At 34.7% G+C, this 72089-nt stretch overlaps 1 protein-coding gene across 1 annotated transcript; it reads left to right on the top strand.

Moving 5' to 3' along the window:
- The first annotated feature begins 26342 nt into the window (after positions 1-26342).
- Positions 26343-56718, top strand: Cylc2 (cylicin 2). Its single transcript, XM_037202652.1, is given in 8 exon segments — positions 26343-26419; positions 30945-30985; positions 32996-33117; positions 33766-33865; positions 33868-35435; positions 35972-36080; positions 41825-41979; positions 56554-56718. Coding segments are annotated over 5 exon segments (1278 nt in total). The 5' UTR covers positions 26343-26402; the 3' UTR covers positions 34866-35435; positions 35972-36080; positions 41825-41979; positions 56554-56718.
- Positions 56719-72089: the final 15371 nt, after the last annotated feature.

Raw genomic sequence — 72089 nt, 5'->3', positions numbered from 1 at the left:
TAAAAAACAGAAAATGATAAAAAGTTGAACCATTGCAACTTGTGCTGTCTGTATTTCCTTTAAGCATGTGCAATATATTTTAGGTTAGATAAACTATCATTGTCTGAAGCTATCAACTCATAAGAGCTAGACTACTTGGGTTGGAATACATCGACAATCAAGGCATTGGCTTCCTAAGCCTGGATTGTGGGTATTCATTACTTTGAAGTGATGGAGATTCTAAGGCATGTATGATTGAAATGACAGACAACAGTGCCACACCAAATTAAAAGACATGAAAATCCAGAAATTAGATTTAGAAACAAGAGACATAGAATAACTGATCAAGGCAAGCATAAGGGATATTCTACATTTAACATTCTTCTTAAGTGTACAATATGAGATATTTAATGCTATACTTTCCTGCTGTGGATATCATTCTGTATAAATAAAACACTGATTGGCCAGTGGAGAGGCAGGAAGTAGGCGGGACAAGGAGAGAGGAGAATTCTGGGAAGTGAAAGGCTGAGAGAGGAAGACACTGCCAGCCACTGCCAGGACAAGCAGCATGTGAAGATGCCGGTAAGCCACAAGCCACGTGGCAAGGTATAGATTTATTGAAATGGATTAATTTAAGATGTAAGAATTAGATAGCTAGAAGCCTGAGCCATTAGGCCAAACAGTTTAAATAAAATAAGTATCTGTGTGTTTATTTTCTAAGTGGGCTGTCGGATTGCTGGGGCTTGGTGGGACCCGGAGAAAAAACTCCAGCTACACTTTCCTTATTTTCAAACTGGAGTATTATCATTTTGAAATATTGCTAATGGTGTTACATAGAACAATGCACATAAAACAGGACCTGATTCACTGAAGGAATACAATAACTACCAGTAATGATTGTTCAATGAAGAAGTCACTTTCACTACAGCTCTATTAATAACAACTGCACAACTATGAAGTATTCAATGAGTCATCTTCACTGAATATGGATTTAGTGATAAAAAGTGAATATATTTCTTTTTCCCACAATTATAAGCTTCACTTATTGTACAACTCACTTCTGACTGATGGTTTACTGCTAAAGAAGAAGGACTTTAATTTTAAGTCATTTCCTTTATATTTGATTTAGCAGTTATGACAGAAGGGTGTTTTAATATTTCTTTCTGCTCTCTTTTATCCTTAGGCTTTTACAACTTCAGTTAAGCAAATAAATCCATGCACATGATTTTAAATATATATACTTAGTCTTTTCTCTCTCTCTCTCTCTTTCTCTCTCTCTCTCTCTCTCTCTCTCTCTCTCTCTCTCTCTCCTTTATTTATCAGAGTGCAGTAGGTTCCTTTTGTTTGCATGTCCTTCTATAAAAATATATTCAGTGATGAAAGCTAGACTTTCTCAAGAGCTTCAAATTTCCTGGCTAAATCAAAGTTTGGTTTTTCCTTCTATCTAGAACAATCTTCCAATATATACTAAAATGAACTCATGACGTTAGTGTTGTCCAGGAGGAGACTGGGGCTTCTCGTCACTAATGTACACACTAATTTAAGCAGCTCCAGGTCTATAGAGAGCAGCAAGTTTTGCAAATTGGCTACTTGTGATAGAAACTACTTTTACAGATTGGATAAAACTAAAAACTTTCTACATAGTAAAGGAAAGCACCAACAAAACGAAGAGATATCCTGTAGAATGACAAAGTATTTTAAAAATCAAATAAAAAAAAGAGAAATCAAAATATCCAAGGAACTCAATTCAACAGCAAGAAAATATAATTTTAAAACTGTCCAAAGTATATGAAAGGACATTTCTAAACAGAAGACATCATATTGGCTAAATGAAGATTTTTAAAAAGTCCAACATTTACAGATATCAAAACATGCAAATCAAAACCTTAGTGAGGCAAAGCTGCACCTATAATGGTATTATCAGACAACAATTGACAGTATGAGTGAGGACCTGGAGCAAAGGGAGCCTATGCATACACTGGTGAAAACGTGATTATAGCCATTATAGAAAATAAAATGTGCCCTTAATATATAAGTAGCGCTATCATTAAGGGCTAGTAAACTTACTCCTGAGAACATATTTGAGACTTGTATTGATGTTGGCTGCCTCCCTTATTTCTCTTCATTTTATTTATTGAGTATGAGTCTCTCACTAAGCAAAAGCTTGCCAATTCTGGCTAGCCCAGGGATCTTTTGTCTCAGCCTCCAGAGTGCTACAATGACATGTAGTCACTATGCCTTTCTGCTTTTACCGGAGTTCTGGAAATATGAACTCCAGTCTACATGTTTGCATGTCAATCATTTTGTCCATCTTTGCAAACCTTTGATTATCTTTTAAAGATGAGTATGATTCCTCTATGAACCAATTTTTAAAGACTGTGCTGTCCACAATTACCTTAAAATAAGCTGTAAATATGACTAATGTTGAAAATAGTCACTGATATCAAAGTCTCCATATAGACGGTCACCAAATAAATGACTACTGAGTTCAGGTTTTTGTGAGGAATATTAAAAGTCTTTGAATTTATTTTTATTTCTGTTTCTGTGTATAAAATTTGTAAAGCAAAAGGGAAATAAATTTACCTAAACTTAATGAAAATAAATGTCATAATTAGAAAGTCTGATAGGCTCATGTGAACATGTCCATACCTTTTCTTAACATGTAGAGTCATATTGAAAGAATGGCATTTCTAGCTTCTTACTATATGAAGGAAGAGGTGCAGAGAACTGATTACCTCACCCATTGCAGTAGTAACCTAATTTCCTAAAGAGTCAGATGTTGGATTCTCTACAATAACCTTCTGTATTATTGAATGCAGACTGTTCCAGGCCAGCAGCTCTCCACCTGTGCTATTAGGAGCAACAGTATTAACATCCTTAGAAAACTTGTTAAGTAATGATGATTCTTTTGTTTATCCACATTCTCAAGCCTGAGGTGCCAGAAATGTTGGCCTGTCTCTTCATCACTCTTATCACTCCTAGAGGTGGCAGCACAGATGAGCCCTGAAGTTCATACATTCACAAATGTAGGATGCAGGACTATAAAACAAAATTTTCCTCTAATGCACTGTGTGTTATTTTTGTAAATCCCAAATGATACTAATGAGCCTTCATAGTCATGAATCTCAATGTTATTATTATTATGACATATAAATTTTTACATTAAGGTTTATCTTATTGACCATATATTTTGGTTGATTTAAGTATTTTTAACATGTTACTCCTGTTATTAAAATCACACAGGTCTTTAGTGTGAAAGTGTTCATCACCTAGAAAATATTATTTGACAAAAACAAATTCATATTCATAAGCAAATACAAAGAAACATATATGAACAAAGCAAACTACAAAAAGAACAAACACACACTCTATAACAGAGTGTGGTGGCCCATGTGTGTCTCCAACAATTAAAAGTACAGAGATGTAAGAAGATTGCCTTGAGTTCAAGACCATCCTGTTGAATATATTGAATTTTATAAAGAAAGATGATAAATAGATAGAGATATTGGTGGTAGATAGATGACAGATAGATAGATAGGTAGATAGATAGATAGATAGATAGATAGATAGATAGATAGATAGATAGACAATGCTAGTAAAAAAGATTAAATAAAACTGTATCTTTAGCAAGCTTATTTCCTGGACTTAAAATGAACCAAGATATGTTTGTTATACTTCTAGAAATAGATATATATAGCTCCCCTAAAGATATAGAAATGCAACATCATTTCATGATTCTAGAATAATGCTACCAACAAGCAGCTATTAACACTACTTATTGATGAGAGTCAGGATTGAGCATATTTACTCTTGAGAGAATATGCATATCTGAATATTGAAGTTAAAAGAAATACATGCATGTGTGTTTATATATAATTGAATACTTAGAGTTATACACAAACTTTCTAATTCTGAGTGAAAATAAGAGCAACCAAATATAAAGGAATGAAAGTGACAAAATATGAGGAAGGTTGTCTATTTACAGTATAGTCATGGAGAACACTTGGGTACAGTGATTTGAACAGAAAGATCCAATGATGTGAGTGAAATCCTTGCTAGAGCCTGGGGTTAAGTCAGGGTTAGCAGCAAGCAGCCTAGCACAAAGAATGCTATCAACCTATGTTCATATTTTGCTACACTTTTTTTTTTTTTTTTTGGTTTTTCGAGACAGGGTTTCTCTGTGTAGCTTTGCGCCTTTCCTGGAGTTCACTTGGTAGCCCAGGCTGGCCTCGAACTCACAGAGATCCGCCTGGCTCTGCCTCCCGAGTGCTGGGATTAAAGACGTGTGCCACCAACGCCCGGCAACTACCACTTTTTTTTAATAGACCAACATTTGGAACAGTCAGGTATATTATCAAAGTCTTTATTTTTCTAAAACCAAAAGCATTATTCAAGTTTCTATTTTAAAGATTTAGATGTGAACTAAGCCATTCTGCATGATCTCACTCACATATGCAGATTCTTAAAATAACAAAAAGTAGACATGTTAGAACCATAGAGAACTGTAGTTGGCACCAGATGGGAAGTCAGCAGTAAAGGAAGAAGAATCTAAGCACATCATGAGGCAAGCTCAGTGTCTAGATGTGTGGACATTGCAACCAATGAGCTGCACTGAACTTCATTCTAGTCAGAATTTTTTAAACTGGGTTAGATTTTGGTAGCAAAAAACCACACCTATTTTTCTTTATCTTCCACTTACAGGGATTTGTTCAGCATCAATTTTTAATATTCTGTGAGTGGCTGTGACACTTTTACAAACACATACCTTATAGATATTTAGAGCTAAGTCTGAAACTGCCACACTTCCTCTTCAGAACGCCTAATATTGAGACATTTACAGTTCATATTATCAGGAAGGATTTTTATGTCAATTTATAGTCACTGGCATTTTACATAAAATATATTAGTTCTTGATATTTATGCATGGTAGCAATATAACTTCTGTCAGAGGCAAGTACATTAGTGTATGTTTGTGTCCATATATGAAATCTTTCCCTTTATGACCCCCATTTTTTCTTTTGCCTACAAGTATTTATTTGATTAATCTGACACATGACTTGAATTAATATAAATGTAGGTCAGTTATGGTGTGGACTAAATATGGCTCATTTTTTAGTAATATTCTTCAGGTCCCTGGGATGACTGGGATGAGACATTCTTATTCTCTCTCTCTCTCTCTCTCTCTCTCTCTCTCTCTCTCTCTCTCTCTCTCTCTCTCTCTCTCTCTCTCTCTCCTCCCTCTCCTCCCTCTCCTCACTTCTTCCTTCCTTCCAGTCCCTTTCTCCTAATTCTTCCTTTCTCCTCCTCTTACTTCTTCTTCACCTCTGTTTGTATGCCTAATTCATTCATCTGAGCCCTTGTTCCAATCCAGAATATGACAGATCAAAGGGCAGGTAATGCTGTAATATTATGAAAAGGTGATATGGAGCCACTGTATAGAAATAATGGTCTGTAGACTAGCATATGGAGCTTTGCCTGGCTTGGATACCTACCACAGCATAATGACAATACACCAGTAGCTTGTATATTTCTTTTATTTTCCTTATCTTAATAAATTAAACTAAATTTATGAAAAGTATCAGAGTCATGCCTCATATTGACTAGAAAGAAAGGTTAAGTGGCTATATTTTGAATATTTATTTTATATATTTATTGAGTTAATAGATCCTCGTCCAATAGTAAAACCAATCAAAAGTTATTTTACCAACTCTCCAAGCTTCTATAACCAACATACATTATGTGGCAGCATTTGTAATCTCTTAGAACATTCTGGTAATAGAAATGTAAGAAAATCTTCATTACCAGCTCTCATAGAGTTAGTTGTCCCTAAATACACACTAACATGGAAGTATTTAACAAACAGCATATACAGGAGCTTAATGCATGAGCTCAGATAAGAATGAATGTGAGCTTGCAGATCTTTTAAATTAGTGACTACACATAATAGAACCCCATTCTTTTTTGTTTGTTTGTTTGTTTGTTTTTTGTTTGTCTTTTTCTTGAGACACAATGTTACTTGTAGCCTAGATTGGCTTTAACTACCATCTTTCTGTCTCAGTGCTCCTCATCCAAGTGCCTGGCCACCATTCTTTAGATGCATCTGTGGTGTTCTGTTAGTCTGTGCTGAGAGCTGAGAATCCTGGCCTTGTCTACTTGCCCTGAACTCCAAACTATTCTATACTCTGAAATCTCATTGCATATGTAACTTCAAGGAAGGGCTGGATTCCAGTGATGGCCTTCCTTTTCCTTCTGGTGACTTCTTAAAATATTACTGATAAAACTATAAAAAGGAAGGTAAATCTAATATTTGCCAGATAAATGGAAAAGAGTGGGGACCACAGGGAGAAGGGTGACTCTGAGAGTTCCAACTTGTGATGTTTAACATGTATTGTTTAATTGACCAGATTTGGAAGTGCATAAGAAATTGAGGCATGACTCTGTGTATGGAGAGAAGACATTCCTAAAGAGGATTAATGGATGGAAAAATAGCCACACTGAATGTGAGCAACATGATTCTATGGGCTGGGAATTCCAGGAGAATAAAAGTTGGGGGAGAAAAGAAAGGTAGCTGAGCACCAGAAATTATTTTCTGTTTCCTGTCTCACTGTGATGTGAATTGTTCTGCTTTCTAACTCACTCCATCTCTGCTACAATTTACTTAACCATCTGACACTATGAATCAATAAGTTTTCCCCTTTATATTATCTATGTTGAGTAATTTGGTGACAGTGATGGCAAGATAACTAGCCCGAGTCAGTGAAGAAATTATCTATGCTTTAAAATTCATACTCTATTGTTGTCTAAGGTGATCGATATCCAGTGATACTATTACCACACTTTTTACTACAGAATTCCTCACAGATAATAAGAAACTAAGGCTACTGCCCACTTTAGTTCTCCACAGAGACAGTTTATGTAAACATAGTCATAATAAATAAGTTGGTTTCTTTTTGTTGTAAAATGTTTCGAGTCATAGAAGAGTTACAGAATGTTTTTTGCATTTGATTCTGAGTGATGGTTCTTGATCTATCAGCTGATGACTCATGTTGCAAGTCATGGAAGTGAATACCCTTGGAGTTACAAAGGAGGTGCTATCTAAGAGTTGACAGGCACTGAGCAGTAATTCATATTTATCTAGGGTTGCATTATGGATGGCCATACAGAATACTCTCTTTGTAATGTTGCTGTTGATTATTTTTAGTATAAATTGAGGTATTGGGTAGTTGGGTGTTTTTTTTCTCTATGATGACTTCTGGACAGAGATTGGCTTATTGGTCTTTTTTTTTTAAGTTTGTTTTTTTGTTTATTTTTAATTTTATTATTAAGAAATTTTCTATTCATTTTACATAACAACCATAGATCCCCCTCTCCTCCCTCCTTCTGACTCCCAGCCTTCCCCCCCCAACCTACCCCCCCATTCCCACCTCCTCCAAGGCAAGGCCTCCCATGGGTAATCAGCAGAGCCTGGTACATTGTCTTTGTGGTCCCAGAACTAAAAGTAAAAGAAGAGCTGTCACATAAGGAAACAATAAAACATTTAAAATTAAAAACAACTTCTAGGTAGATAGGCATATTGTTCCACATCTGGATTCCAAGGACACAGGAGGTACACGCTGGAGGAACCTAATACTACTTGAGGCCAGCCTAGGCTGCAAGGTGAAATATATATATATATATATATATATATATATATATATATATATATATATATATAGAGAGAGAGAGAGAGAGAGAGAGAGAGAGAGAGAGAAGGAGAGAGAGCATATTTCAATCCTTTGTATAGTTCTTACTTTCCTGTTTAATAATTACCACAGTCTGCCATAATAAAATGTATGGTAAGTATGTGTGCTGCAATTGTAGTAGAATATTATTTTAAGGTGTGTTACTTTTCTTTATATTGCATTTGTTTAACTCTGTGAAGCTGTGTTACTATGCCTGTCTAATAAAGAACTGAACAGCCAATAGTGAGGCAGGAAAAAAGACAGGCCATGCTGGCAGGCATAGAGAATACATAGAGGGAGAAAAGAGATGGAGGAGAGAGAAGAAAGTAGTAGCAAGAGAAGGAACAGGAGGACAGGGGCCAGCCAGTCAGCTACACAGCAAGCCACAGAGTAAGAGCAAGATTTACAGAAGTAAGAGAATGAGAAAAGCCCAGAGGCAAAGTGTAGATGATCTAAGTTAAGGAAGGCTGGCAAGAAATAAGCCAAGCTAAGGCTGGGCATTTATAATTAAGAATAAGCTTCTGTGTATGATTTATTTTGGAGCTGGATGGTGCCCCCCCAGAAGAAAAGAGTAAAAAACAACAACATTAGTGTGTGATAGCTGTATCTCTTAGAAGAAATGAGAAAGACAATCTGATCACGTATCTTTTGTTTATTCTTGTTTTTGATTAGTTCCAGTTAAAACCCAGGGTTTCATACATGGTCAATACACATATTTCCATTGAGCTAAATGGTAACCGTTTCTACGTTTCTAAGGTATGTTTCCTTTAACGTTCACAGTTGCTATCATTGGAAACAATCTTAAAACAATTGCCATTTTCCCTCTCCCCTATCTTTGAGCTCAGACTGCCTGGCCACTTAACCAAATTTGGTTGTCAAAAGAATTATGAATTCTGATTTTTTCCAGAAGTGAAGTTTTTCATATGTTTTATGCAGATCTAGTGGTATATAATTCAAATGGCATGATGCTAAATTTGGTCAATTAAACATGAAAAGAGCCAAGGATTTGTTTATTTGTAAAACATGAAGAAAAAATAAACAAGACTGATATTTGAAGTCAGTGATATATGTTAAAACATATTGAACTTCAAAATATTCGATACAATTTAGTGGTTCTTCATTCATGGAGCTTTGTAGAATAATAACTACATTTTTAAAATGATGATCTAGAACACATTATCAAGCAGCAGGTGCCCCGGTCCTCTGACTTCAGGGATGTGCCTTCTGATAGGCTATCTAATCCCAGTTGGACAACCCTAAACATACATACGTATGAACAGTAAAGGAACTCATCAGGTTGTGTGTTTGTGTAACAATAAAGAACAAGAAGTAAGAAATTTGAGAGGGAGTGGGGGAACATGGGAGTACATAGATGATGGAAGAGCAGGGAAATGATGCAAATTCAGTATTCATGTATGGAGTTATCAAAAAATGAGTCCTAATCTTAAAAAGAAATCCCCATGTCTATTGTTACTTATCCTTTTACCCACTTTTCTCCAAATTTCTAAATGCTATCACTGCTATTTTGTCTATTCTGCACATTCCCTGTGGTTAGAGTCATATGCTTTTGTGAAAATTTTTTTTTTCATTTAGTATGATGTTTTCAAGACTCATTACATGTTCAACTTGTCAATGTGCTATGAACTGAAGTTGAATAATTGCATAAAATATCATCCCTGATACCTTTTACCTATTTATAGTCTGGGACTGAGAAAAGAAAGAACAAGTAGAGAAAGAGAATGGATTGTCTATTACAGAAGCAAGATTTTGGACAAAAGGAATGACCTGATCCAAAACAGCATGATGTAGGATATTGCATAAATATTTTAGCAGACAGTTATATGGTGTGCTGAATGATGAAAATATCTTAAATTCAGGAAGGTGGATTTTTTTTCTGTGTATTTTTTCCACATACTTTCCCAACTTTCTATTACCCGAAGAGTATCATGAGTAACAAAATTAAATAAACATTACATATGAGAAGATTATAACTTTCTCTAAGCAAGTAATAGAGATCTGGAACACAGAATAAAAAAAAATCTTGAATACAAAATTAGAAAGGCCAGTGAGACATCTCTAGTGGTGAAAATAACATACAAGCCTGTCCACCTGAGTTCAGTGCTCTGAGCCCAAACAGAAAGAGAGAATCTACTCTACAACGTTGTCCTCTCATTTAAACAGGAACTTGGCAATGCTCTCCCCATACCCCACCTACACACACTGGATACATATGAACACATTGATAATAACAGAATTTTAAAAAACAGAATAAATTCAATGAATAGTTACCCAGGATAAATAAGCCATAAATATTTACTTAAAAGCCACAACTGAATAAATGACATAGACACAAAATTTTCTTCCTTAAATTTAACATGAGGGTTTTGTGAGATCTGAAAACATCTGGAAAAATAATTAAAATGCTGTGTAGCTGGAGTTTTCTCCAGTCGTGCCTGGGCCTGGAGCCACTCAGACCCAAATCAACATGTAGATGCATATATTAATTAAAACTGTTTGGCCTAATGGCTCAGGCTTCTTGCTAGCTTAAATTAACCCATAATTCTTATTTATGTTTAGCCACATGGCTTGGTAACTTTTTCCAGTTCTGCCTTCACATCTTGCTTCCTCTGTGTCTGGCTGGAGACTCCTGACACAGCCTTCCTGTTCCCAGAATTCTCCTTTCTTTGTCCCGCCTATATTTTCTGCCTAGCTACTGGCCAATCAGCACTTTATTTATTAACCAATCAGAGCAATACATTCATAGCATACAGAGCAATATCCACAGCAATGCTGCCTTAAACTGTTAATGGTTAATACCTGTTAAAAGTTTTGGAATAATTTAATTACTGTGCTTGATATTCTCCAAGATTTTAACATTAAATATTTCCAGGTACACCCTGAATTAAATTACTGATCAGTAAGTAAGGTACTTATAAAGAATACATGACTATTCCATACAATATGAAGCTCTCATCACACATAACCAAGTAACTCTGGGCAACTCACTAAAGGTAACCCTATGATTACTATATTCAGGATATACTTTGACACAAAACATATTTATTAAATGACCACATGTAGACTGTATATGTGAAAGTACAGTGGATAAAATTTGAATGATTGGTGGTTCAGCACATCTGTATGCAGAGAATCCAAACACAACTTTGAAATGCTCAGCAGTACAGAATGACTGTAACAAAATGAGGTGCTTTTTTTTTTTACTCAACTTATATATTTTTCATGCTGGTTCCTGAAGTGAATGATGACATGGTATCTTATGAACTGAAACATTTTCTGAGGTTCTAACACTAATATTCTAAAAACAAATCAGTCTTTTAAAATGTATTTGAACTCTAGTATCCTGTAGATATTTTGACTTATTATACTTTTAAAAGGATCATTAGATATGTACAATGATGGAAATATGGTAATAATGATTAAACTAATGGGAGCACATATTTCTAACAGACTATTTAAAATAGTGCCCATTTGGAAAATGTTTTATATATTTATTTGTATTTAGAGAGCCAGCCATGTGGAAGGCAGAGGAAAACCCCTTACCCTCATCATATGATATTGTTTCATTCAACATAAAATGGATATTTGGCAAAATATCCATGCAATATTTTATGTCATATTGTTAGAAGGAATTTTATTCCTTTTGTTTCAATATTTCCTCCTAATGTTTACCCAATCTACAAATAGATGGACTCATAACAATTATTTTCACAAAGCTTATTGATATCAGGTCTGTATTTTATATATTTATTTAACTGTAGTTTGTAGTACAGTTCAGATTACCAACTTAGTAGATATTTGTTGAATTCAGTTTTTATTCTTTACTTGGGATTAAGTGTTGTGGTGTGAATTAAGATAAATTTATTATAGGTGGAAATCTCATAACAGGTAAATCACTAGAAAAAAATGTATTTTGGTTTATTCCTACAAAATTCACATATTAGTTTGAAGCAGAGCAGAGGTATGAGTAAACACCATGAACAGTCCATATTAGAGGATATTTTTCCACCTCTTTCAATACCACCCAGCATACTTTGAATATTCGGACTAATCTGTCTTGCCATGACTTGGCCCTGAGACATGAAACTGCTTAGTTAGTACTAGTGAAAGAACAGAAATTGGCTATTTTTAATGGGAAGAAATGTAAGTTTGGACTACTGAATAGTTAGATTTTTTTTTTTGGTTTTTCGAGACAGGGTTTCTCTGCGTAGCTTTGCGCCTTTCCTGGAGCTCACTTGGTAGCCCAGGCTGGCCTTGAACTCACAGAGATCCGCCTGGCTCTGCCTCCCGAGTGCTGGGATTAAAGGCGTGTGCCACCACCGCCCTGCAAATAGTTAGATTTTTAAATGAAGAAAGTGTTTCTAGAATCATGCTGTTTTGATAACTGTAGCTTGTAATCAGGACAAGGGACACCTCCAACAGTGTCATCTTTCTCAGAACTTCTGGACATTTAGTTCTTTGATGTTCCATATGCATTTGAGGACAAGTACACAGTTTAATTTATTAAATTTAAATGTACATTAGAGTTGTTAGTGCAGTATGACACTACTATCTTATCATAATGCTGTGGTTGCTAAACATCATAATGAAGTCAAAACTGCTTCAAAACTACAATACAGGGATTAGGGGTGGAATTCCATTGGTAGAGTGCTTGTTTGGTATGTGCTACATCAGTCTCTTCTGTACAGAAAGTTTATATGCAGCCTAGCCTAGAAATTCCATTTTAATCAAAACCCCAAACCAAAGAACAAAATGGCAAGGCTACTGACCTGTGGTCAGTTTCACACATAATTCTAGCTACAGTTTTGTTTATTAATTTTGTTTGTTTATTTCATAGAAATTGACATGTGAATGACAAAATTTAGCACTCACAATTCTGGCTACTGCCTGCAATTTTTAAAAAGCATCCTTAACTCTCTTAAATATACAGTTGCAATAGTAAAAATGTAGACTGTGTTGGCTCCTTTTATTTAATGCTATTAAAACGAAACTGTGTGCCTCCTAGCTTTGATCTCCTCTAGATATAAATCAATTACATCTCTAAGAAAATATGGAAAACTTTGCCTATTTTGTGATTGTTTGTTATTGTTGTTTGGTTTGGTATTTTTTGGGGGGATATGGATACACTTATTCTTAAAATATTACAAGCATATGAAAAGAAACATAAATAAATACAACATATGTTTTATACTTAGACCTAACCAATATGTCTTTGTAGTACATTTTTACTTAAGATTCAGTTTGCTAAATAAAATAAAATGTACACAAAAATTCTCCCTGAAAAACATACTTTTATTGTCTTCCACAGATGTCACTATCATCCTGGAAAAAAAATATGTACTTTAATACATTTATTTCAGATGTATATAACAATTCATGCATGCAATAATCACTGGCACTTAAGATTGGGCATTATGAAAAATGCTTTTAATGCACAATTTCATGTAAATGCTATATTTATTCCATGAAAGAGTTACATGGTCCTTAGTCCTAAAAATAAGGAAATTTATATTGTCATGTCTCTTCAGTGTTGAAATCACCAATTGTGCATGTTCTTTTTCAACATTATTTTTTTTATTAAAGCTATGTATTTTATATCTGACCACATGAGAAAACGCAGATCACACATTATTTTCAAAGATTAATCTTATATTTCTTCACAGTGATGAATAAAACAAATTAAAAACTCTGGTATTAAAAAGAATTGTTTGTCCATCTCTATGTTGTATTGCTAAAAGTTAAATCAGTATACAAAGTAGAAATTATTGGCATTAATATTTAGCAGAGCAACCTTTACAAATGGTTGATAAATGGCAACAGAATATTTTAAAACGTACAATGGATAAACAGGTTAGTACCTGTTCTGCATTGGAAGTAACACTTTGGTCGTCTTTTTTTTTTTTTTAATTAAAGAGAAGTCAAGATAAGTGTGAGCATTTGTCTCTTCCTTGTTGCTGTAAAACATTTATGATTAGGAAGATTTGTATATCTCACCAGTATGAGCCAATACTGCAAGCTGTTGTGTCAATGAAATCTACACTAATTTACCTTGTGGTGTTGTTTGTTTTTTGCTCTTTTGGGAGAGGACTGCCACCCAGCTGCTGGATAAATCACACAAAGGCTTATTCTTACTTATGAATGCCTGGTCTTAGTTTGACTTGTTTCTTGCCAGCTTTTCTTTTTCTTTTGTCTTTTTTTAAATTTTATTTTATAATTAATTTATTTTTACATATCAGCCACAGATTCTCCTGTCCTCCCTCCCCTCAACTCCCCAGGCTTGCCCCCCAGTCAACCCCCAATTCCCACCTCCTCCAAGGCAAGTCTTCCCTTGGGAGTCAGCCCAGCCTGGTAGATTCAGTTGAGGCGGTCCAGTCCCCTCCTCCCTGCACCAAGGCTAAGCAAAGTGTCTCAGCATAGGACCTAGGTTCCAATGCACCAAGGACAGGTCCAGGTTCCACTGCCTGGAGGCCTCCTAAACAGTTCAAGATCATCAACTGTCTCACTTATCCAGAGTGCCTGGTTCAGTTCCATGGGGGCTTCTCAGCTATTGGTTCACAGTTCATGTGTTACTGTTAGTTTGGCTATTGGTCTCTGTGCTTTTTCCAAGGGGTTTTGATATCCCTTGCTCATATAATCCCTCCTCTCTCTCAACAGTTGGACTTCTGAAGCTCTACCCGAGACCAGTACTTGGATATCTACATATAATTCTACCAGTCACTGCATGAGAGTTCTATCATGACAGTTAGGGTGTTTGGCTATCTGATCACCAGAGCAGGTCAGTTCAGGCACTCTCTCGACCATTGTCAGTAGTCTATAGTGGAAGTATCTTTGTGGGTTTTTGGGGACCTCTCTAGCACTTTGATTCTTCATATTCCCATGGGGATCTTTATTTGTCATGGTGTCTCTTTTCTTGTTCTCCCACTTTGTTCTTGATCTAGCTGCAATCTTCCACCCCCTAAGTTCTCTTTTGCCCAGCCCTTGCCCTCCATTACCCGCCACTCACTCCCAGGTTGCTCATGTAGATCTCATCCATTTCTCTATCATTGGGTGATCTCTGTGTCTTTCTTAGGGTCCTATTTACTAGGTAGCCTCCCTGGCGTTGTGAGTTGCAGTCTGGTTATCCTTTGCTTTACATCTAGTATCCACTTATGAGTGAGTATATACCATGTTTGTCTTTTTGAGTCTGGGTTACTGAACTCAGGATGATATTTTCTAGTTCCATCCATTTGCCTGCAAACCTTATGATGTCATTGCTTTTCTCTGTTAAGTAGTACTCCATTGTGTATATGGACTTCATTTTATTTATCCATTTTTCAGTTGAAGGGCATCTAGGTTGAAAATGGCATTCTCACCAAAAGCAATCTACAGATTCAATGCAATCCACATCAAAATCCCAACACAATTCTTCACAAAACTGGAAAGAACAATACTCAACTTTATATGGAAAAATAAAAAACCTAGGGTAGCCAAAAGAATCATATAAATAAAACAACCTCTGGAGAAATCACAATCCCTGACTTCAAGCTCTACTATAGAGCTACAGTAATAAAAGCAGCTTGGTACTAGAATAAAAAACGACATGTGGACGGAAGACCCAGACATTAATCTGCACACCTATGAACATATGATTTTTGATGAAGAAGCCAAAACCATACAATGGAAAAAAAGAAATCATGTTCAACAAATGGTGCTGGCATAACTGGATGTCAACATGTAGAAGACTTCAAATAGATCCATATCTGTCACCGTGCACAAAACTTAAGTCCAAGTGGATCAAAGACCTCAACCTAAATCCAGTTACTCTGAACTGATAGAAGAGAAAGTAGGAAGTAGTCTTGAAACCATTGGCACCAGAGATCACTTCCTAAATATAACACAGCACAGACACTGAGAGATACAATTAATAAATAGGACCTCTTGAAACTGAGACGCTTTTGTAGGACAAAGGACACGGTCAATAAGACAAAATGACAGCCTATAGAATGGGAAAAGTATCTTCACCAACCCCACATCTGACAGAGGGCTGATATCCAGAATATATAAATAACTCAAGAAATCAGACATCAAAATACAAACAGTCTGATTAAAAAATGGGCTATAGAGCTAAACATAAATTCTCAACAGAAGAAGCTCAAATGGCTGAAAGACATTTAAGGAATTGCACAACATCCTTAATCATCAGGTAAATTCAAATCAAAATGTCTCTGAGATACCATCTTACACCCATCAGAATGGCTAAAACCAAAAACACCATAGACAGCTTGTGTTGGAGAGGATGTGGAGCAAGGGGAACTCTCCTCCACTGTTGGTGGGAATGCAAACTTGTATAGCCACTTTGGAAATCAATATGGTGCTTTTTTTGAAAATTGGGAATCAACCTCCCTCAAGACCCAGCTATACCACTCTTGGGCATATACTCAAGGAATGCTCAATCATACCACAAGGACATATGTTCAACTATGTTCATAGCAGCATTATCTGTAATAGGCAGAATCTTGCCTGCTTTTCTTAACTTAAATTATCCCATCTACCTTTTGCCTCTGGGCTTTTCCTGTACCCTTACCTTGGTAATCTTACTCTTACTCCATAGCTTGCTGTGTACCTGGATGGCTGACTCCTGGTGTCCTCCTCCTTTTCTGGCTACTACTTCTTCCTTTCTCCCAGACTTCTGTTAATTCTTTCTGCCTGCAGCCCCATCTATCCTTTCTACTGCCATACTATTGGCCGTTCAGCTCTTTATTACATCACCTGGTATTCCTTAGAGGTACAGTAACAAAGCTTCACAGAGTTAAACAAATGCAACATAAACGAAAGTAACACACCTTAAAATAATATTCTACAACAATTTTGGTCTTCACTAATAACAGTGATATACTTGGTGTCTTGAAGTGGGAAAATCAGCTGTGAACTGGGTCAGCTAATGAGTGTATGATGTTAGAACGATATCTGTGAGACATTGGTCTTTAATGTCCAATTTGATCTCGGGGCAATGAATAGTGGTCTGTCCACTTGGTGTCACTGTGCCTTTCTCCAGATCTGTTGTGCCACTTATATTCTGAGCACTAATGCATTATCAATTTTTCCTACAGATTAGATGTGAAGTTTTATTCATTTCCCCCAGTGCTATTCTATCAAGCACACACATCTAGAGCAGAAAAGCAGCACACGCGCACACACATACACACACACACACACACACACACTATACTTTTCTTATGTTCAGCATTTATTTTATATTTTTGCTGTTTTTGCAGATGTGACAGTGTAGAATGTTGCTCATTTTGTACATAATTTTCTCTTAGTCATAGTGATACTTGATTCTTTTCTAACCTCCTATTCTTTATTGTCTATAGCAATGATCATATATAGTCTTTATCACTTTCCCATCAAGCTCTAAACTTATCCTCATTGATTTTGAAGAAGTCATTAAATATTCTGTACTTCTTTTATCAAGTGAGCCAACACAAATTTAGAGTAGCAGATACCAGATATATTAAAATATATGAAGATGACATTTTATTACTTTTACTATATTTTATACAATAGAATTAAGTTGTGAGATTTTCCCTTACACACACACACACACACACACACACACACACACACACACACACAGATTGTATAATGTATATATAATAATAAAGGGATCATTCAGCTTTTAAACCCTTCCCACCATACCTCATTAAGCATCTGTCTTTATCAAAGTGATTATCATTTATCTGCCTTCCTTCCATCAAACTAAAAGAACAAGAGGAGAAAAGGTTCAGCAGTCAACCCAGGAAGTCTGCTGAGATGACAATTTTTCTTCTCCAACCCTGAAACTTTTCCTTGGATCAATCAACTGAATGGAATGATGTGAGGTAACATGAACTTTCTTACATTTTTGCAGTTCTTATTGCCAAGGAAATACTGCAGATAAAGTACTCACACACTTAATATTACTTGAATTATTGTCTATACACCTTTAATCCAATCTTTCCTCATGCTTTCTAGAGTCCCTTTCTCCAAATGGATTACCTGACACTGTCTAATTACATGTCATGGATTGGTTCTTTGCATTGTTCTTTTCTCAAAAAAAAAAAAAAAAAAAAAAAAAAAAAAAAAAAAAAAAAAAAGAATAGGGGATATTCTTTTCCATTACAATCCAGATGATACTGAACCTCAATAGTGATCACTTATGATACTTGTTCCTAGTTTTAATATTGATACATTTTTATCTTTGATTTGAATAAAATCATTAAATCAATCTTGATCCAAACAGGCCTACCACATTGTATTTTCTTACTCTTATTTTTAGGAAGTTGGGAATGTTTGGGATAGCACAATTCTCTTTAAGTTGCTTTTATTTGAACAATAGACTTCTCTAAGTTTGATTAACCAAGCTTTGATCATCAGCTTCACAATTTGAGAGCTAGCAGAAATTGGGAAGCAGGAACTATGGGAAATCCTCGGGTCTTTTGTCTTTCTAGGTTTATTAATCTCAGATTCTTGGGTAATGGCTGTCTTCATTAGCTATTTCAAATTTCAGTACAAAATATAGAATTCTAAAACATAACCATTAAAGGCATTTATTTTAACCATTTAAGAAATGTAAATTATATTCAGAACTCCTCACTCACCAACCAAAGTTCAAGGAATTTCATGGAATAGAAGGTAAAAGGAATACAAGAAACAAAGAATGAAAAGGACTATGAGATTCTGTCTTCTGGACATGGTTGCTGAACTCATGAACTTATAAGCAGCTATGGTGATCTGAAATACCTGCACAAAATCTATCCAGCCAAAACCCTTTTATAGGTGGAAGAAAAGAGAAATGATTTCCTAGCCCCATCTCATTACTATTGGCAGTGGACAGTTGTTGTGTGTGGACTGGGAGCTTATTCCTTTTTGAGGAAGTGGCAATTTGTATGGTTCCTGAGGTCTAGTGGATTATCCTACTTCCAAGGAGATATCTGGGCACTAACTGAAATTATTATTTTAAGAAAGAGGGACAGAAAACAAGCACGGATTTGGGAGGGTGTTTGTTGGAATGATATGGGAGAAGTTGGAAAGGGTTATGGTGAGGGTCAAACATGATCATATTTCATTTTAATCATATATTATACTTCTCAAAACTTAAGATTTTTTAAAGCATATTTTCACTAATTAAAAGTATGTTGAGAACTTAGACTAGTCAAGGATCCACATATGAGGCAAAGCATGTGATATTTGTCTTTTTTCCTCTGACTTATTTCACTTAGTATAATGCTATATAGTTCTATCATTTTTCTGCAAATGAAGTAATTTCCTTCTTTATGACTGAATAAAATGTCCAATACGTATATTGAATACATTAAAATATATAATATATTGTTTATTTATTTATATCTCAGTTGATCCTGTAACCTGTGTGTTGTGAATAGTGGCGCAAACCCATGTATGTGTAGGTATATCAGTAGTATGCTGGTTCACATTCCATTGAGGATATCTTGTTTCCCTTCACTGTGGAAGAGCTAACCTATTCAACCAACTCAGCAATGAAACATTTAAGACTGGAATGAATCAATGGAGATAGAAATTAGTTCTTCCCCAAATATGCAAAAACATTTATTTAGCAAGTTGTCATTCAATGGTCATCCAGCGCTGTAGATAAGGAGTAGGGCTGATCCATAACGTCACAGAAGAGTAGAATTTTCCTCTTTTAATCACTGCTAGGAAAAAAATGAACGAAAGTTTTGAGACACACAAATTCTTGTCTAAGCAGCACGTGGTGCACGCATTAATCTAGCATCAAAGACAGAGCATGCAGATCTCTGTGAGTTCGAGGTCACTTTACAGACAAGCACGAGCACCAGGACAGGCACCAAATCTACACAGTGAATCCAAAAAAAATCATTCTTTTTCTATGTTTGTGTTTTTCTATCATGTTAAATATATATCATGCGTTCTGAATCTCTTATATTCAAATTTAAATAAAATCTCATTTCATTTTAAATTCTTCAACTTTTAGTGTCTCATATTAATAAACAAAATAATAATTCTGTTCTTCCAGGGACAGAAATCACTGAATATTTTACATTTCTGTAATAAGTTGATTTTTCCAAAATATATCTAAATCAGAAAAAAAATCACTTTGTCTTCAGAACAAACTCTGAATGGGAATCATGTTATTATAGTACATTCTCCAAACTGATTTGCAGCAGGACTAAACAGCTGCTGCCATTTTGAGAGATTCACAACTCTGATAATATTCTTCATTCTTTTGAAAACTTTCTGATGCCAATCAAGCATGATCTATTGACCACAAATATTTAAATTGAGCCTTTCGTTGCTGCACATCTTAATGCAAGAGACAATATATCAAAATAACTGGTTTCAGGTATCTGATCTGCAAGGTCCATATGAAATAAAGAAGTAATTCCATTTCTCATTCTGACAATGCTAAATTATTAAATAAACCCAAGACATCCTAAAGCCTAGGAAAGCGTATTTGTAATATTTTTTTCTTTTTAAATTTTTTTAAGGCCACACTAAGTGGTGAAACTAAATGTATAAATAAACAAACAAAAATATCTTTTTCACGTTCAAGACATTTATAGCAATCTAGATTAGTATATCTCTATTCCTTTTCTATTCTAGTTTGTATTAATGACAACACCACTAGCCATTAGGCTGCCCAGTACAGGACAATACCATGTGTTCTCTCCTGAATTTTCAGATATTGACTGGCTACATCAATCTATGTCCAGAATTGTTGTCTTTTCTCCTTTTGCATATTGTTCCAAGGTATTGTGTGAAGCATGCTATTTGACTTCTGTGGTAATTTTTAGTATTTTATATTATTTTTTACTCTGACTTCCAGGATTTTCTTTCTTTTCCTTAGCTAAGAAGCTAAGAGATAAGCGCAAGCATTTTTCATCTTTTCTCTAACTTTGTCCTCTTTGTAAATCATGGAAATATATATAATTTTAATCTTCACAAACTTTATTAATTTTTCAAACTGCTATAAAAAAATAGTTGAATAAATAAATAAATCTGGACCATTTGTTTCATACCAAGTATTAGCCACTAGGTTTCTTTTTATGTAGATTTGTATTTATTCACAACATTCATGCATAGTGGAGATAATTATAATTCTTCAAACGTTGTTCCAATTATAGTCATATGTGTAAGAAAGTTTTAAATTATGTTAACTGCCATAAATAACATAGACAAATTCTCAGTTGTGAGCCAATTTCAAACATAATTCTTGCTTCACATACTTTCACACATACAGAAGTATAGCTTCAGATTCTACTGAAAGCATCACCATTTAGGTTCTAAGTATGAATTTTATTCCCCCAGGAATTGGCTACTACTCAAAATAACAGCTATGGGGTTTTTAGTACATATAAATGTTTATATATACAAATATATGTACATATATATATATATACACATACAAATCTGCATTGAATTTATAAATTAGTTTATTTTTTTGATATTTTAAAATTCTACATGTAAAGAAAAAAATTCTTTTATTAGGCAAGTATGAGGTAATTTATGAAAAGCTATTATATATTATGACTGTTACCTTGGGAGAAATAATTCAACAAAGTAAAATGATGGTTCTTCTATAATTTCTAAAACTTGAATGGCTTATTTCTGTCATTCAGAAACCTTGTGAATATTGGTAATGGTACTGGTCACTGCTATGAGTTTTTTGTTAAAATGAGGTTAATTTGATATGTAGTTTTACTAGATGCAAGGTCCAAGCAGTATGACATCAATGTCCTGTGGAAGTAAATCATGTCTGTGGTGCAACACGGCTAAGAAATATAGATAAAAACAGCCACTTACACAAAGGACCAAATACTCGGGATGAACTTACTTCATAACAGTCATTCTCAAGAAAACTTATTTCTGGCATAAGACCCAACACACACTATTATTCAAGCTTTAATTTATTACAATGATGAAGCTCCAGGTCCAAATTACTTTCAAAAATTCATATCTCTTTAAGGCTCCATCAACACAAATTCACTGTGATCAACTTGTCTGTATATGAAATTTTCAGAGATAAACTATATCCAAACCACAGTAAATATTAAAAATCTATTCTGCATATCCTTGAGGCTCCTTTGCTTTCCTGAGTAGTTCTATATAATTACAAATCTCTTTACATACACTTTTGCAAATAGAAAAATTATGAACTACTTATACAGTGGCTAATATGGGTAATTTTGTATTCAAATATCTAGGAAAAACTTCTTAATCTGAAATTCAGCCAAAAATCTTCTTTCATAATTCAGGTTAATAATGGAAATAACTTGAGGAACTATATAGTGTTCTGAATTAGATAACTTGTAAGATAAATCAATTATCTTTTTCGATCATTTTACTGAAACTGACTACAAAATAACTCTAGGTTTCTGTAGCTTAATAAATTCAATGGAAATTATAACATAGTTATAGTGCTTGCATTTCATGGACCATACAATAAAAATTAAAAAGAAATTTTGCTGTATGAGTGAACATCTGCAATCTGAAAACAAATGATCTAGTTTAAAGTGGCTACTGCGGAATTATAGACTCAGAAATACAATATTTTGACATTCACACTACAACACATTTTTTTAATTTGACACATATTTGCACTCAGAGAATAATCTTCAAACAAATGAAACAGATGTATATTAATATCAGATTGGAAAGGAGCAGTTGAGAAATATTATCAGGCACTTGTTAAATCAATTCTCCCAAAGGCAAAGTGTTCTATTTTCGCATTGCCATTTATAATACAGCTTTCCTATACATGGCACAGTGGAAATTGTACATGTGTCATATTCTTGTATGCATTCCTGAAATTATTTCATTGGCATAATTTATATTACTTAAGCAAAATATCTTTGTAATAGGAGGGAAGTATTGGAATGAATTAAATTTACAGCTAAGTACAATGGAAAGCAAGCAACCTTCTAAGTATATGATTGAAATGATTGTTTGAACTAAATCATGTGATAAAGTATATAATATATAAACACATATCATCAATAGTAAATCATCCACTTAATAGTGTATACAACTTATAGGCAGCCATAATAGAAGTGCAACAAAAATTATTAAGTGAATTAGGAAATTTTTAAAATTTTATTTATGTTTTATTTTCCCAGATTGTGCTTTAGAATATGTGAACTTTTACTGTGATACAGAATTAAAAGATTTATTAATGGTTTGCTAAAATAAACATCTGTTACTCATATATTTTTCCTGCTGTGTTTGTACAAAGGTGTCTTGAAAGTTTAGGTATTGATTTAATAATCCACAGGGTGGTATGATTGGTACATGGTGCATAATGGGAGGCTGTTATTCAATTAAGACATTACCGAAGAAGTTTCGGGACCCCAGTTTCTCTCCTCTTCCCTTCCTTCCCATCACCTCCCCTTCTCTTCTCTCCCCTCTCCTCCTGTTCCCTTTCCTCCCTCCCTCTCATCTTCTCCTCCCTTCATTTTCCCCTCTCCACTCCACCACCCCTCTGCTTTGCTTCCTGGCTAATGATGTGAGCAACTTGCTCCATCATGCACATCTCAGACCCCTGCCACAGTTCCCACTCAGCATGATGATAAGGCCCCAAACAATCTTTCCATGTGATACTGCACTAAAATTTTCAAAGCCATGAGGCCAAATAAAACTTTCCTATTTATAGATTATTTCAAAGATATTATTATAGCAATATGTAGATTATGGATATAAATTGTTTGGATTATAATCTCTCATTTCACTGGTCTCATTACATAATCCCTCACCATAAAATTTTCAAGAAATTTCGTCCTTAACATCTAGAAAGTTGAACATCTGAACTGTGAAAAACAAATTTTTGTTATTCATGAATTATCCAACTTAAGTATCTATGATGCACAGACACATGTTTAATTTGAATCAGTGTGCTTCTGTGTTTCTTCAACATCATGGAAATTTTAAATTCTTATTAAATTCCCAGTATATTATTGACCATTCCCAATATGTACTTTATAGGTGTATTCATTATTTTTCATGGTTGTGATAAAACAGCATTATCAAAAGTGATTTATGAAAGAATTTATTTTGACTAATGTCTGCAAAGCGAGAATACATATCAGTGCATATATCTGAAATTGGGCTAATCTTATTTCAGTGTGTACAAGAAGCAGAGAAATTGAACTAGAAGTGGAGAAAAGCTGTGAAATCTAGACAACCTCCTCCCTAGGGACATACATCCACATCCTAAAGGTTTTAGAAATTCCCCAAATAGCACCACCAACTGGCACCAAGTGTTCAAACACCTGAGCTTTTGGGGAACACTTCTCAGTTACCACAATGTACTTTCTAGCCCTCTTATAGCTATATCAAAATGCCAGATTCATTAATCTCTATTTCAAAAGTCTCGAGAACCATTAACAGAGTTAATACTGTTCAAAGGTCCTAAGATACTTTTGAGAATCAGGGAAATCTTTTGGTGACTCCATTTAAAATAAAAAGCAAACCCCATGCAGCCAATATATAATAATACAGAATATATACTCAAATGGTCTGGTGTTGGTTCCCTATCTAGGGTGAGTAGACTCTTGTTCATGTATCGAAAGGTACAATATCATACAACAAACACATTTCCTTGCACATACAGGAAGCAGAGTATGATGATTTTTTATTTGTGCTGAAATGTGATTTTATTTGCATGTTAATAAATAAAGTTGCCTGAAGATCAGAGGTAAAAGTGAGCCATTAAGCAGAAGTATGGTGGTGGTAACATACACTCTTAATCTGATCACATGGCAGGCAGAGTCTCTGTGTGATCAAGGACACAGCCAAGCATGGTGACCCGAGTCTTTAATCCCAGTACCAACCACAGAGACCACGAGGTCTGTATAGACAGGCAGTGACAAGGAAGTCATGTAGCTGGCCTTAGAGCCAATGAGAAGGCAGAACAGGAAAAAAAAAAAAAAAAAAAAAAAAAAAAAAACAGAAGAAGGTGTCTCTTAGGAGAAGGACGGCAGCGAGTGGTAAGCTAAAGGTAGTCTTGGGTCTTCGCTGGTGCTCTGATCTCTTGGGCTTTTAACTCTGTATTTGGCTCTGGGTTTCTTATTTAATAAGACCATTTAGAATTTTGTCTACAGCAGAGTGAGTAAACTGGAAGAGGAATGAAGCTAAAAACTCTTTCCCCCACCCCATGCTCCAGGAGTGATATACTGCCTGCAGCAAGGTTCCATCCCCTAAAGTTCCCATAACCTCTTCAAACAGTGCCACAATGTGGGGACCAAGGGTTCAAATACCTGAGCCCTTGACAAATATTTACTTAAAACACTACCTCTACAATGGGTTTATAAGAATGATCAAGGTGCAATGAGATGATATGAGGTAGACAGACAGAGGGGGGTGATGATGTAATGCTACACATGTGATGGATTGCGCACAGAATGACTAATGTCAAGAAACCAAATGACAATAAATGCTTTTGAGGCTGTGGGGAATTTTGAATCCTTATTCAATGCTGGTAGGAATATAAACTGCTTCACCAACTATTGAAATTAATGTACAAACTTCTCAACAAACCTCTATTGAATGTATGTCTACATGCATGTTTATTGGTGCTTAGAGATGGACTACACCTATACACATCATCAAATGAATAATGGATAAATAAAAGGAGTATATATAAAGAATGAAGACTTATTCAATCATAAAGTAAAAATAAATCATGTGATGAAGGAAAATGAAAAGAACTGGAAATAGGAGCAATAAGCCAGACTCAGAAATACAAATATCACATGAGTTCTATTGTTTAACATGCCCATAGATGTTTCATTATGTTTGTAATTTTTCAAGTATTGTGTTTTTATCGTTTAACATGCCCATAGATGTTTCATTATGTTCGTAATTTTTCAAGTATTGTGGTTTTTTTTAAGATTTACTTTTAGTTATATGGATTGATGTGAATATGTGCATTCAGGTGTGGATGTTCAGAGAAGCCAGGAGAGGATATCATATTCTCTGGAGTTAGAATTATAGGTCTTTGTGACAAGCCCAACATGGATGCTGAGAACTAAACAAATTCCTCTGTGAGAAAACAAGTGCTCTTAAATTCTCAGTCATCTCTTCAGTCCCATTCTGTCTGATGTTTTCACACATGTTTCACATGTTGAGTCTATATCAGATTGAGAAGACAAAAAGAAATGTAAAGTTAGGCAAAAGATTTAACACAAGGTAAATGAATAAAAATGAATTGAGATATTAATAGCTTGTCAGAGCTAAATACTGAAATTTATCTTTTTTTTTTCAAACATGTTAATAAGGCCCAGCATGGTGGCACTTGCCTTTTCCAACACTTGTAAGGAAGGAAGGTCTCTGAGAGTATGAAGCCAACCTGGTCTACATAGGGAGTTCCACAACAACCAGGACTTCATTGAGATACCTTGTCTCAAACAAACAAATAAATAAATGAAACCCCCAACATATTACTAATCTGAAACTATCAAAATCAAGTATTTATTAAAATGTTACTGTGACTTATAAGCTTACTCAGTAATCATAAGTGATAGTAAACTTTAATCTTAGAATTTTAGAAGGCAGAAAACACAAACAGAAGGAATTCTCATCATTCCCCTTAAGTCACAGGGTTCTTGTTCTCTTTATGACATCACTTTCCACATCACCAAACTTAGGCCCTGGCAAGTCACAAGTGGGAGAGAAATGTCTATACCAAGATTGTAAGTATTTTTGTCATATTACTTTTACTATAAAGTGATGCTTATTATGTTGTTATTAGGACAAATCATAAACATGGAAGATGGTTTTAATAAGAGACTTCATTCTTGAGCAATAGTATTAGCTGCTTTGATCTAAAATGTATTTGCTCTACTTCAGTAAAATGCAGAGATTTGGACTTTTTTTCCCTAGAAGTCTTGACTTCATGTCATGATGTATTTGTTGATTATCAAATGACATAATGAATTATTGTTAACTAGGGTTGTATCAGCTCTCTCTGAGCCATTTGCAGATTTCTGGGAACATGTTACATGTTTGTCACAAAAGAGAATTATTGAACTTTAAAGGGCATGAGTCAGGTGTTTTAAGGCTGGAGTTCAATGGAGAAGACCTACACAAAGAAACTTCTAGATTGTTTAATTTATTTATTAAATTTATTCCTCTTGATGAATCCTGGGCATGTAAACATATTCTGACATGTGAAACAGGTTATCCAGACAGGAAAAATTAGTTCTGTTCAAATAAACTAAAAAAAAAAAAAAAATAATAGATAGATAGATAGATAGATAGATGGATGAATGGATGGACAGAACACCTTTCAATCATGCAATGCTTTGTGAAGAAAGCCTGAAGGCAAGAGGAAAAAATGGAATTCCAAAATATAAAGGGAAGGCAGGCTTTGAAAACTTAACCTGTACATTGTAGATGATCTGATTTATACAAATATGATTATCAAAAAAATTTTCCTGTGGGCCCCAGGGCCCATTTCTTTGGAATATGTTGCTTATAGAAGAGTCTTGAAGATGATCTGAATGCGTTTGTCAAAAATATATTTAAGGTTTGAGAGACCTGACTAAATAAAACTAACCAGTGTTCTGGAATATAAAGTGCTATCATGGAACTCACTCTGTAGACCAGACTAGCCTAAAACTTAGAGATCTGTCTGCCTCTGGCTCCCATGTCTGGGTATTATATCACATCCATAGGAAAAGCATAGAAGTCAAGCTCTATAGTATCTAATGACCATCATTCTGCTCCTACTTATATGACATCAACGTTTTTTTTTTGAGATAATTTGTTACTTGTCTTTCTACTCTACGTTATTTCACAAACACAATTCTCTTGAACTCCTTTCCTTGTTTTGACAGCTCTCTAAAGTACAACAATGCATTTGTTGGAGATATTTTCAAGTATTTGATGTGAGATTTAATTTCTATAAGCAACCCTATTGATATAGCTTTTGGGGGGCATACTGCCTTTCCATATTCATTTATTTCAAGAAATTTAAATTTTTATTCTCTATTTCTCTCTTAACACACTGACTATTCAACATAGAGATATTTGTCCATCCATTCATAACAGCAAGGACATGCAATCAGCCTTGATGACTATCAAAAATGAAGAGACTGTGAAATTATAGTATAGACTGTGATTTTATTCAGTGGTAAAGATATGAAACTATATATAAACTTTGCAGGAAAACAGATGAAACTGGAAAGTGTTATAGTAAATGAAGTAACCTGGTATGTGTATGTATGTGTGTGTGAGAGAGAGAAAGAGAGACAGAGAGAGAGAGAGAGAGAGAGAGAGAGAGAGAGAGAGAGAGAGAGAGAGAATTGGGGGACAGTATCAACTAAATCTAAGTACCTGTGAAAATACCACAAGGAAATTTGTTATTTTGTATGCTAATTTAATAAAAAATAAAAATAAACCAGAAAGTATAGAAAATCTTAAATCAAAGAATAATCCCTTTAATGTCTTTGTATTTGAATTATCTTAATGTTTTCAAGTATTTTCTCATTGACTTCTAGTTTTATTTCAATATACTAAGAAAAGATATTCTGAAAGATTTCAATGCTGTTTCAATGTGTTGAAAAATATTTTTCTATTCTAATTTATCCTAGAGAATATTCTATTGAAATGAGTGCATATTGTGTTTGTTATATGAATGCTCTGTAGATATCTAATACATTTGTTCTATTATGTTGCTTATGTTTATTTTAACTGTTAACTTTATTTCTTCATGTGTTGGTTTAATGTCTTTGAATAATAATTCACAGTTTTGAGTATGTGGAAGTATAATTTATGAAATTTGTCTTAGTTTCATGTTTGGTACCATGATGAAAACACTTGGCAAAAGCAATTCAAGTAAGAAAAGGGTGACTTATCCCATAGTTTTAGGTTACAATCTCTCATGTCAGAAAATCACAGTGACAAGAGCTTGAGAGAATTCATTGTATTTTAACAAGAGTTTACAGCAGAGAGCAATGGACTCATGCATGTCTGCTATTTGTTATTAAGTATTAGCTATTTGTAATTAAGACAATCCCTCACAAACATTCTTAGAGACCCTTTCCCCCCAGTTATATATTGTAACAAATCAGCAATTAAAATTTACTATCCCACAATCAAACAACTAAAATCTATAACCTTAATACACTCATTTAACAATGCACAGCTTTTATGGATTCCATTAGCTATTTCATTTACCCACTCAGCTCCCCTATGAATAGAGATATATTGACTTGCTCTTCCCAGTCTTCATGCTTCTATTGCCTTAGGGCATGGAATGGATACTAACCACAATGTTCATGGGAGTGAGCATTTTGCTTTTAGATTATGTTAGAAAAACAATCTTAAATTACTGATTTTACTGTTAACAGCATATAGTTTCTAGACATATTTTACTGAAATTTGGAAGACATTTTCTATTCCATTTTCTTCCAATAAATGAATGAAATAAAAATGGATATTATTATTTTAATTATTTGTTTTACATATATGATCAAATTATGTTCATTTATTATTTTCATTTAGGATGAATGTGCTAATTGATTTTCTTTTTAACTAAATTATATTGTTGAGTATAAACCTCAGTCATAATATTATTTGGTCTGTAATTTAATTTTTTAGTAGAATATGTTGAAATTTAGCGTATTGTAGATCTGTTTAGTAATGAGTGTTTTTCTGTAATACTAATTTTTAATAATAATTTGACAGTTTGGAGAATATTAATATTGACATAAAGGATCATCCAAACTATATTTTCTCCCATCTTTTTTCTTTATACTGTTTAATTATTGTTTATACAAAAATTCAAAATCTTGATTTTAAATAATTATTTTGTTAATAAGATATTAAAACTGCAGGTTCTATTTCACAAACTATTTTAATATTCCATCATTTTGAAATTTACAATTTTTCAATTAATTGTCAACTTTTTAAAAAAAAGTCTTCGTTAACATAAAATCAGAACAATCAAAATGATTGAGTTCTCCATATTCATCCACCAGAAAATTGTTCTACCATTGAGACAAAGAGTGAACATTAATTCTTAACATATGTCATCAAAATAAGTAAAATATGGGAGCTCAAGAGGTGGTTTATTGCATGAACAGGAGTCTAACCAGCATCCAGGTAACTGCCATTAGTGCATGGATGCCTGCCTATAATCCCAGTGCATAGAAGACACAGAGAGGATCGCCAGAGCAAGCTGGTTAGACTAGCTGAATCTGTGAGCTGAAGGATCAAGTGAGGTATCATGCTTCAATACATATTGAAGAGAATCATTAAGTATGCCCTTCTAATGTGTATACACACACACACACACACACACACACACACACACACACACACACACACATCAACACATCCAGGTACCTGCACATAATACAAACATGCATACATATATATATCATATACATTTACATAGGTAACCAATAAATTCTAAACTGAGAAACTACATAATTGGGTATGTAATTAATGCTCAGATTCAGTCAGATCCATGATTGATATCCATTCATTACATAGTAGAACAATATGGGACAATAGTACTAAGGCCTATTACTGCTGGTCTTTGTTTAAAACAAATAAAATTTAGTTAAAATGTTTCTTCCTGCTAACAAAGATTTCCCTATAATTAAAAAAAAAACAGATTAGAAGTTATTAATGGAAATCTGTTTACAACATAATTTGTTAATTTGTTATATTTTCGTAGATTATCTACATAATGAAATTCTACATAAATACTTAGAGTGTACCCTGACAATCCTGACATATACATGCATAAATATACATATACCATTTAATGACCTAGATTTGGTTAATTTTGAGAAGATATTGAGTATTTACTTTAGTTAAACATGGGTTAGAAAGTGGTATCTTAGCTAAAAGCCAATTCTAAGAGAATTTGTGCTATGAATTAGAAAAATAACTTGATCAATGTTTTACAAAATAATTTTTAAAAACTCTAAAATTTAGATGGAACTAAAAGGTGGGCTTGTAAGTGTGTATATATCTCACTCCTTTACAAACACATACGTATATTCTGCTCTATCCTAGCTTAGTCTTATTAAATTTGAATACTGTTTGCTCATCCCTATTGTCCTGTAGATGAAATTGGCTTACATAATAATAATAATAATTCAGTAATTGTTTAGTTGGTAGTGTTTTTTACATTCAATAATGATCATTAGATACGTGATATTTGTATAAAACAATTTAAAATTTTCTATTTTATTTTAATAGCCTAAAAGTAACATATGGACCATACGATAATTATATTCCAGGTAAGATGGAGTTCAATATTTATTTTTGAAATGAATGATTAATTTTTTCCTTTTTATTGAAAAGAGATTCTTTTTGCTTTTGCTGATTACAGTTTACCTTTCCTCTGCTTCTCCTTGTTCCTCCCACCTCCTCCCCCTCATCAGGATCTACTCCTCTTTTGTCTCTCATTAGAAAAGAATGAGCTTCTAAGAAATAAATACAAGACTTAACAACATAAAATATAGTAACAAAACAAACACCATCCATCCAAATTGGATAAGGCAAACCAACAGAAGGAATAAAGCCCAAAAGAAGGTTCAAGAGTCAGAGACCCATTCATTCACACACTCAGGAGTCCCATAAAACCTCTAAACTGAAAGTCATAATGTATAGCCGAGGACCTGGCTCAGACCTGCGCAGGCCTTGGAAATGCCGCTTCAGTGTCTGTGAGTTCACACGGCCTTTGGGAAGTTGATTTAAATGTACTTGATCTCTTGGTGTCCTCAATTCTTTCTGACTCATACTTTTCCCACTCCTCTCCTATGGGTTTCATGAGTCCTGAGAAGAGGAATTTGATGCAGACATCCCATTTAGAGCTGTGTTTTCATAGGATCTCCCTTTCTCTACCTAATGTCTGTCTGTGGCTCTTTGTATTTGTTCCCTTCTGCTGTAGGAGGAAGCTTCTCTGATGATGGGTGAAGAAGACACTGATCCATGAGTATAGCAGAATATCATTAGTAGTCATTTTATCACTGCTTTTTTTTTTTTCTTTAAGAACAGTAGTATTTGTTTTTACCCTAGATCTTTGGGCTGTCTAGTCTCTGGTTCTTGGTCACCAAGCAGTGTTGGGTATGGATTCCATCTTGTGCACTGGGCCTTAAGTCAAATCAGACATTGGTTGGTTATTCCTACTAGCTTTTCCTGATTAATTTTAGACACGTGTTTATTATCTTCAGTTTAAAGTCATAAAAACTGCTATGGCTGTATTGCCAAAGAACTTTTCTCATGGGAACAGAGAACACATTTTATATAGGTATATGTTGTATAAGTATGGTTTTAAATCTTCTGGAATGCTTTTATTTTAAAAGTAATATAACACAGTGGTCTTGAATATGAAAAACAATGAAGAAACTGAATAAATACTTTTAATCAAGAACCTTTTACTGGATTCCTGATTGTTTATATTTAGCTAGTATCAATACTAGACAAGGAAAATCTGTTTAATATTGAATAACTTTTAATACCAGCTTGTTTTCTCTCTTCAATTAAACTTCAATATAACTTTCATTCTGTACATTTGAACATTGATCTTAATGTTGTCCCTTGGAAAGTAGGAAGTTGTTTCTCTAAAATTTGCAATATTTCATATGCACTAATATAGTGATGGTATTTCTCATTGACCTCAGTTGTAACTGGAACAGCCATAATCATTTCTATTGCTATTTCTGGTAATATTACTCTCTTAGTCCATTTTGTATTTGTTTATCATTTTCCTTTATTAAACCAATCTTCCATAACAGCCTATCTCTAGAGTATATTACATGTCCTCTTATAGTTGAGAAACTGAATATTAACTGATAGGATTTTAAGGCTTAGTATGTAAATTCAAGCACATATTTTCTGCATTTTTTATGTTAAGCAGTGTGCTAAGTTCTTTGGTAACTATAGAACCACATTATCTTTCTGTTCTGAGCAGAATTATATTTTAAAAAAATATGGAAAAAAAATCTGAACTGGAAGACACAGAAATACTGAAAAGGGAGCAGTGATACTCTTTTTCCTCCTTTATGTTATAGACAGCACTGATTACACTATGACTACTTTATATAGCTGCCAGTCAAAATATTTATTTCTAAAATTGGTCAAAGTTTCCCATTTAGATCACCAAAAAATTCAAACTATCAAATAAATGAAGCTGTAATTTACCTCATTTATTTATTTATTTGTATGGTATATATCATACTCATGGCCATTTCAGTTCAGACAAAATTCCATTTATAGCTAAGCATATGTTATCTTTCTTATTTTAGTCAGTGAATTAAGCAAAAAATCATGGAATCAGCAATACTTTTCCCTGGCATTTCCCAAACCACCAAGGCCAGGAAAGAAACGGAGATCACTACCTTCCCAATTAAGCAACAATACAGCTCCTGTGAGTATATGAAAATATCATGTATATATTAATAATAACTACTTAGTAACAATAATCTTGTAAAGTAATACATTGTTAAATGTGCTGTGAGGGTAAGGGCTAATGTGAGTCTTGTCATGATGGACATATTTTATATAACTGCCACCCCAATTTTAATATTGATTGTAGATTATTTTATGCTAACGCTTCATTCAATACTCCTACCTGCAATATATGGTTTACAGAGCAAAAAGATGTCAAGATACTTTAATTCACAATTAGAATGAATAGGAGTGAAAGCTTCACTAGCTATAAACTCTCACAATAGGGTCTTTTTTAGCCTCTCTTAATAATGAAGATAGATCCTAATGTGTTATGCACCAATGGAGGTCTCTATCAAATTTTAATGTTAAATCTTAAAGAAAAATTGCAGTCCCTGTAAATTGGAAGTAGACTACAAGTAAGGACATAATTGCCCATTACTTTAAATTTTAATGAAGTTCAAATTGGAATAGACTTTAAAATCCACAATTAAGCGACAGTTTTTCTAAAAAATATTTTGAAAATATTAAAAAAAATATTTCCAGTTAAAATGAAAATATGTATGTGGTATCTTATTATTAAAGGCTGTATAACATGTTTTTCCTTATTATTATTTCCAATATTGAGGTAATCGATGAACAAAAGTTAGCAATTCACAGACCACCATTGTGGATGCACCGTTCGCTGATGAGAATTCCCGAGAGACCGTCCGTTTATTTAGCTGCAAGGAAGGCCTTCCACTGAAACGACCTCATTCTGGCAAGAAAGAGTCTAAAGAAGCAGCCCCACCTTCGGAAAAACCAAAGAAAGAAGAGAAAGTGAAAAAAGGTGAATCTGAATCAAAGGAGAAGACTGTGTTGAAGATAGTCAAGGAAGAAAGTCCCAAACCAGTGGCCACGAAAAGTTCTAAGGATTCCCAGAAATCAGTTTCAGACTCCGAAGGGGAAAAGGCTGCTGGGAAGAAAGAAGCCAGAAAAGATAAAAAGGAACCGAAGGATAAAAGCTCAGCTTCAGATACTGAAGGTGAAAAGGCTGCTGGGAAGAAAGAAGCCAAAAAAGATAAAAAGGCATCCAAGGAGAAAGGTATAGCCTCAGAATCCGAAGGTGAAAAGGCTGCTGGGAAGAAAGAAGCCAAAAAAGATAAAAAGGCACCGAAGGATAAAAGCTCAGCTTCAGAATCCGAAGGTGAAAAGGCTGCTGGGAAGAAAGAAGCCAAAAAAGATAAAAAGGCACCGAAGGATAAAAGCTCAGCTTCAGAATCCGAAGGTGAAAAGGCTGCTGGGAAGAAAGAAGCCAAAAAAGGAAAAAAGGGACCAAAGGATAAAGGTATAGCTTCAGAATCCGAAGGTGAAAAGGCTGGTGGGAAAAAAGAGGCCAAAAAAGGTAAAAAGGAAGCGAAGGATTCAAAAGGTACACCTGCACATTCAGAACCTGACAAGGCTGCTGAAAAGAAAGTAAGCAAAGTTGTTACAAAGTCTTCAAAGAATAAAGATGCTGCAGATTCTGACACTGATAAAGGAGTTTCAAAGAAAGAGAGCAAGAAAGACTTGGCCAAGAAGAAGGAAGGTAAAAAGGAGAAGAAGGCAGAGGGAGACTCAAAGGAGGATGCTAAGAAAGACAAGAAGAAAGACAAGAAAGACAAGAAAGGCAAGAAAGACTCTGCAGGTGATTCCTCTGAATCAAAGAAGGATGAAAAGAAGGCAAAGAAAGAGAAGAAGGCAAAGTAGGTCTTGGATCAGAACTCAAACTGAAGAAAGAACTCCAAAGTATATTCAGTGAACCCACTTCAGTAGTCTTAAAATGAGCTCATGAGATAAGTAGTGTGCAGCAAATTAATCAAATAATTTTTAAAGAGAAGAAAAACACAAGGTGAAATGAAAATATAGTCATGGCATTAAAAATAAAATATTAAAAAATACATAAGATTCATTGAACGAAGTGGAAGGTGCCTCTTCTAAAATTGTAGCTATGGAGTTTTAGAAGTAAAATCACTAGAGAGAACAAAGAATATGCAAATAAGAATAATGCAGAAAATAATGATAGGGAAACATACAAAAATACCAATGTTCAGCAAGGACTCTGAAAATAAAAAAAAAAAAAAAGGAAACTCCAAGAAGGCTTGATACTTCTCTAGATTTGACGATATGAAGCTGAGCTTGTACACTTAAAGGAGCCCAATGGCCAACAGAATCAAAGCAATGTTAGAAAATAGAGTTTGAATTGAATAAATATCCAAGGCCATCTGAGTTTAAAGTGACCACAAGATTGAGACACATAATCCCTGATGAACATTCTTGGTAAGTTAGTTTTGTCTTATTTTAATACAAATTGAATTACAAATAATTTAACTAACTGCTAAGTTAAAGTTGATGCTTTATGTTCTTATACTCTGTAACTTTTATTTTAAATTTTTGTTTTATATTTAAATCTTGAAATTATAAGAAATACATGGCTATCATCAAACAAATGGATTATTTTTAAATAACCATGAAAAGGTTAGGTGAAATGGAAATGTTTATGGTATTGGAGAGATTGTGACTTTTTTTTAAAGTTATAATCATATTTTCTAATAGAAGAAATAGTAACACCTCTCCTTTGAAAGCTGCAAAAAGGTCATCAAAACTCTCTATGTAGTCAAATTCAGCAGCTAGGTGACTTTGTCTTAATGCCTTTACTTTTTGCCTTTACTTCTCCACTCACATCATTTCTGTTACTACATCTACTCTTGTAGCTTTATAAATCAGTTAATCCTATGTTTTAATCCAATACTGCCTTCATTCATTTCCAAAGTCATAAATGAAAATGTTTAAGACAGCCTATTGATTGTTGCCAGGCATCTTCAAACCAAAAGGACCACAAACGAAACTTGATATCCCCACCAGAGACTATTGCTTCCCAAATCTTGATGCTACAATCCTAAGCTAGGGCCTCTTCTGAAGCTGGTAAGTCAGTCCTTGTTTCCTTCATTCTAAGTCCTACACTATCACCAGAATATTTAAATTTGTCAGTTCTACATCTACAGTTCTGATGTTTCCACACTCACAGTTCAATCAGGCATTATATTTTACTTGAAGACCTCAAAGTCTTCTAAACATAGTTAAAGTCCTTCGGTTTGTCTCTCAATGGCATTCCACATCCCATTCTCCAGGCAGAAACTATCTGTATCCATTACTTTCTTGTTACTGTGAGAAAACATTTTACAAAGCAACGGGAAAAGTGTTCATTTTGTCCCATGGTTTAAAAGCACAGTTCATCATGACTGGCAGAGGTGTGAAGTGGCTGATGTCACTGAGTCTGTAGTGAGAAAGCAGACAAGGAAAAGAAGTTGGGCTGGGCTATGGAAATTCAAGTTACTTGTCCTGATTACCCATTTCCTTCAATAATACTTCAAGGTTATATGTACAGCCTTCAAATTTTGACTACCAGCTAAGGACTCAGAGTTCAAGTGCATAAGTCTATGAGAGAAATCCCATAATCAAACCACACCACCACCATATTTCTATATTGACCCAACGCTTACCATCTTTAAATGTTACATTTTGCAGAAAATTTTCCTCTAATTTTTAAGACCTTTAATTTGATCTGCTCAGGAACAATTTTGATGTCTTCATGTGGCACCATTATTGCTTTTCTCCTTCATGCATTTGGAACATTGCTTTAGTTCTATATTTCACAATACCTCATCTTGTGACAGTAGCTTACACACTTACTCTATATCCAGAAGGCAATTCACTAGACCTTCCTGTTGTCAATGCCTTCCAAATTGTCTTTCTCCATTCATTTTAATGGATTAATTCGGTGAGTTTTATGTTGACAGCAAAAGTTAGCAGGAAGTACAAATATTTCTTGGAGCCTTCCAGCCAGTTGGACATGGATTGATTCCCATATTTCTAGCATCTCCCTTCAGAATGGTATTTTTGTTAAAATTCACGAAGCCTCACTAAGAGATCATTGCTATCAGCATTTATAGTTTTCATTTGAACTGTCAGTATAATGTATATTCTATGTATTCTGACAAACTTGTAATGTCAGTTTCTGTGAGTATAGAGGTTGTTTTACAAACACGGTGTTCCACCCATTCATTCTTCCTTCCACCCTGTCCTTTGGCAACTGTCAATATTATCTCATTAGTTTTGGCTTTTCAGAAATGCCTTAGAGTAACAAATATGCATCTTACAGCATTTACAGACAGGTAAAGGCTTTCACTTAGTGACAGACTTTTATGTTTCTTCCATGTCTTTCATTCATGGCTTGATAGCATATTTCACTTTACACTGAAAAATAATAATATATCTCAACAAGAATAGATTATCTAAAAACTGCTTAACAAGGCCTTGCCTGTTTCTGAGATTTGGTAGTTCCTAATGCAGCAAATATATCTGTATACAAAACTTTTCTGTGAATATTTATTTGTGGAGGTCAACATATACCTCCATATGCATATATATACAGCAATGTGATTACATAGAGATTACCAAACTTCCAAAGTGCCTATGACATTTTGTACTCATGGCATTTTGCATCACCACATTACCTTTGTTCACAGTTGTCAGTGTATTGTATTTTGTTACTTAAATCAGTATGGAGTGGCATTTCCTTGTTCCAGCTTAGATTTTCATATCATGTATTCTGTGGAAGATTTTACATATGCCTTTTTGTGTTCAAAACTATGTGGCCTCAGCAAATAGGTTTATTGCTGATATATCTATTAAGATCTGTCTCTTTATGATCAGATTGTTCACTTTTTTCTGAGAGTTTAAAGGATTTTTTTATATCAGGCTTCTTTTTAATCACATATACATTTTTACAAATATTTTCCCAGTCTGTGATTTAGTTTTTGTGTCCTCTTGGCACTGCCCTTTGCAAAGCCAAATAGTTTAACTTTAATGAACTCCACTTTATGAATTCTTATTTTCCTAGGGTCTTTGTTTTTTTCATATGAACAGACATTATAGAAGTAAAGTCATTAAAATTATTCCCATGTTCATCTACTGATTTTTTAGTTTTATGAGAGAAATTGATATATTTTAGTTGATAAGTAGACATTTTATGTACATGGCACATAGCATGAAGTTTTGATATATTTATACCTAGGGATATTCTTTAATCTATTTAAATACATATGTTACCTCACATAGTTATTAGTTTTATATGATGAGAAAACTTAAAAAATGTATATTCTCAGCAATTTTAAAGCAAAAAAAGCATTGTTGTTAACTATAATAACCCTGCTTTACAAGAGCTATCCTTAGCCCCAGTTTTTAGCAGCTGCAATGTGTGATAATTTAACACCAAAGAGAATTCTCCTGGCTTTCAGCCACTACCATAGTACTCTCTGTTCCAGAGTTTTTAGTTTCCATCCTTGAGTGAGATTATAAAATATGTGATGGTTTGTACTTGGCTAATTTCATTTAATAATTAAATGTCTCACATTCATTGATGTTGTCCCCAAAATTCTAGAGGCCTCTGTTGTCCTCAAAACTTCTAGGTCTGAAAAATATTGCATTGTTCCTTTGTCCGGTGATCCTCTGATGCAAATTTTTATTGAGTCTGTATTTGACTTGAGAATCGTGTTACAGTGAACATGGAAGTGCAGACAGCATTTGAATAGGCTGATTTTATTTCTTTTGTACAGATATCCAGTGGAACAGCTGGATCACATGGAAGCTCTGTCTATTTGGGGGGAAACCTCCCAAGTACTGCATAATGGCTCCACTAACTTACATCCCCCTTCAAGAGTGCACAGAGGCTCCCCTTCACCTAACTCCTGTGCAGTACTTTCTACCACTTACTGTATGTTTAAATTCCATCTGGATCAGTGTGATGTGATGTCTCATGGTCCTTTAAATTTGCATTTCTTTGGAAATTAGTGATGTTGAAAACTTACACACAGGTTGCCAATTCGAATGCTTTCTGTTGACATGTCTATTGAGGGTCTTGTCTCATTGTTAAACTGCATTATATGTTTTGATATTGATGAGTTGTTTTAGTCTTTTATATACTTTGTAATGAAACTGTAGTCTTCAGACATTTTCTCTCAAGCCATTAGCTTATTGATTTACTCTTTTTAATTTCCTTAGTGGTACATAATATTTTTAGTATGATAACTATCCAGTTTGTCTGTTGGGCCTTTGTTGCTTAGGCTTTTGGAATTGTATGTAAAAGTCTTTACCAATATCATTGTTAAAAACTTTTCCTTTATATTTTCTTATTATGATTTTGTAGTTTCAGGCTGTAAGTTTAAGTCTTTTATTTATTTTAAGTTGATATGTATAAATGAAATGAGATAATTCTGATTCGTTTCTTGTGCATATGGATATCCAGTTTATCTACCAGTTTATTAAAAAGGTGATCTTTTGCTGGGCGGTGGTGGCGCACGCCTTTAATCCCAGCACTCGGGAGGCAGAGGCAGGCGGATCTCTGTGAGTTTGAGGCCAGCCTGGTCTACCAAGTGAGTTCCAGGAAAGGCGCAAAGCTACACAGAGAAACCCTGTCTTGAAAAACCAAAAAAAAAAAGGTGATCTTTTGTTTTTATATATCTATGGCATCAACATGAATGATTGTTGACTGTGCAACTGTGTTGCAAACTCTGTGTTCATTATTCCAATGGGTCCTATGTTGGTTTGAATGGTAATTTCCCCTGGAAGCATCTGTATTTGAATACTTATCTCCTATTGGTGGTGCTGATTGGGAGATTTAGGAGATGTGGATTTTTTTGGGGGGAATTGTGCCACCAGGGGTAGGTTTTGAGGGTTTAAAGACATGAGTCAATTCTAGTCTACTCTCTCTTCTTCATATAATCTGATTTAATTTTATATATGATATGATATAAATGTCTAATTTTATTCTCTGGCCAAACAATGTGTAGTTCTCCCAATTATCATATTGAAATGATCATGTTTTTTCTATTGTACTTTTGTCAACTTTCTACAAAAGCTATGAAACAAGATTACAAGGGTTTTCTTCTGCTCCTCCAGTCTTTCCCATGGTTTCATGTGTCAATTTTTATATAAATACCATGTCATTTTAATGATTATAGCTTTGTAACAATGTATGAATTTGGGTGCTAGAGTACACATAGCTGTGATCACTTTGCTAAAGATTGCGTTATTTTGTGTTTTGTCCATGTTTCCTGTTTGTGTTCTTATTTTAATGTGAGAGGAATTCTACTGCAGCCCAGGTGGTCTTCATACCCATCACCTTAATGACTAAGCCCAAAATGCTTGAATTACATGCAAGCACTGACATGTCTAGTACTAGTCAACATTTTGGAGTTCCTTAACAAATGTTCTGAAAACTGCACTTCTGAGCTAATACCTAGACACTTTTAAATTAGTATATCAGGTACTAGAGACATGGGCCTGAGTTTGGTTCTTAGCCCAGAAGTTTTGAAGCACAAAACTGCTTGTAATTCTGGGCCAAGGGGATCTAATACCATCTTCTTTATTCCTTGGGTAGTTGCACTCATGTGTACATACCTACACATGGACATATACACTTGCAATATTACAATAATTAATCTCTCTTATCTTACTTCTCTGAGAAGAATATAAATACTCAGAGAGAAGGGAATTCAGTGATAGAGGTTATCAGACAGCGGAACAGAAAATTTGGCCAAGGCAATAAAGATGTTTAGACCTGCTTATCAGCATAGTACATCTGATAAGTGCTACTGAGGGAGAAATTTTAAATGTATGTATCATATATATATATATATTACATTACATTAACTCATCAAATATATGTACACACATGTATATATATATATATATATAAGTTAAGTGTTTAAGTTACCTGATTAATTATGAAGCATAGCATCTGTTGTGTTTTACCTTATAAATAAGTTAAATTATAATTTACTAATTTGTAATTAGAACAAAACTGAAAACTTAACCCATAGGATATGTATGATGTAACCACACATTTTTATATGTGTGTTCATGTGAAATCAAATACATTAGTTCTTTCTTTGACATTTTTGTAACTTTTATAGATGTTTGTTAAAAAGTCATCACTCACACATCCCCTATGGCAGAGCCCTAAATTTGAAATACATATTTATATGCATTATATTTATTATTTTTATATATGATATGATATGATATGATATGATATGATATAAATGTCTAATTTTATTCTTGCCAATATCATGATTGTGTGGCATATATATTAAATTTATAAAAAAGAATTAATTTGGAATAAAGTGTGTCTTTTTTAAAATGTTTTGAACATATAATCTTAGAAGTATATTTTTTCAAAATTAAAATTTTTATATTACATTAACATTAGTCAACTTTAATGTGATTAAGGAACATTAGAAAATAAGATGAAGCTTAGAAAAGGAGACACATGGTTATGACAGCAGGGACAAACAGTTCTAATTTAGAAAGGAAGGTGCAGTTAAAAGCTTAACTTGTATATTGGATTGTAGCCTAGCCTTTAAGGGCCCAGCAAGCTCTTTTCTGAAGGGAAAAAGGAGGAGTGGATCTGCAGGAGAGGGGAGTTGGGGGTGGGTAGAACTGGGAAAAGCAGAAGGAGGGGAAACTGTGGTCAGGAGGTAATACATGAGAGAAGAATAATTTTTTTAAAAAAAATAGCTTAATTTTTTCTTTTATTAACACTGAAACTGAACTCATCCCTAACCATAAACATTAATCATGTCCCAATAATGCTCTATTGTTCAAAGAATGTGAAAAGGAAAGAAGATGCTAAAATGAAAGACATATCACCAGCTCTGCAAACAAGAAGCAAAAACAACAATCAAAATTTAAAAAGGTCATTTTAGAAGTACAACAGAACCCTGGCAATACAGACACTGTAGAGTTCAGTTCAAAATCTATGGTATGTACTGAATTTAAACTTTGAATTATGATACTGATGTGAAACTTCTAGCTTAGATTATTGTTGATATCTTTCCTTATTTTTGTTCACTAATATGCAAATCTCACTAAAATATCCTTTTAGTCTTTGTAAAATGTATATTTATTGTTGAGGAGGGTCAAAAGGTCTTTAAGCGACTATCAGCTCAGTTGTGTTGAATTGAAATTGTGGCTTAGTATTAATGCAATGGAAAAGAATTTAGTATGATGAACTTCTTTTCATGGGAATCTTGTTAGAGTTTTGTATTATGGTTGCAATTAATTCATAGGACTATTGAGAGTGAGAAATAGTCAAAGCCCTCTCCCATAAATATCTGCTTTGTATACTAGTAGAACTAGAAATAGTAGAGATATTCCTGTATCTAAATTTTTCTTCCTAGCTTTCAGAATTTATCTCCCATTTATGAGAGGAGACTGGGTTGTCCAATTTTAGGCATTTTGAATGATTAATATAATTATATTTCATAAAAAAGAATAAATGCATGAGCTATCTCTTCCACCCAAGCACTCATTAAAGATTATTTGTTCATTTCACTGGGAAATACATTACACAAAGAAAGAAGAGAAATTGCTTATATAATTATCCTATTTTTTAATATTTCTTATTGCTCATATTTTATGCTATGTAGTACTTATTAAGTTACAAAAGGATTATAGTTGATATTAAAATATTTCTATATGATAAATTTTTGATCTAAATATGTATCATGAAGCTTATATCATTCCCTAAGAAAAATTACAAAAAAAAAAAAATCACCTTTAAAAGTAGGAAAATAGTCAAATTAAAAAATTTGACCCTAACACTGATTCTTTTGCTGGCTTTTGGGACCCCGTTTGTCATAGTGGGTTGCATTGACCTTCCTCAATATGAGAGAAAGTGCCTAGTCTTTCTGCAACCTGATATATCATGTTTGATTGACATCCATAGGAGGTCTACCCTTTTCTGATTAGAACTGGAGGATGAGTGGGTTGTGGGGAAGGGAGGAAGTGGGAAAGAGGGACTTGGAGGAAAAAAGAGAGGGGAAACTGTGGTTGAGATGTAAAAAAAATAACAATACTAATAAAATATTTTTTTTTTTTTTGGTTTTTCGAGACAGGGTTTCTCTGTAGTTTTGTGCCTTTCCTGGGACTCACTTGGTAGTCCAGGCTGGCCTCAAACTCACAGAGATCTGCCTGGCTCTGCCTCCTGAGTGCTGGGATTAAAGGCTTTTTTAAAAGTAGTAAAATTAAATTTTTATGTATTTAAATATATAATTATTAATATATTTAAATATATAAGATATATGCTATTAGTATTTATTTAATTTTGTTTCCAAGTGAAACTAGTAATAACCAAAAAATAGAAACACTGAAAAGACACAGAAAATGTAATAAGTAATATTTAAAATGTCAATTCAATGAATGATGAGGAGACATATCAATATATCACTGCTCATGAGGATCACTGACAACTGTCAAGCAATGAGTACTAAGCATACTATATAGGACCAACTCCCCCAAAGCATCCTTTGCCTGAGACACTGCTGCGTTCCTGATACTTTAGAGCAGTGACATCACCAGATTCTGTAATTGTTGAACTTGAAGTGCCAGTGTGTTGTCTGTCTCTATCTTTATGTAATAATTGAACCTAGTCACATGCATTCAAGTATGATAATGAAATTTAGCTTATCTTAAAACAGAACATTAAAATCATTACAAGTTAAAATTGAGTTTGGGGCCTCCAACAATTGTCCAACTCCAGATGAAAACAGAAATATTTTCCATTCATAATTTTACTTTCAAGTATATTTTAATTGGCATGATTTTCTTCTTAAATAACTGGCTTTTATTCATTTTGCTTACCTTATCCGTGTGAAGATTATGCATTTGAAGATATTAAAAAGAACTTCAGAACTTTAGGGTGTTATATCACAATAAAATACAAATGAATTTCTTCAATAAAAACCAACATTTACAATTAAGAAAAATGTATAAATATTAACAGGTTAAAATGTTTAATGATAGTAAGTGAAATCACAATCTGGAAAATATATATCTGATCTACAAATAATGCTTAGATTTTTATATTTCTAATATTTTATAATTCTAAATAAAATATAATTTAAAGTTGAATTTAATTCATGATTTAAAAAAGTATTTACTAAGTAGCTGCAAACATGAGTTATCTTTTTATTTCTTAAGAAGTAATGAAAACTACAATTTATGTAGTTTTATTTATTTGAAATATATTTGTCATTAAAACTAATTGTCCATACAGTATTTGAAAAATTGAGTGTGTTTCTATGAAACAGAGAGTTTTTGTTCTCTTTAAAATAGATGATGTTAAATTTTCTGGTGTTTTCTATGAATAAAGAGAATTGGATGTATTTTTATATTAATTCCTGAGTCTGAGAGTAGAACTGACATTAATAGAGACTTTTCTTAAGAGCAAGGATGCACATACCAAGTAAGTAATCTCTTCCTTGAAATTAAGACACGACTATATGTTTATGGTTATTAAAGTCCATGTGGTCCAATGGAATGAGACTGGTTTTACAATCTATTTAATTTTTCTGGAAACCTTGCTGGGTACTAGTGCTGTGTATGGAAAGCTGATAAGCTTTCATGACTAATAATCTTTAATATTAAGTAAAATTACACTGGGCATTTGTTCCTTCTCCCAATATTTAGGACACAGAACTCTCAGGTTGAGAGTAATATAGAAAAATCCCATTAGCACACTGTTTGCTTATAAAATTATTCCTGGTGACTTGATGTAAACAAATATTAAAACATAATGGGAGACATACCACACCAATATCTTATTTAGCATAAATATTATATATTCTACTAAACAATAAATAAACTACATAATAATATTCATCATTCACTAAACAATTCTATAAGAACAGATTGTAAAAAAAGTAGATGACTGTTCATTGGTCTCAATATTCTAAAACAAATTTAAATGATTATTTTCATTTAGAAACTGATACCATTGAAATAAAAAGTACATCACTAACAATATTCTTCAGCTTACCAGGAAAATAATCTGATTATAGTATCCCATGTGATTGATATTACCAGAGGTTACTAACTATTGAGCGCAAGCTTGACAAATAAAAGAAGAGAAATCTGTCATCTCACATGTGCAACATAAAGGTGCCTCTCTCGGGGAGCTGGGGGCATTAACTATAAGTAAAAATGCTAAAACTTGGTTAATTCTTTGTTCTACTGAATGAATATATAACTGCTAAGAAAGTATGTACCAGACTTTTTTTTTTTTTTTTTTTTTTTTTTTTTTTTTGGTCCACCAGCCCACAAATCATGAGACAGAGACTGATTAATAATGAAAACTTGGCCTATAGCTTGGGCTTGTCCCAGTGGCTCTTATAACTTAAATCAACCAATTTCTATTCATCTGTGTGCTGCCGTGTGACACATGGCTTTTACCTCTCCTCCAGCATGTCTTGATCCCTTTAAATCTGGCTGGTGATACTGCCTTTCTTCTTCTCAGAGCTCTCTCTATCCTAAAATCCTGCTTAAAATGCCTGCCTAGCTATGACCATTTAGCTTTAATTAAACCGATCATAGTGACACATCTTCACACAGGGTAAAGGAATATTCCACAACAAAAATACAAGCCATTTTTCTGCAACATATAAAATCTACTAGTGAAAACTGATCTTACACAGACATTAATAATTTCCCAACAAGGCATTGAAAAAAATCTTTATCTACAAAATAATTGCATTAAAAACCAACAGAATGCACAAGTTAGTATTATTCTAATTATTTGGAAATTAGTAAAAATTTGTATGTGACACAAAAGATAAAGATATTTTAAGTGAAAATAAAAAGACAAATAGTAAACTTATAGAACTAAATTAGAGTAGGAAATATAATTATGCACACATTTTTGAAGATGAAGACATGAGGGCCTAATAATTTTTTTAAAGTTCAATTTTCTAAGCAGAGAGATGTAAATTAAAAATCTGATATCAATTCAGAAACATCAGGGTGATAATTTAAAGGTCTGACATCAGTAAGATGGTAACAGAAGAAGAACGTTGCTGGGTAGTAAGTAATTTGGTGCAATCCTGCTGTAGTACTATTTGCAAGGTACATATCAACAATCACTAGTATACCAGTGTTAGTTAAGTATGTTAGAGATGATATTTGATAGAATCATCATGAAATATATCATAGAATACTCATACTAAACTGCTGGAATAATAGAATAGAGGAAGATCCCAATGGCCTTTAAAACAACAATAAAAAATAAAACATTAATTAAATGAAATATAATAAAAATTGAATATGGGTGAACAGTACAAACAAGAAGGCAAGATAATTCACAGACAGAGAATATGTTGACACCATATGGTAAGTTTTAAAAGATTAAGACTGTATACTTTGAAATTTTAAGATTAAGAGATTCACATAAATATGATTGAATTCTAAAGGAAAAAGGAAACAGGAAAAAATAAAAACAAAATTTAGTTGAGTCTCTTATGGGAGAAAATTCCTATGAGAAAGACAAGGAATTGTCCTCATAAAAGGAGGCCACTTGGGGGTCCATAAGTACAAACAGCTGTGAACATAGAGCTAACTATTTTTTTAATGAAACACTTTCAAGTCACATAATGTGTCAGGTTTTATTGTTGTTGTTGTTGTTGTTGTTGTTATTCCACAGAAGTAAAATTGCAGTATTCAATAAGCATCTTGGGAAGTGTTTTTAAGGGTTAGGTAAAAATGCAATATTATAGTCTTCCAGAAAGAATACACATCTCTATAACAAAAGCACCTCAAAATTTTTTCTTCAAAGGAATAAAAATCTGCTGACATCAAAAGCAACATCTATTGTAATGTTAGAGGGCAATAAGTCAGCACTAACTAAAATCATCTAAACTTGTATTTAAGCACAGCAGCATACTTTTGAAGTGATTTAAAATTATCATGAGATGCAAACCCTGTACTTCTGCACCAACACATACCTTCTAAGAATGAAATCTATTAGGCACATTCTTGAAAGTTGTTTATTAATCTATAAAATAATGAAATATAAGAAAATAATTACTTGGAAAATCACTAAAAGATACAGTTAATTCTAATAGTCATTCATTAAAAATCAAAATTCATCCAACCACAAGCAGTTGTCTGGTTGATGTAACCTCCTGCACTTGTAACACAGACCAATCTTGGTTGAGTCTCCTTCTAAAAGTTCTTTAATTTTCTCTCTCACCACACAGTGAAGCAAAATCCCACATGATCTGGACATTAGCCACAAAATAACGTGTGTAGGCTCATTGGTTTTCAGTCTTAAACACCTTGCGTTTCTTGCTTGATTAGGAGCAGTTTACTTCTCATTAACAGCAAGGTGGGGATAAAAGCTTCTCAGTTGCTGTTGTTTACATAAAATATGTCATAGAATAGTCTCTGAGTTCTAATCAGAAGAAATCATCTAATACAATTTTAAGGCTGAAAAGAGTGTATCTAGATGTTTGACCTTTTGGCTAAGACTGTCCCTTTAGAGACACTGAAATCTCCAAATTGGTTGTACTTTGTCTACACTGTCAAGTAATTTTGCTTTCCTTTCTCTCATCTTGGATATTTATACATAGTTCAAGGAGCAGGATTTAATTTAGGCTTGCTATCATCTTTCATGTAGCTTCCAGAGAGTGAATTAAAAATTTGTGAATTCTAGGCTGGAGAGATAATCAGCATTTAAGAGCATTTACTATCTTACAAAGGACTTGATTTACTCCTAAAAAACCAGTTTCATGAGATATGACACCATCTTCCGGTTTCTGAGGACATTCACACACTTGTGCACATACCTGCACCTACAGACTTGTACATACATGTACTTAAAAATAAAATATATCTTCAGTGAAAACAAGCTTTTTGAATTAAAAAAAATCAGGGAAAAAGTATGTGGCTCCAGTTTAGTCCATAATAAGAAAAGTAATAGTTCCTTAACTAAGCAGATGCACACATGAGAATTGTGTGTGTGCATTGTAAATCTACTATGCTAAAATAGTTCATCTCCTACAGCCTAGGATGAATTTAGCTACAGCCTATATAGTGGTTCCAGATAAGGTTTCCATTTTGTAGAAGTAGCCTTAATTCCGATCAGAAAATGGTTGGTTACTCTGTAGTATCTCTGTTCTTTTGTCTGCAAAGACTGATTTCTGGACTTAACAGCAAAGTTGCTCATATAAAGACACGATTATTTTGACAGCATGCCCAAGAACTGTGCAAGATCAAACTAAACAACATCCCATCATAGAAGGGAGAGGTAGTGATTATTTCTCACCCCTAGGTAGTCAATGGCATTTAAAAGTTGCTAGGAGAGGGAGAGGGAAAATTCTTTAAAAGCATAGTCCCTGATAATAGAACATGCTTCAGTAGATGGCAAATACAAAGGAGTATATAGACAGCAGTATTTTAACTGATGGGTTTAAAAAACTTCAGCTTGAACTGTTTAGGGGCCCCCAGGCAGTGGAAATGTGACTCATCCCTAGTTCATGACCTGGCTTTTTGGAGCCTAGCGCCTATGGTGGGACACTTTGTGCAGCTTTGGTGCCGGGGGAGCGGGGGGGAGGGGCGGGGGGGGGGCTTTGATCTGCCTCAACTGAGTGTACCAGGTTCTGCTGACTCCTCATGGGAGACCTTGCTGTGGAGGAGGTGGGAATGAGGGTGTGGTTTTGGGGAGAGGTCTGGAGGGTGGGAGGAGGGAGGACAGGGAAATCTGTGGTTGGTATGTAAAATGAACAGAAAATGTCTTAAGAAAGAAAGAGAAAAAAATCAAAACAAACAAACAAACAAAACACTTAGGACAAAAAATTGGTTGGATATGGAATAGAAGTGAATCTGGAGCCGGGCGGTGGTGGCGCACGCCTTTAATCCCAGCACTCGGGAGGCAGAGCCAGGCAGATCTCTATGAGTTCGAGGCCAGCCTGGGCTACCAAGTGAGCTCCAGGAAAGGCGCAAAGCTACGCAGAAAAACCCTGTCTCAAAAAACCAAAAAAAAAAAAAAAAAAAAAAAAAGTGAATCTGGAAGGAGTTAAGGGATAAGAATGAATATGACCAAAGTATAAAAATTGGAACACAATAAAAATATGTATTAAACTTTAATAAATAAAATAAAATACAAAAAGAAGAAAAAATCCTAAAATACTATTAATCTAAATAAATTAAAACCTCAAACCATCAACCCAGAAATGTTAACAAAATGTGTACAATACTTCCAGTATTTGGTACCTAGATACAGAGGAGAATATGAGGAACATGCCACTTATTCATGGTGAAAATGACTTCTCATTTTCTCTTTAGTTTAGACTTACTATGTACAAAGCAGGACAAAGTAATGTTAAGATATTTTAAGAATTAAAAAAAAAATCTTTTAAGAAGAACAACCCATAATACCCTCAAGCAAAAATGGTCCTTTAAAAAAAATAAATGTAGGTGTGTAAATTACTTCCATAAGTCACACCAAGAGGATTAGATTAAAAGAGACTTTATTTCTCTAGAAAGTAAGTAATTATTGTGAGTTCAACGTCCTTTATAAAAACAAAAAATTCTCAGATCAAGCATAACACATACTAAGTGTGATGGTTGAGAGTAGATCAGACCCTGTAGTTAAGTGTGCAAAGTCTCCTTGTAAGTATTACAGTTTGATGAATGGAAATCTAGCTTATTCCATCCATTTGCCTGCAAATTTCGTGATATCATTTTTTTTACTGCTGCGTAGTAGTAAATGTACCACATTTGTGTAAATGTAACACATTTTCTTTATTCATTCTTCAGTGGAGGGGCATCTAGGTTGTTTCCAGGTTCTGGCTATTATGAATAATGCTGCCATACCTTGATGCATGGGGGAGGAGATTGGTCCTGCTGCAACTTGATATGCCATGCTTCGTGGATTCTAAAGGGAGACCTTAAACAGCATCTGAATGGAGAGAGGAGGAATGGGGGAATGAATGGGGGGAAGGAGGGAACAAAAGGAGAGGAGGGGGGGGAAACTGTGGTTAGTATGCAAAATGAAATAAAGAAAAATGTTGTGAATGATAAAAACAAAGAAAATCTAGTTTATTTCCCAATATTATTTTTCTTCTCGTTTCTTTAATGAAATCATAGCTGTCTTACAGTTATGATTTTAACATATAAATAAATGCCTGGAAAAAATTTGTTTTTGACATCATGTTTAACCGAAGTCAGTTTATTAAGATCCTAAATGAGAAAGCATAGAGCATTCAGTAATAGAAGGTGTGGAGACCTGGGGAGTGCTTCCTGTGGTGCAGAGTCAAACGATAGAATAGAATAAAAGTTCCAATCTTCAATATCAGCTTCTGTGCCTGTGTATGTTGAAAAATACCGTGGATGTAGCAGTTTGAGGGCCTGTCATTTTTCCTAGAGATGCCTTGGGATTTAGCCATGTAGAAGGAGCTAGTGATTACAGTGGCCTTGGGATTTAGCCATGTAGAAGGAGCTAGTGATTACAGTGATGGTAATATAGGGGTACAGTGGTACCCCTATATACCCTGAATGGGTATAAAGGGGTGCTGTGAGTATTAAGGTTAATGTGAAAATAGAATGTCTTTGCTGCCTTTTGCAATGATTTTATTCCCTACCCACTCCCCACAAAAAAAGGAGGAGACTTGTTATTACTAATTTATATTGATTACATTTTCCCACTTTTCAGACATATAATTATGCAATGCTAGTCATGAGCCTATAAAGTAAAGGTTTATTTATTTATTCATACAATGTATCAACTTTAAATAATTAAGAAAATTTTCCTCAATGTTTCCTGGATATGACATCACCTTTACTACTCATTCATCTGCAGAATAGGCTCTACTAGGGTCAGAACCTCACACTGCTGATAACCCATTTGGTCTCCCACTGATTCCAGTTTTGAAGAAGTGGCAGAGTTCCCCTTGTATCCAAAACATGTGTGCTACAAGGCTTTAGATATGCACTGAGGACGCTTCTCCAATTGTATTTTCTTTATCCTGGTCTACTCCTTCCACACTGACGCTTATTTAAAATAGTTTTCTTTTTGACTAGATGCTCCAAAAAATCATTTCTTCTAATAATACTGCCAGAAAAGTAAAGGAACCTGAAGGAAAGGGAAGCAGAAGATACTATTAGCACTAATTTCTACTGTGATATATGAAGCCCGTAATTCTCCCAATTCACCTGGTAAAATTGCCTTCATATTTTATTCTTCCATAAGTTTGGAAGCTGGCAGAAGAGAAAAAAATCATTTCATTGTAATTCGAATGTGTGTCTCATATTTTACCTTATTTCCCAGAGAGTAAAGGCAGCCACTCATTTTTTGGTAAATACTGTTTTATTTCCAATATTCGGTGTGAATCATTTATAGAATTTCAGTGGAACAAAATAGATATCATTTGTACAAATTTTGCAATAACTTAATGAACTTAAAATTCTTTTAAATTTTACATTTGTAAATTTTTGATCAGTGAAAACATTTTTTGTTGTATTGTTGAAATTTAGTCATACCTTTGCCATATGAAATTTGGTAATACTAACATAAATTCTAAATATCTTAGATTATTAAAAGAAAGCTTTGAGCAATCTCTCAGAATGTTAGCAAGCAAACATAGCTGGACATCACAAAATTCTGGAACCAGAAAATCAAATATCAGGAACTCAGAACACGGAGTCACCTGAAGCTACACAAACCTTTACTTTCATGCTCTCTGAACACAGACTTCTTAAACTTGCTTCTTTGAAGTTGTTGATGGGTTTAATGTAGTTCTGTGGGAATGTGAAATGACGTGCCTTCCCCAATTGTGTTCTGAAATGGCTTCCCTAGCAAAGCACTCATGACTGTCCTTCTTGAGACAATTCTAAATTTGGAGAGGTAAAATGTAGTTTCTCAGAGTAAACAGACCGTGTGTGTGTGTGTGTGTGTGTGTGGTGTGTGTGTGTGTGTGTGTGTGTGTGTGTGTGAGAGAGAGAGAGAGAGAGAGAGAGAGAGAGAGAGAGATCTCAAAGTTCAAGGTACTATGGTTCTTCCTGCTCTTTCAGTGGTTAATAACAATGCAATCTCTGTTAAGATTGATGACACATTGGCAAAAATATAGTACAGCAATGAATTGGAAATGATGGGCAGAAAAATATGTAATTAATTTCAGTTCGATATTTTATGCTTGAAATAGAGCCACTAATTTATGTCACCTTGTATTTTTAGGTTTTATAATTTATGTTTAATACTAAATATACTATGGATTCATTTCACTGGAAGACATTTGATAAAAATAAAAAATTTAACATGGAACCTTTAGAAGTTGCATGTTAAAATAAATAAATAGCATGAATAATAAAAGTCAATGACAATAACTGTGGTGGTATTGTGTTCCCCAAAATATTGTATACCCTAATAAACTCATCTGGGATCAGAGAACAGAAAAGCCACTCGATATGTAGGATAGGCAATGGTAGCACACGCCTTTAATCCTAGCATTCCAGAGGCAGAAATCCATCTGTTCAAGGATACAGCCAAGCATGGTGACTCACGCCTTTAATCCCAGAAAGCGAGCCTTTAATTCCAGGGAGTGATGGTAGAAAGCATAAAGATATATAAGGCATGAGAACCAGAAACTAGAAGCATTTGGCTGGTTAAGCATTTGGCTGGTTAAGCTTTTAGGTTTTGAGCAGCACAGTTCAGCTGAGAGCCATTTGGATATGAGGACGCAGAGGCTTCCAGTCTGAGGAAATAGGATCAGCTCAGAAACCGCCAAGGTGAGGAAGTCATGGCTTGTTCTGCTTCTCTGATTTTCCAGCGTTCATCCCAATAACTGGCCTCAGGTTTGATTTTATTAATATCTTTTAAAATTGATGCTACAAATAACAAACACTACTTATTGCAAAACTAGCTTCTATTCTGAATATATTGTTTCAGTTTTGTAATTGATCACTGGATAAATTATAGTATTATTAATATTAATTATAACAATTTAATTTTATATATGATGACACTAAAACCTCATCTAAAGTTTGCTGTTTGAGCAGTTTATACTTGTTTCTCTTGGAAAAATAGATGATACTGCAATGTGTGTGCTTATATGTATGTGGAGTTTGTGTTTATATGCAGAATTAAATCCTGGAATTTTTATCCCTGTATGTTCTATTTTACAATATAATTATAAACTATTTCAGTTAGTAATGAAACACAATTCAAAAACCCATTTAATCCATTAAATATTGAAATATTGAGAATATTTAGACAAGCTACCAATAGAGATAATAACTTAGACATAGTTGGTTTGTGAACTAACAAGCACCTGGAAAAACTAAAATCATAGATAATCACTACCACACACACAAAAAAAAGAAATTTGAAAAGAAATCCATTCTCCAACATAATGTTTTATGTAATATTCTTCAATGAAGGCATTTTTTCTAAATCTACGCTTTTAGTTTAAGGCTAGCGGCATTGAATGCTGTCTTCTGCAGGGATCTGGACAGAAGCAGAGGGACATAGAAGCATTCACAAAGTTCAAGTGCAATTTAAAGCCAGCATAAGTTAACTCAGACTTCTGGAGTGATTGAACCAACCTATATAATTTAGAAATCAGCAAACCTGAAAAACTAGAAGCTAGTGCTCATTTGTCGTCTCACTATGCAGAGCATAATGTTACATTCCTAAGCAATTGCTATCATGGATGCTCCAATTTGTGAATGTTGTTCATAGAGGCATCAATAACAGAATAGTTCTCAGTGAATTACAAACTAATCAAAAAGTAGGATACCATTCAATATGACAGTGTGGCTATGAGACTGTCTGTTTCCAATCAGTAGTGTTTTCTACCTCTTCACAGAATGATCTCCTTGGTGTCTATATATTTAGATTTTCAGTTAACACCAACACTACCAGCTTATACATATATAGAACTAATTGGTTAGGTTTTCTATACATTTTGTTTTGCACTGTGAGGACAGCATATTTCATTCAGCATTCATCTGTTTGTGCAAGTGTTTCTCATTTGATTTGATTTAACATTGTTTGAGTTTAGATGTATTTTTTTTTCAAATAAAAGGGTACACAAAGTAGTTATACATCAAATACATTTAACTCCTAAGATAGAAGGTTAATGGCTAAGCAGTTTATCACTGAGCTTTGCTGTTTCAGGCTAGGGGAGTTGAGCTGTTTCAGAGGAAGTGACAGTCATTCTGTAATGGTACTTCAAACCAGATGAAGGGTGGAGAGTGGCAAAAGTTGAGTCCAAGAGGAGCTGACCAACTTTGGAAAATGAGGCAGAGAATGATGGCTAAGAAGACCAAGACCATTAGTGTTGCAGCAAGAGGACTCAATTTCACAAGAGACAGGAAGAATCTAAAGCCATTACTCTGAGTTTATGCAGTTAAGTTTTACAGGGTTTATGAGCTACAAACAAACAAACAAAAATGTTTGCCTCCAGAGAGTTATAAACCTAACATGCATAAACATCCCCAAATTATGTTCAAGTTTTACATCTGTGTAGTATTTTCATGAAGTGTCAAATCTTTAAATAGTAAGTTGAGGAGGATTACTCAAATGTTTTTCAACATATATCTTTATCAAATTATGGAGTAATAACTCATATAACTTGGAGAATTTCCTTTAAAAATAGGAAGAAATAATTACTGATAATGAGGAAAATGGATACAATCAATGATTCTGTACACATGTCTCAGTATTTTGGATCATATATTTTAAGTCCTTCCTAATAGCTGTTTAAAAGTCACTTATTAGTAAATGTATTGAGTGGAATAATTGTAGTCTTTTGAGTATCAGTAGGTCTCTCTCCAAAGAGACCTAAGACTTCTAAGCAAGCCTAACTTCCATTTACAGCTTCCATAGCTGGAATAATATTTATGCAAATTACACAATTTGGCATAGGTTAACACTGAAAGTTGGTCTAAATTTGCTGTTCAAACAGTTGGTACTTATTTCTTTGGGATAAACAGCTAATACTGCAGTGTGTGTGTGGTGTGTGTTTGCAGTTTGTATGTGTGTGTGTGTGTGTGTCTGTGTGTGTGTCTGTCTGTCTGTGTGTGTGTTTGAGACAGGGTTTCTCTGTGTAGCTTTGGTGCTATCCTGGATCTCGCTCTGTAGACCAGGCTGGCCTCAAACTCACAGAGATTCACCTGGCTCTGCCTCCCAAGTGCTGAGATTAAAGGCGTGCCCCACCCCCATCCAGCCAGTGTATGCAGTTTCAAAACCTGTAATTTCTGTCATGTTTCCCTCTTAATAATTGTTCACAGCTTCTCTTTTAAAAACCCTCAAACATAAATCTTTCTTTTAATCTGGAGTATAACTCAAAATAAAATGAAACTTCTTGTATTTTAGTTTTTTAACATGTAGTGTTAAAAGGTTGTGATGTTCGTTATGGACCAGTGGTTGTCATCCTGTGGATTGTGACCCATTTGGGAGTTGGATGACCTTTTCACAAATCAGATATTCTGCATATCATATATTCACGTTATGATTCATAACTATCAAAATTCCAGTAATGAAGTATCAATAAAATAATTTTATGATCAGGGATTACCACAACATGAAAACTGTACTAAAGGGTCACAGCATTAGGAAGGTTAAGAGCCACTGGTATAGACTATGAAAACTATGCACCAGTTTTTTTCCTCAGGCTAAAAATGTAGCAAATCTTCAGGTGATGAATCACTTCATGAATTAATGTTATGGATCTCAAAATACTAACTTTTTTATGGGTTTTTTTTGTTATTGAGTGTAAAAAAGAAATAATTCCCATCATTACCACATGGTAATTTTATGGTGAATCATAGAAAAACAGTTTCAGAGTTTCTAAAGAAATGATTTGGTTAACAGCTAAGGAAATGATGCAGTTTAGCCTTGGGCTAAATGAACCTAAATTAACAACATGGGAACACTATAAAGTGTTATTGTTGATTAGAGAAGGAAATAGGGTCATGACTATTTATAGAAAGATCCAGGCTCATACAGAACACATTTAAAAGTTAAATGATGTATGTAGGATCACAGAATTATTGAACCAGGTTTAACCTCTAGCATCTCAAGCACATTTCCCTTGAGTTTTCCTGGGGCTCTCAGTAAACATGCTAGATGTTGCAGAGTAATTCAGCTTTCCGAACAGCTCACTTTTGATTTTAAATATTTTTCACTGTTAGAAAATATCTCCCTTACATCTTATTATGGTCTCCCTGGGTCTCCTGAAATTCAAATTTAGTGTTTTGTTTAGCATGACAAATACCAATAGATAGTTACTGCAAATGAATGTGAAGCCAGACAATGGAAATAAGGAGATTAACTCCAGCTAATGTTTCCCAATACAAGGTCAAACCAAGAAATGATAGAGATGTAGAGATGGTTCTGTTTACAGATCTTTATCTATAAATATAGATATCAATGTAATATATTATCAATTTCAGATAGTTGAGTTCCCAGCATGTGCATATTGATATTCATTTCATCTGACACATTTGTCATATTGGGCTTATGCCTGACATTTGATGTTGCTCTTGTATGATTATATTCCAGGACTACCATGAAGATGTGTTCAATATCGCCACTGTGGAGGACTGTAACATCCCATTCTCTTGATTATCTTCATGTACATGAAGTTGCCAGGCAGCTCTAATTTTGAAATGAATGAATTTTAACATCAGATGAGGATATCCATTAAAAACATCTCTCTATGGATAAGTCTGCCTATGTTTCTACATGTTGTAGTTACAATTTAATTTACAACCATGCATATGGTTGTTGTGGGCAGAGGCATTTTCATTCTTTTCTCTGGGTTTCCTTCTTTTTTTCCCTCCTCAACATCATGGTAGAAGAGAGGGACCTGGTCTCCTTTGTCACAAAATCTCCTTTTCACACAGAGTGAGTTCTCGATTGTACAGTTAGGAATTGCAAGAGATACTCAGTTTGCCCTCCACGTTTGCAGATGAACGGGTATCATTATTCCTTAAAAACAATTCCAAATTTACCTCTTTATATTTGTAATGTTGGGTTGACTTGTGTCTGCTTTTACACTTAAGTTAGTATGCTCTAGAATTCCCTTGGTTTGAAATTTTTCAGTACCCAGATCTTATGAAGATAACACACATGTATTGGTCATATATGCTTCTTCTTTGGGAAGCTATATGTTCGGTTCATTACAAATTTATAGATTCTCTCAGTTTACTTTAATGTTATTTGGTCTTTAAAAATATAAATATATTCCAGTACTTCAGACCTTACAAGATACCTAAAATTTGTATTAGTCAATAAAATCAAACTATAATTTATTCTTTAATGGATAATTTTTGAGTTTTGAAATAAATTTAAACCTTTTGTAATCTATTCTAAGTTGCTTTTTGAACTTGGCATAATATTGCTTTTTTCTTGTTTATTCAACAAAATATTTTGCTGAATCAAATATGTTTTCTTTTTTAAAATAGCCACAGATTTATGATTGAAAATTGGAAAATGCATTATTTAATGTATGGATATTGATGAGTTGGGCATATGGTTAGAAATTGAAACCCCTAAAAGAAAGGAAACATGTACAGCCATCATATTCAAGTTCCTGCCTCTTTGTTGATTTTTTTTAAAGTAGATTTTACATGAAGTCTCTCTTCTTCACAAACTTTTTTAGTGCCCATGAGACTCTGCATAACCTCCCTAGAAAGGATGCCTTTTACCTGTGACATAACATTTTCCTGTTCTTTGCTTTTGGTGGCACACCCAAGAATTCATTCCCTGCCTACATGGATGTTAAGAAATCATCTCCTGTATTTCCCTCCAAGAGTTTTATATTTTCAGGTCTAAGTTTTAATACATATTAAGTTGATTTTTGAGTGTGGTATAAGGCAAAGTTCTACCTTTTCTTTTTCGTTTTCTGAAATAAACTTTCAATATTTTTCCCTTGTGTATTTTATCAGCTGTTTGCTTGAACAGAATATCATTGTATTTCATTAAATCTGTCAATCACTTGTATATGCTTCATTGCTCCTATTTCAATAGCTAGTTGCATATTAAATTTCCAGGCCCGCTTATAAATCTGTACCTCAGTGCTCAAGTGGGCTTATTTTAGAGAAATATATAGATCCCCTCATCTTCAAAATAACGAATTGGCAATGTATGAAAAGCATTATTATTCTTCTAATGTATCAGAACCCTGAATCTTAACAAATCTATCTAATTAGGTCTGGAATAATTGCAATGACCAGTTTGGTACATAGTTGTTAAGAATTGCAATGTCCTCTTGTTTGATATTTCCTTTGATGAGTGAATAGTGTCCTTCCCTATCTGTTCTGATTAGTTTTGGTTTGAAGTCTATTTTGTCACATATTAAAATGGCTACATAAACTTGTTTCTTAGGTCTATTTGCTTGACACAACCTTCCCTTTTACACTGATATAATGTCTACCCTTGGTGTTGAGGTGTGTTTCTTAGGTTGCAGAAGGATGGACAGTGTTTTAACATCCATTCTGTTATTCAGTGCCTTTTCATTAGAGAATTGAGACAGTTGATGTTCAGCACTATCAGTAAGTAATGTTGTTTCCTTTTTATTTTATTGTTGTGGTTGTTGTTGTTGTTGTGGGGGTGGTGGTGGTGGTGGTGTGTGTGTGTGTGTGTGTGTTTCACCTCTTCTCATTGCTGGTTTTGAATGATTTATTCCTTATGATTTTCGGGGTTATGGTTATGTGGTTATCCTCTTTAGACTGATTTTTTTCTTCTAGAACCTTCTGTAGGGCTGGATTTATAAATATTGCTTAAATTGTTTTATCATGGAATGTCTATGGTGGTATTGTTTTCCCCAAAATATTGTACACCCTAATAAACTTATCTGGGGTCAGAGACAGAACAGCCACTAGATACAAAGGCTAGAAAATGGTGCACTCACACCTTTAATCCTAGCATTCCAGAGGTAGAAATCCCTCTGGGATCTCTGTGAGTTCAAGGCCACACTGGAAACAGCCAGGCGTGGTGACACATGCCTTTAATCCCAAGAAGTGAGCCTTTAATCCCAGGGAGTGATGGCAAAAACAGAAAGATATATAAGGCGTGAAGACCAGAAACTAGAAGCATTTGGCTGGTTAAGCTTTTAGGCTTTGAACAGCACAGTTCAGCTGAGATTCATTCTGGATGAGGAAACAGGATCAGCTGAGGAAATGGTTAGATAAGGAAGCTGTGGCTTGTTCTGCTTCTCTGATCTTCCAGCATTCACCCCAATAACTGGCCTCAGGTTTGTTTTTATTAATAAGATTCCTGCTAGAAATGTCTTATTTTTCCCATCTATTCTGACTGAAAGTTTTGCTAGTATAGTAGTTTGGGCTGGGATGTGTTCTTTCTGAGTTTGTAGAACTTCTTCCAGGTGTCCCTTCTGGGTTTTAGAGTCTCCACAGTGAAGTCAGCTGTTATTCTAATAGGACTGCCTGTAGATGTTATGTGATCTTTTTCCTCTGCAGCTTTTAATACTCTTTTCTTGTTCTCTGTGTTTAGTATTTTGATTATTATGTGCTAGGGTGGCTTTGCTTTCTGGTCCACTCTATTTGGTGCTCTGCACAAAAGGGTACCAAAGTTCTAAAAAGTAAAACTACTAAAATTTAAATCACATATTGACCCTCATACACTTGTAGTGGGAGACATCAGTACCCAGATCTTAACAATGCATAGGTCATCCAGACGGAAAAATAAATTTGGTAACTAACTGATGGCATTAACTACATGGAATTAAAATATATTTACAGAACATTTCACCCAAACAGAAAAGAATATAACATATTCTCAGCACCCCATGGATCTTTCTCCAAAACTGATCTTGTAATCAGACACAAAGCAATTATCAAAAGTTACACAAAAATTTAAATAACACACTATATCCTATCTGACAAAAGGCTATCTCATTAGATTTTTGTCAAAGGCAGAAAAGGCCTTTGACAATTCCCAACACTCCTTTGTGATAAAAGTCCTGAGAGATTAGGAATACAAGCAAAATACCTCTACATAATAAAGGAAATTCATAGCAAAACTATAGACAATATCAATTTAAATGGAAGAAACTCAAAGATATTCCACTAAAATTATAAAAAGTTAAGGTTGTCCACTCTCTCCATATCTGTTCAATATAGTACCTTAAGTCTTAAGCGAAATGGTAAGACAACCAGAAGAGATTTTAAGAGAACAAATATGAAGGGAAGAAGTCAAAGTATTTTTATTTTCAGATGATATGTTAGCATACATAAGTTACCCAAATACTCCACCAGGACACTCCTGCATATAATAAACACTGTAAGCCAAGCAACAGTATACAAAATTAATTCACAAAATTTGTAGCCTTCCTATATACGAATGACAAATGGACTGATAAAGAAATCAGGGAAACAAAACATTCATAGTAGCATCAAATTAAATAAAAAACAAACAAACAAATGAAAAACATAGGGCCACTAGATCCATGAAAGTAAAAATATTTCAGGGTAAAAACTTTAAGGCACTGAAGAAAGAAAATGATATCAGAAGGAAACATCACCCATGTTCATAGATTTTTCTCAGATCTTGAAAGGACAAATTTCAGCTTCATGTGGAAACAAACAAAACTAGGAAAGCTAAAACAATCCTGAATATTACAAGAACAGCTAAAGATATCACCACCACAGACCTCAAATTTCACTACAGAATTACAGTTAAAAAAAAAGTATATTAGCACAAAAGCAGTGAGTCTAAGGTTTCATATCTAACTTATCTTTTATCACAACTAAGGAAAATTATAACTATCTAGTCTTCAACTACATCAAAGACCTCAGAAGGATATAATATTACCTGAGAAATGGTAGAAGGACACAAGCAACTTTCGGGAGTCTTGCAAGAGCAAACAGAGACAGCTGGCAGCCTGGACAGTCATCCAAAGTTCTTTTGTAAAGTTGGGGCATCTGTCTTCAGCCCACAGACCTAGAGTCTCTCAGTCACTTTTCTCTGTGTCCTGTAGAATGTCTGGCAGTTTCCTCTGTGAAGCAGGCACCTGAAGGACCATTTTGCCAAGCAAAGTTCAGTGGTCACCTTCCTATGGTTCCTGCATGTCCAGTCGATCAAGCAGTCCAGGCAAGAACAGTTTCTTGCCCAAATGGCTCTTTTTGCCAAAGTGAAGATAAACTCCATATGGAGATTCTTCGATACCCATCCTCCTCTCTGAAGTAAAATGGTGCTGCCAGGAGCAGACATGTCTCACTGTCCAGAAAGTCTAAATTTTTAAAACATTTATATGTCATATTCTGTAGGTCTTTGAATTTTTTGAAGATTACCTATCTATCTGAAATATATCTATGTATACCTAGAAAACTGAACTAAAATGCTACAAGTTTGACTATCATAGAAGACTAATTATTACTCTGTATTTCTTAATTATCCATTATAATCTAAATGAGTTACATAAACATAATACCTCAAAAAGAGTAGAAATATCTATACAGTATAACAAAATTAAGTTTAAACTTGTATCAATAAACTAAAATCCATGGCAATGTAAAGCATTTTTAAACAAGTTGCTCTTTAAAAGTAGGTTCAATAATCTGCCCTTTCATCCTATCATTATCTATATCATATCCCCTTTTTTTCTTTAGAAAGAGATTGCATTTATAATCAACCTGTTTTAAATAAAAATGTTGGTTTTTTTCTCTGTCCCACACCAGAGGGCTCTTCTGATATGGTACATAAGAATCTCTTAACCTTTTATTTTAGGAATATGCTGGAGTTTAGAGAAGGAGTGAGCCAATTCCATCTCCAAAGCTTGTTATATTTGGGAATTTGGGCATAGGTTCTCTTACCACTTCCTGCTGGAGGGGGGTGCTGTATCTTATGGAGACACAAAGAAAATTTTAGAATTATGGATTAGTCTGTGAGGGTGTATTGTCTGAGCCAGTTGCCTTCAAACTGTTTTGGATTTTGGATCATTTGGGCCATGGTGTCATCGGAGACCTTTCAGGGGGTCTTGGATGGTCAAACCTGATGTATCTTAATCTGGAGTAAATCCATAGCCTCTTGATTTCTGTGGACCCTCCTTTCCAAGTCAACATATCCTTACATCCAAATTTTGAAGTCAAGGTACCTTTAAAATATACATATTGGCTTAACTCAAGAGCTTACAATCAAATGTCTTTCTGCAGTTAATAATATCAAAAACAGCATAATCCAGATTCTCTGTGTGATATTCATCTTTATGTGTTTTATTTTTATATTAATTTTACTGTCTCTTTAAAGACTTTGTTTTTTAAAACTATGTATTTCTTTATATAACTGTATAGATAACCTTTTTTGTCTCTTTCAAACCTATGTATAATTTACACACATTGTAAACTATTCCATCTGAATCTGTCTTATTGTGAACATATTGCTTTAAACTGCAGCATTCTAAGACTGAAAACTGTGCTGTGGCTGCTGGCTCCACCCACATCACCTTCCCAACATGGCAGTGGTATGTTTACCACCAGCTCTGAGCCATCAACTCTCAGAAACAGTGGTTCTAGGTTCTATGCTTCTATCAAAACAGCCTGAAGCTCAGAAACCTCCTTTTGTTTTTGTTTGTTTGTTTGTTTGTTTGTTTTGTTTTGTTGTGTTTTGTTTTTGTACTAGCAAAGGCTAAATCTACCATGAATAATGTACGGCTTGTAGACGCCTCATTCCAGCCATACTGCACCTCAAGCATGCATGCTAGGAACCCGCCATGGTAGGTCAAACCTGCAGGCTGCCACTAACTTGAGAGATACAACTAGGAAGCTGTTTTTAGCTCCATTTTAGAATCTTTTTTCTCAGGTTTTAGATGGAAACTCTTGCCAACCCATTGGGCAAAATTTGTAGCTGGAGTGTTTCTCTTCAGTTCCCGCCAAGCTCCAGCAGTCCCGTAGTCCACTTATAAAATAAACACACAGACACTTGTATTATTTAAACTGTTTGGCCCAATGGTTCATGCTTCTTGCTATCTAGTTCTATTTTAAATTAACCCATTTCTATTAGTCTATACCTTGCCATACAACTTGTGGCTAACCTACATCTTCACATTTTGCTTGTTATGGTGGTGGCTGGCAGTGTCTCCTTTCAGACTTCCTGTTCCCACAATTTTCTTCTCTGCGTGTCTAGGCTATACTTCCAGCCTGGTTACTGGCTAATCAGCATTTTGTTTATACAGAACGATATCCACAGCATATTTCACTTTTATGTTGTATTTACTGTTTAGTCAATGATAAGCAACATAGAAGATATGACCACAGAGGTTAGGTATAGAGTAAGGGACTAGTGTTGACAGATCTCCATAGGAAATGGAAATATTTGTAAGTGGATGGGGGCCTGGAATGGAGAAGATGGAGTGGGATTAGGGGCAAAGAGGGTAGTGAGGGAGGAAATATAGAGAGACACAGCTAAAATTAAGAACCACTTGAGGGGTGGTATGGAAGTCTAACAGAAGAAGCTTCCAAAATTATACACATATATGAAATTAATGTAAACGAAATTGCCAAATAATAGGGAAGACAGATCCTCAAAAGCCATCTCTTGTCACCAAATGATGCTTCCAGTCCCTGGACTGGTTCACATATAATTGATTGTTTTGGGGGAAGAGATCCCATAGGAACCCACAAACACCCCAGGCTGTTGTCAAGACTATATATATAGGTTGCTGACCAAAAACTGACTTCAAGGCCCCACTGCTGAAGACAAAATCTATATAACTCAATGAACATAAAAAAGTCTAGCTGGTGCCTTCTTAGAGCCTTCACCCCTAGAGGGTAGTTTCTTTGGTACATAAAGATATGCCACATGCCATCAAAGCAGAAATATAAATATTAACCCAGCCATAAACCCTTTGATCTGAAATGTGTCCTGGCTGCAATGCTAATGCAATGGTGGCATAAGCTCCATGCACCAATGCCAAATAAGACTTTAGGCCCACTCTTCAAGGTGTATCCTACACCAGACCTGCTTGAGTGATCAAGAACCTGAGACTAGATAGCCCAGGGACCTAGGATAAACCCAAATACTATTGCTTCTTTAAAAAAAAAAAAGGTAGCAATAAAATGACTCCTAAGGTCATTCTGCTATACTTGCAGATTAGTGCCTTGCTTAGCCATCTTCAGTGAAGCTTCCTCCTGCAACAGGTTCGAACAAATACAGAGACCCACAGTCAGGCAATATACAGAGATGCAGAGAGTGAGAGATGTTGGAACACTCAGTCTTAAATGGGATGTCTTCATCAAATCCCTCCTCTAGGGCTCAGGGATCACTACATAAGTAGAAGCAGAAAGAGTGTAAGCTAGAGGGGATTTATAACACCAAGAAAACAAGGCCCTCTAAATCAAGAGGTTCAAGGACCAAAGCTGCATGCAAAGGGGCCTATATGGGTTTGTACCAGATGAGATCATATAGCTAAAAGCAAAAGACACATTCCTACATCCATAACCCAGAAGCAATTATTTATCCTTTTCTCATACAATACATCTAGTCACAGCCTCCCCTCCCTCCACTCTTCCCATCCCCTCCACCTCCCTTCTTTTCCAGATCCATGCCTCCTGCCCCCCCCCCCCTGTAGAAAAGATCAGGCCTCCCAGGGACATCAACCAAACATGATATAACAAAATACAATAAGATCAGGCTCAAACCCTCACATCAAGGCTGGGCAAAGCAACCCAGTAAGAGGGAAAGTGACCCATGATCAGACAAAAGGGTCAGAGACACCCTTACTCCCACTGTCAAGAGTTCTCCCAAAACACCAAGTTAACAAACATAACGTATGTACAGAGGATCCAGTGCAGATCCATACAGGCTCTGTGATGGCTGCTTCAGTCTCTGCGATTGTTCTTTCAGTCTCTGTGAGCCCCTATAAGCCCTACTTATTTGAAATCACCATTTTAAAATGAAAATTTAGTTTTCTCCAAGGAAGTCTCACTGGGGAAACAAACTACCCTTAAGGATAAACCCCATACCCAGCAGTAGATGACCAAGAGAAGAATTCAAAGGCATCTTTGAACATTCCCTGTTTAAAATTGTTTTGTCAGGGCTTTTCATTTTTTTTTTAATTATCTGTAGCCTGTCTTTTTTGTCCTATTGATGGTGTTATTTGCCTTACCCTAGCCTCTCAGTTTCAGGAGGTTCCATTTATTGGATGTTGTTTTGTAGTGTCTGTGCTATGGGTGGTCAGGAAGTCTCCTGTGCCAATCAGTTCAAGGCTATTTTCCACTATCTCTTTTATTAAGTTTAGTGAATCTGGTTTTATGTTGAGGTCTTTGATTGCCTTGGACTTTAGTTTTGTGCAGGATGATAAATATGGGTCAATTTGTATCCTTCTACATGCTGACATCCAGTTAAAGCAACACACATTATTGAAGATGCTTTCTTGTTTTCCATTGTGTATTTCAAAATTTTTTACTAAAAATCAGGTGTTCATAGGTGTATAGATTTACATCTGGGCCTTAAATTCAATTCCATTGATCAAACTGTCTGGTTTTATGCCAATGCCATGTTGTTTTTATTACTATAGATCTATAGAACAACCTAAAATCAGGGATAGTGACACCTTAGATGTTCTTTTATTGCATAGGTTTGTTTTGGCTATCATGGGTTTTTTGTTTTTCCATATGAAGGTGAGTATTATACTTTAATTTTCACTAATCCTGCATCCAACAGACAGCTAATATCTAAAATATATAAAGAACTCAATAAACTAGATATCAACGAACCAAATAATCCAGTTTAAAAATGGGGTACAGATCTAAACAGAAAATTCTCTACAGAGAAATCTCAAATGGCAAGAAACACATAAAGAAGCATTCACATCCTTAGCCATCAGAGAAATGTAAATCAAAACAACTCTGAGCATTTGTCAGAATGGCTAAGATCAAAATAACAAGTGAGAGCTTATGCTGCTGAGGATGTGGAGCAAGAACACTCCTCCATTGCTGGTAGGAGTGCAAACTAGTACAGCCACTATGGAAATCAATGTGGCAGTTCCTCAGAAAATTGGGACTAGATTTACCTCAAGACTCATCTATATTATCCTTTAGCATACACCCAAGAGACATTCCATCCTATCAGAAGGAACACTTGTTCAAACACATTCATTTCAGCTTTATTCATGATAACCAGAAACTGACAACCTAGATGTTCCTCAACTATAGACTAGGTAAAGAAAATGATACATTTACACAATGGAGTAATACTCAGCTTTTAAAAACAATGATATCATGAAATTTTCAGACAAATGGATGGAACTACAAAAGATCATCCTGAATGAGGTAACCCAGACCCAGAATGACAAATATTGTATCTATTCCCTTGTAAGTAGACATTAGCTGTTAAGTAAAGGTCAATTGTGCTAAAACCATAGACCCAGAGAGGCTAATTAACAAGGAATGAATAATGGAAGACAAATAGATCTCCCTGGGAAAGAGAAATAGAAGAGAAATAAAATAGATTTTTACAGGTAGACTAGGGGAAGATGGTATGGGAACTGGAGGGATCTAGTGGAGCTGGGAAAGACTAGGGGGGAGAGAGTAATGAGAGAGACAAAAGTAATTAAGGAACATTTGGAAAGTGATATGGAAACCAAGTATATTGGAAACTCCCTGCAATCTACAAGAGTGACCTTAGCAAAGTCTCCTAGTAATGGAAGATACAGAGCCCAAACTGGCCATCTTCTATAATCAAGTAAGGCTCATAACATTGGGACTGGGACATAAATCCAGCCACAAATTCTTCCACCTATAATCTTTCCTGCCTGGAAGACATATTGGGGCAATGGTGGCAAGTGCCCAACCCATAACTGGTCCAACTTGAGGCCCATGCTAGGAAAGGAAGCCCGTGCCTGACACTGCTAGGAAACAGAGGCAGGACAGCTCAGAGACCCAGGATAAAACCAAATATGACTAGGAAAAAAGTCAATGGAATGATTACTAATGATATGCTTCTATACCCATGGATGAGTGCCTAGCCCAATTGTCATCAGAGGGACATCATCTAGCAACCAATAGGAGCAGATACAGAGAGGAGGAAAACAGGTTATAGAAGAAAGAGAGGACAGGGGTTGAGGACACAATGAGAACATGGCCCACAGAATCAACTAAGAAGGACTCATAGGGGTTCACAGAGACTGAAGCAACAAACATTAACCCTGTATGGGTTTGAGCTAGGTTGTTTGCCTATACCTTATGGTTGGGTAGCTTAGTGTTCTGTGAAACTTCCAACACTTGTTATGGGTTTTTCTATGACTCTTTTACCTGTGCTTAGGACCCTTTTCCTTCTACTGGCTTGCCATGCCCAGCCATGATAAGGTTTGTGTTCAGCCTTATTGTATCCTGTCAGACCATGTTTGGTGAATATCCTTGGGAGACCTGCTCAATTTTTTTTTAAAGTAAGGGCTATAGAACAGAGATTGATCTGGGAGAGAACAAAGGTGGGAGAGGGATTTGGAGGAGTGGAGGGAGGGGAAACTTGTCAAGATGTAATGTATAAGAAAAATAAAAGTCAAAAAAACAATTTTGATCTTATTTCATTAATATATTAGTGTAATATATGTTATATGTTATAAATGATACATGTTTATATAATATATAATTATAATAATATATTATGTAACATTATAATACACACACTATCTTTTTGCCTTACAGATAGTTTCAGTGTGTATTATGGCTTCTAGTTTAGTGCTTTTACAGGATTCCTAAATATGTGAATGAATGGGTTTCTGTGTCTTTATCTGTTTCCCAAGGGGCTCCATTCATTTTGGTTTTGTTTTGTTTTGTTGTCCCATTCTAATATGTTAGTTTTTTTATTTTATTTTGTTTTATTTCACTATTATCCCTTAGAAGCCTCTTTGCTTTCAGGAAGGAAGTGGACTCAGATGGGAGGGGAGTTTAAGGGAGTTCTTGGAAGAGAAGAGGGGACTGAAACCATAATCAGGAAACATTATAGAAGTTAAAAATCTATTTTCAATGAAAAGAAAAAAATTAAAAAGAAGGAATAGGACTGGTTTTATAGGAGCCACTACTCCAAGTGCCCAGACATGAGTTTAACATTCTTCGGCATCATTTTGAATTTTCTACATTCTTATATTTGAGTTTATACTTTGCATATAAAGTCTCAGACATTATATATTAGAATGGTTCAGGCTCAGGTGTCCAGGTTATTGCATTTGGAAACAGGCAATGTGACTACCATTTCTCATGTAGGAGACTTTTGTTTTGTTTTGTTTCATTTTCGTGTGTGTGTGTGTGTGTGTGTGTGTGTGTGTGTGTTTGTTTCTGCACATGCATAGTTGCCATAGTTGTACGTGTGGGCCCACATGTGTGTGGGCATGTATGCATATGGGTGCACTTGCTTGTGGAAGCCAGAGGTTAATGCCAAGAATCATCAATAATTGCTCTTCCTTAAAGTAGGACTTCTCAATAAAATCCAGAGCCCTTTTGTATGACTAGTCTCTCTAGCGAACATTCTCTTGGAATCAAATCCCTTCTACACATGCTGAAATTACAGGTGGGTTCCTATTCTTACCTCCAAAATTATGAAGATTTGTTGAATATGAATTCTTGACCTCATGCTTCCATGACAGTGTCTTTAAACATTGAACCATCTCTCCAGCCCTTGTGAAGTTTTTGTAGTTTCATTTTGTAGCAAAGTCCTCATGTTATGTAGCTGAACCTACTTCTGAAAGAAATCTTACTGGCAAAGATCCATTTCCTGCCAATTATAGCAACGTAATAGGAGTTTCTTCCTGTGGGATATTCTGTGTGTTAAATGTGTTGCTCTGATTGGTTAATAAATAAAACACTGATTGGCCAGTAGCCAGGCAGGAAGTATAGGTGGGACAAGGAGAGAGGAGAATTCTGGGAAGTGGAAGGCTGAGTCACAGAAACACTGCCAGCCGCTGCCATGACAAACGAGATGTAAGGTACCAGTAAGCCATGAGCCACGTGGCAACTTATAGACTAATAGAAATGGCTTAATTTAAGATATAAGAACAGCTAGCTAGAAGCCTGCCATGGCCATATAGTTTATAAGTAATGTAAGTCTCTGTGTGTTTACTTGGTTGGGTCTGAGCAGCTGTGGGACTGGCGGTTGAAAGAGACTTGTCCTGACTGTGGGCCAGGACCAGAAAAACTCCAGCTACAGTTTCTCACTCACCAAAATGATTTAATCCTTCAAATAAAGAAATTGCATCATAGACGGTTAAAAAAAATTAATCCTTGGCTACTGATTATATTTCTTGCTTTCATATGTGAATCAAATAAATACTGTTGAGCTAAACTTAGTTATTTTCTGTTATAAAGACAAGATATATGCATATTGGACTACTAAAAAAGCACTTTTAAATACAGACCAAGGGCTGATGAAATTGTTCAGTGAATAAAGATACTTATATATGTATAATGACCTAAATTCAATTTCTAAAAGACAATAAAATTCAATTCCTAAAATACAAATAAAAATGAAAGAACTGACTCCACAAAGGTGTCCTCTGACCTTTTTTTACATGCCACTGCATATACATTACACACACACACACATACACACACACACACATACACACACACACACACACACACACACTTGCATACATGTATGCACATTAATGAATTATAAATACAAGAAATGAATATTTCAAAGTTGTGTGGTCCATGAAATGTGATCGAGTTCTGAAGTTGATACTTTCTGATTGTGAATTTTTGTAACTTGTTTTAACTTTTGAATTTTATGCTTTACTTTTCACTGATGTTTTTATTATTGCTGTTGAAACCTACCTCCAAAGAAAATTAGCTTGACAAAGTAAATGCTTTATAAATTGCAACTACTATCTCTAGCTAAAATAATTATCCTCTATTTTAACCCAGCAAAGCACATTAAGCTGATAATTGGCTGCTAAAATATACCCATAGGACATGGCCTGGAATCCAGAACACTGCCACAAAAATAACACGATTAATATTGACAATTAGTGGGGTGCATGAAGGGTTTCCAGAAGGATCTGAAAGAAGAACGGAGCAGGCCTTGGGGGAAGAATAGTAGAAAATAACCAGATACAGTTGTCACAATTTTAGTGTTGATGTAAAGTAAGAATGTTGGAGTGGCCTTTTCGGAACGTTGAGAGGGCACTTGGTTATGAACAAGTGGTATACAGCATTCCTCACTAAACGTCCTCTAATCCTCTGCAAATGCTGGGACAGTGGTTTTGCAGAGCAATGAAATAAAAGGCAACACACTGAAGATCACATTGTGGAAATCAACAATCCATGAGCAAATTCATCAAAACTACATGATGACTCATCAGAAACAAAACGCAACCTATTTGTGAATTCACAAATAGAAATTTGTATATTTTTTCCTATAGAAAACAATAATATTGGGCCACCAGTAAAAGTAATAGCACCCAGTGGTGGTGGCACACGCCTTTAATCCCAGCACTGGGGAGACCGAGGCACTCTGTGGATCTCTGTAGGTTCGAGGTCAGCCTGGTCTACAGATCAAGTTTCAGGACAGCATGGTTACACAGAAAAACCCTGTCTCAAACAAGAAACAAACAAGAAATAAAAAATCATAATAATATAGCAAAGAAATAGTATTAAAGAAGTATACATGGCATTAAAACCAACTCTAAACTACTGACATTTAGGTATGATCTGTGACAGAGTGTAATGCCGGCACTACTGGGCAGATGTGTGCATCAGAGTGAGTATGCACACTCCTACACTCTCTGGAGAACACCAGTTAACCTCCACATCATGTGTTCTCCCTGCACTGCTTCCCAGTTCTCTAAAATGTGTTCAAGTGATTTCAATCTCATTTTATTTTAATAGATAATAACCTACATTTACTATGATCCAGTCCTTTCCTTTTCTAAGTCATCAGTGAGAAATAAGTAGTCATGAGTGTATAAATATCACAATATCATTTTCCATGTTTATAAATAGTCACACCTTTTATTTCTTTTCCTTCACACTCAAACACATGGAATAGTAAAATATATTAGTTATGTTCAAGCAGCTTCAAGATACAAACCAGAGCTTATGCTCAACATGCTTTATGTTAACTAAGATTTTCTTTTGAGGTGTTATGAAAGTGTTAGTGTTTACATAGGATTGGGGAACATGGTATTTTCTTTTTTAAATTTGGGTGATTATATTCTACCACATCTTACCACATCTTAGATATCACATTATTTTTCATAGTATTTTTTTTCCAAAAAAGAGGAAGAGTTTCTATTTAGGTTGTAATTAGCAATTAGGACTACATTGCTGAGTTCACCTCTGAGAGCTGGCTAACCAGTGCACCTTTGGAAAGGTGAAATTTATTGACAGATGACATTAGACATGGCAGGAAAGCAATGAGAACCAGAGATGACACGATCTTTCATATTATGATTATTGGTTTTGAGATATGGTCTTGCTAAGTAGCCCTAGCTGGTACTCATTCATGTTCCCCACCATGGTTCCCATCCCATGGCAGTCTTTTCCAAAACTCCTGAGTGCTGAGAGCTGGGTTATGGGAGTATGTGCCACAAGGACAAGCAAGAATAGTATTTTATTTTTCCCTTTTTGCATTTAAGTTAGGTTTTAGTGATGTTAGCAACTGAAATAACAAAAGAGTATTGTCTCCAATGAATGGTTTGCTTGGAACTCAATAGTATGTTTACATTGAAGCAAAAGGGCCCCTTAGTGTTCTTAGCAACATAACAAGTAATGACAAGGTCGCACTATGTTCATAAATTAAATATCTATGTATCTCTGAATTAAGAGAAAAACATATTCATGTACTTTTAAAGCAACAAACATATAAAATACCCATTACATGTCAAAAATGATTCTTCTTATCCACTGAAATTTTTTTTATTGTATTTTTCTTAACTATTCTTAAAATATGGTCCACCAATTTGATATTTATTTTCCTGGCTCTGACTTCATTAACATAGCCATCCATTCTTACCCGGCTTTATATTTTCATTTTAAAAAGCCACTAGTTATTTGCCCTCTTCTACGTACCTCTTAAAGAATATCTGAAGGAACTTTCTCCTTTAGGCAGTAAATCTAGTAAGGGCTCTCCCTGCTTCTCTT

The sequence above is a fragment of the Peromyscus leucopus genome, chromosome 2 (genome assembly GCF_004664715.2).
Source record: "Peromyscus leucopus breed LL Stock chromosome 2, UCI_PerLeu_2.1, whole genome shotgun sequence".
NCBI classification, from domain to species: Eukaryota; Metazoa; Chordata; class Mammalia; order Rodentia; family Cricetidae; genus Peromyscus; species Peromyscus leucopus.
Note: the sequence above shows the minus strand (reverse complement) of the source record. Positions and strands in the feature narration are given on the sequence as shown.